General features: G+C 40.2%; 1 protein-coding gene across 2 annotated transcripts; it reads left to right on the top strand.

Moving 5' to 3' along the window:
* The first annotated feature begins 20398 nt into the window (after positions 1–20398).
* On the top strand, positions 20399–58063 carry MRPS9 (mitochondrial ribosomal protein S9). 2 transcript variants are annotated; one of them, XM_064143621.1, is made up of 11 exons: positions 20399–20558; positions 27467–27646; positions 35611–35673; positions 35767–35797; positions 37974–38053; positions 43967–44049; positions 48185–48260; positions 53470–53638; positions 55443–55551; positions 56320–56489; positions 57868–58063. In XM_064143621.1, the coding sequence occupies exons 1-11, from the start codon at positions 20478–20480 to the stop codon at positions 57957–57959; spliced, it is 1134 nt and encodes a 377-aa protein (XP_063999691.1). In that variant the 5' UTR covers positions 20399–20477; the 3' UTR covers positions 57960–58063. The 2 variants fall into 2 exon arrangements, with proteins under 2 accessions (XP_063999691.1, XP_063999693.1); XM_064143623.1 differs by lacking the exon at positions 20399–20558 and adding an exon at positions 20820–20889.
* The last annotated feature ends 14026 nt before the right edge of the window (positions 58064–72089 follow it).

A 72089-nucleotide genomic window follows, 5' to 3' on the forward strand; every position in this document is an offset into this window, starting at 1 on the left:
TTATGCTTTGCAGCTTGCTTCAGTAAAGAAATCCATAGGATGCCCATCCACAAGTCCTAGTATTACCTACAAACATAGTATGGACAAAACAAACTCAAGTGTTATTTCACAGTGTGGTTGCTTTCATGCAAACGGAGTTAATACAAGCAGAGTAATTCGAGCACAGATAATTCACGTTAACTCTTCACTGAAGACACATCCATCAGTGGTGCACAGGAAGTGGTTTTACCCTTGCTTTGTTTGCACTCAGGTCACTAATTAAGAGACGTTAATCTAAACAAGTTTGAACTGGAATCAAAGTGTCAGCATCAGGGATTTTTTTTCCTAGTTACATAGATGAAATAAAATTAATTGATGCAAAGTTTTGGAACTTTTCTACTGCAGAAGCCAATATCAGCACAGACTGCAAAGAGCGGATTCCAGAGATTACAGCACCTATTTTTATGATGCCTTGTGCTTTTCTATCATATAACCATCTGCGGCTAAGTGGAGCTGGCCATCCAGCAAAGGGACCAGTGAGGTCACTGAAATATGGAGTTGCCCTTTGTTTGTATTTGAATAATTCCCATAGATAAAACATTATTCAACATTATTCAGGGAAAACATCAAATATTTTGCTTCTGCATGAAAGAAAAATTGCAGTCTGGACTGAGTGGAGGCCTTCAGCATTCTTTTTTTCTTTCAAATTTGAAAGAAAATCTCTTATAATTCATTATTAAACAAAGACATTTAAAAATACTAAATCAAAGATGTACTTTAAACTCAGACAAGGATGAAGTACCAGTGGAAAGAGAAAGGACATTTCCCTACTTTTACTGTCATACCTACAGTTTTTGAAGGTGATTAACTGTTGTATGCTCTAATATTAAAAGGATTTTAAAAAGGTATTTTATTGGTAAGATTCCTGATTTAAAGAGGTGCTTCAGGAAGTAATCAGCTGTTTTACTATCCTGTTGAGACAGCTATCTCTCTGCCACTGTAAGTTCAAGTAATATTCATGTCAGCATAAGCAATGTTATGACATACAATCTCAGAATAAACTGTGTGGAAAGCGGCTTCTAATGCTGCATCATCTGCATGGTAAAAATGTATGCCATTAATAGAATGTACTTACAAAGACAACAAACAAATATCACAGATAGGCTGCCTAGGAGAAACAGGCTTTATTGCCATGCCATCATTGTCTTCCTCTAACCTAATATAGCGAAAATAACTTTGATGAGTCACTGAAGAAAATTATTTCAGAATAAAACCACTTGGATCCTCTTTTTCAGTGTCAGTCTATGAACATTAGATTCAACTGCCTCAGCCTTTAAACTGCTGCCTTGTGTCACGCTGCATCGAACAACATAAGCTGAGGACCTTGTGCTAGAACTCTCTTATTTAAAAAGGAGGAGTCTGGTGAGGAGTGAATTTCAGGAGAGTTTCCCTAGATTTAGAGAGTGTTCCCTGTACCAATAGGTTTATCCAGGATTTTTTTTTTGAGTTTGTCCTTACAGATTTCAGAAGCTAGCTGTTTGACCAAGCCTGACAAGACGACTCTGAAGAAGACCCCTTTTAACTCTAAACAACACCTAGTACATTCAGAACTTAAAAGCTCTAGCAATTGCCTCAGTCCAAAGGTCATGAGGAGACCAGTCTGACTTGTTGGCTAAGATGGCTCAGCACTGACCTACCATCAGTTCCTTAGGAGAAAGGAGTTCTACATCCTTAGTATTCTATTTAAATATACCAATTAAAGGATTGAACCCAAAGCCCAAGTGTCTAGTAGCTATATCCTGAGAAAATTACTCAGATTTGAACTCAACAGGATGAGTTCTGGAACTGTGTGCTGCGACTCAGCTCCCCACAGAACATGGCGAATGTCACCTCACCTAGCATTAACCACCACTGCACCTCAAGAGAGACAGTCACCCCCTTCTAAGCCCAGGCCACCCAGTTTGCAGTATGAAAAGACCATCTAGCAAAGGCAATACCAAGGACCTTGGTGTCATCGGGAAAGGGATTCTTAAAGTCAGTAGAGATTTTCTCAGAAATATGCATGAAGTCAGAGCATGAAAGATCACACTCCCTGGTCTATGTCTCTTTCAGCAGAGGGGAGAAGTAGGCAAAAGGCATGGAACATCTGGACTAGGATGAAGAATATGGAAGAGTACCTAAGGGAACTGGAGAAAGAAGCACTGCTCTTTGCCATGCAGACCATAGGACTGCACTCGTCAGGTTAGGTTCTATCAGTAATCATCCTCTAGCAGAGCAACAAGCGACTTAAAACTTAGTTGCATCCTGGGCCTAAAACAATGTCAGGTAATGCCACAGTACTCTGTTACACTGCATGCAGTCCTGACAGAAGAGTTCACTCAAGACCTACTATGCTGTTCCAGAAGCAGCTACTGGCTTCAGTCACGCAACTGATTCTTGGTACTCTGTTACTGAGGCAGTTTCTAGGGCTACATACAAACAAATTAAACAGAGCACAGGAAGTCCAGCAGCTATACTGTAAAATTACACAGTTAGGATAGCTTCAGGCAGAGCTTGGTCTCTGCCAAACAGGACTTTGCCAAACAGGACTTTGCCAATAATTAGTTTAGCCCTGGGACTATGTCCAGCCAGTGGTTTGCATGTGGCTGCCCTTTGCTGAAGGGTAAAAGCTTTATTAATATAGTTGCAAACCACTTTGTGACAGTTGGCATCAGTGCCAGGATAGGGCCCCAGGATGCTTCACTAACCACTGAATGTAGACTAAGTGACTGCCAACTGAAGACACACTGCCTCTGCAGAAATTCAGAACCAGATGTGAAACATTTTCCCCCAAAGGTCTGGAGACACTGTGAGGGTGGATGATGAGCCAGACCACTTCACTTGCCCTCAGAACCCTAAGGCACTCTGACATGCCTCTGGAGAGCAATACCTCATCCACATGTGCTGCTGAAGAGCACCTGTCAATGAAAGTAAGGGAAGTATTGCTTTACCTGAAATGGAAGCACTACAGAGCATGGGTCTGCTGCTGTTATGGGCAATATGAAAATGTAAAGGAGGTGAACCTGCTTTGGCAGAGGGGTTGGACTAGGTGATCTCCAGGTGTCACTTCCAACTGCTATAATTTTGTGATTCTTTGATTCCCACTTAGGTGTTCATTTCCACAGTGGTAATTTTCAGATGGGAGGGTATGTCTCGCTACTGTCTTAACTTCCTGTAAACATAGACATGGTTGTTAATAAATATATCCTGTGGCCCACAGAAAGTATAAATCATGTGCCTTACTACTATGCAATAGACCTCCTGAATTCTTTTTTATTTCATTAATCAGTGCATAGAGAGACTTTTATTTGAACATCAGGTCACTCCTTAACTATTAGTGCTCACTCCCTGGAGAGAAATATCCCCAATTATCATAATTATCATGTAGTTCTCCTTCTGAAATCTTTATACTACACTTTTAACTCTCGGCATCATAAAATGTGAAGTGTAAAGTACACATGATGTGCCCTCCCAGGCAACTTAACAGTAGCATTACCTGCTTCCTGGCTGTTAATGGTATAGTACAAGGGCTAAACTGCCTGCTCCCCAAACAGAAAAGTGAGGGGAAGAGTAACACACAAAACTCAGGGCTGAGATAAAGAGATAAGAGTTTAATGTAACATAAGATATCATAAGCACAATGCGTATTTACCTTAGCCAATAATTTAATTAATCTAATGATGCAATGTGTAATCTCCTTAGCTTAGCCTATTTGCAGAAGAAGTGCAGTAAAATACACAGGGGGAAAATATAGCATAAAACAGAAAGCCAAAACCAGTGCTACTTGACTCCCACTCTTTCTGCCACCTTGCCTGCAGAAAAGAGCTCACACCCAAGAACCTGGAATCCAGAAGCAGCAACCAGAACAGGAAGCCTCCATTGTTGCAATCTGAACTTCAAGCCCCACAATACTTTGCTCCAGTAAGCACTTTCATTTTTTTCAAACTGGCATGACTGTGGCATGGCATGAATAACAGCAGCAGGTTCCACTCAATCCATGACACTGGCTCTTCACACTTTTGTAATGCTGACATGGAATTGCACAACCACTAGCTATTATTTTCTGATGCCTAAGTAAGAGAAAGCAGTTTTGCTTCAAAAACACTTGCTATAAACTATTCTTCCATTATGGTAACCATTCAGAAAATGTGTACTCAAAATACAAACAATTCCTAATGACACTCCTGAAATCATCATAACAGGTTAGTTTGTGGACTATTCTTTCAGGATTCACAGGTATAAAAAAAATTCCTGGACAAAAGTCTTCTGTCTGTAGATGTAATCATTTAACTTGCTTGATTTTCTTCTCATGTATTTTTGAAAGGTATCACAGTATCACAGTATCACAGTATCACCAAGGTTGGAAGAGACCTCACAGATCATCAAGTCCAACCCTTTACCACAGAGCTCAAGGCTAGACCATGGCACCAAGTGCCACGTCCAATCCTGCCTTGAACAGCCCCAGGGACGGCGACTCCACCACCTCCCCGGGCAGCCCATTCCAGTGTCCAATGACTCTCTCAGTGAAGAACTTTCTCCTCACCTCCAGCCTAAATCTCCCCTGGCACAGCCTGAGGCTCTGTCCTCTCATTCTGGTGCTGGCCACCTGAGAGAAGAGAGCAACCTCCTCCTGGCCACAACCACCCCTCAGGTAGTTGTAGACAGCAATAAGGTCACCCCTGAGCCTCCTCTTCTCCAGGCTAAACAACCCCAGCTCCCTAAGCCTCTCCTCGTAGGGCTTGTGCTCGAGGCCTCTCACCAGCCTCGTCGCCCTTCTCTGGACACGCTCAAGCATCTCAATGTCCCTCCTAAACTGGGGGGCCCAGAACTGAACACAGTACTCAAGGTGTGGTCTAACCAGTGCAGAGTACAGGGGCAGAATGAGGAGCTAACTCTGTTACAATGACACAAACATACCAGGACTGGTCCCAGCAATAGTAATTTATTAGATGCTTTCCAAGGACAAATGGTTTCACTGCAGCTTCTAAGTGGTAGCAAATCAATTATTCAAGAAATTAACTTTCTGAATATACTTATTCACCTGGGTTTTCTCCAGAAGTCTTTCTAGATTTGTACTACAGATCAGAACAGATGATTGTTGGAAACTTTTAGAAAATATTGACACTTGAAACATTGAATTAGTTTTCTTCAATTAAATAGCTTTACTCTGTAATTTGTACTTTTGATATTAGATGTTTTGAAGCTCTGGCTGAGCAACCAAAGGATGTATTTAAGAAATAATTTCTGTGCATTTATAAATAAGAGCTTTTATTCTCCATCTTGTTTATTTGGGTGTTTTGGACACACACTATTGCTTCCTTTCTGTCCCACCACCGTGTCCTGTTTATTTTTACCTCTAAATGCATATTTGGAATTATCACAATTTGCAAAATCCATGTTGTCTGTTTCCTTCTCTGTTCTACTTCACTCAGTTCTATTTCTTTTACTTCCATATCCTGACTTTCATTTCTTTAAATACTGACTTAGTAATTCTTTAAATCATAACTAAGAAAAAAGACAGACACTTTTTTTGTGTGTGTTAGAATTACTCACAGTGTATTATATGCACCATTGCAATAAAATAAATTTAAAAAACAGATTTTTTTAATCTAAATTGAGAAAATCTACCACAAATAGGACTTCAACAGCTTGTTAGCAGAGTGAGAATGTTGCTGTGGCACAAAACTTTCTAGATTTTTCCAAAGACAAGTAAAACGATGAGACAGTGGTATTAAAACAAAGATCCTTCAGACTTGGAACATGGAGGAAGGTTCAAGAACATGATTTCACTTGGAGCTTCTAAAAATATTATCATATTATAATAGTAATGTTTTTGTGGATTGAAATAATAAGTATAATTTGCAGTCCAAGCAGAAGTTATTTAGAGAAGGTGAACCATCTTATAAAATCAGTTTTGATTCTTTGGAAACATTTGGTGTCCATCTGCTGCAAACGATAAAGCAGGCATGGAATGGGTACAAAAGAGAGAATATTCTTCACTCTTTTTATTCTTGTCTTTTATTTATGGAGATGATCTTGTGTTAGCATAAACAAACACTATAAATGTTGGTGTAAAATGCATATTTTTGAGCAGAAAGAACACACTTCCCTGCCTGCTGCCTTTTACAGCTCCTCTTTTGGGTCAGCCTATTCACACATCTTTAGTGGAGTTCAAAGAGGCTGCAAGCTGCATATACATAACTTCAAGGGGTAAATCAGCTATTTATTGGCCAGTACCTACAAAACATAGCTGGGACTTAACATTTAAATATTAGTGTGCTCACCACCCTGACAAGGTATGTGATGACTCTCTGCTGGCCAGAAAGGTATGATTTGTGGAGGGAGAAGCTGATCTCTTGGGCTCCTGAGGACAATCCTTCAGTGTAGTACAGTTGCCATCTTCTACAGAAAGCTGAAAGTCCCTGGCCTGAAGATATTTCATTAACTGGTCCTGGAGACGAAAGGACGTGGATTTGAAATTCCTTCTTGGGACGAATACATTGAATAGCATACCATTAACTGCAAGAGCTTTGTTCACTGGAGAAGATGCTCTTTAAAAAAATACAGTAGCAGAATCCTGGCCTCAACTCAGTTCTAAAGTGAGTTTCAAGAGAAAATATTCCTCCCATTAAAAAAAATAATATTTTCTGTCATTTACTCTCTGCCTTCACTGCTGGTATCGGTTTTTACTAGGGGAGGTATCTGTTCTTCAGTTTCTGTTCACAATTCAACTCCTCCAGGTTCAAAAAATGCAGTGCTATTTACTTTTGATTTTTTTATACTCTTCCACTCTACATTTCTGTTAATTTGCTTCACTGATCTTAAATTAACTTCTGAACAATCTAAATTTTACATTTTTCTGCAAAGCATATTCACTACCATTAAGAGCAGTGCCATCATTCAGTGATAGTGGCAAGCTGTTCCATGTATTCTAACAGCTAAAACACACTGTTACTATTATCTAGAACTATCACAGTATCACAGTATCACCAAGGTTGGAAGAGACCTCACAGATCATCAAGTCCAACCCTTTACCACACAGCTCAAGGCTAGACCATGGCACCAAGTGCCACGTCCAACCTTGCCTTGAACAGCTCCAGGGACAGTGACTCCACCACCTCCCCAGGCAGCCCATTCCAGTGTCCAATGACTCTCTCAGTGAAGAACTTTCTCCTCACCTCAAGCTTAATTTTTCCCTGGCATAGCCTGAGGCTGTGTCCTCTCGTTCTGGTGCTGGCCACCTGAGAGAAGAGAGCAACCTCCTCCTGGCCACAACCACCCCTCAGGTAGTTGTAGACAGCAATAAGGTCACCCCTGAGCCTCCTCTTCTCCAGGCTAAACAATCCCAGCTCCCTCAGCCTCTCCTCGTAGGGCTGTGCTCAAGGCCTCTCACCAGCCTCATCGCCCTTCTCTGGACATGCTCAAGCATCTCAATGTCCTTCCTAAACTGGGGGGCCCAGAACTGAACACAGTACTCAAGGTGTGGTCTGACCAGTGCAGAGTACAGGGGCAGAATGACCTCCCTGCTCCTGCTGACCACACCATTCCTGATGCAGGCCAGGATGCCACTGGCTCTCTTGGCCACTTGGGCACACTATGACCTAAACACATAACTAAACCTTAATGGAGAGGTTTACCTAATATTGCAAAGAAGGTTTGAGAATTTGTGAGGGTCCTCTAATATTTGAAAAGAGAAAACTCGCTCAGATATGTTGATTCATTTGTCAGACATTCTACTAGTGGAGTGAAGAAGGAACATATCTATAATCTAATTTTCAGCATGTACATGAGATGATTAAAATTTACTTTAAGAATGTAAAACAATTCCTATTTTATACATCCAATATTTGCACTAATCTGAGAAAAAATCTGAAGACCAATGTGTGCTTGTAAACATTCTCAAAATAATTAGAAGGTGCTGGACTATCACATGCTGGCAGAGTGTAAAAATCTTTTTCAGTGAACCTAAACAACCAATTTAAAGTAACAATTAAGCAGGATATAATTTGCAGAAAATTTAAACCAGGAACAGGCAAAACAAATGTCAGTTCCCCAAGCCTTGTCCTCATTGGGAGGCAAACTTTTTTCAGGCTCCAGTAAGATGTTTAAAAAGGGACCTCAGCACTATCCTGAATGTACTTTACCAAATAATTCCTCATGTAATTTAATGTTCTTCTGTGTATTGTTCACTGAATGAAATGGCACTGAGAGAGAAACACCTCACCAGAAAGGTTTCTTATAAATAAGTAAAGCACATATCTGTATCTCCTAAAACACTCTATCCGCTTGAGCAGGAGATATCATTATCGGGTCAGGATGAAGCAATATCCTTGACAAAATAGGAGGGAAAATGTCCATATCAAGATAGGAATAATAGCCCTATCAAGAAAAGTGGTGGGAAAAGGACAGATCCAGTCATGTAAGGAATATTTCTGTCAGTTATATCTCACAACCCTTTACCTACTCAGATGTCAAGAGAAAGTATTTCTAATGCAGGGACAATAATCAAACACCTAACCATGTGTTGTGGAAGGCCAAAATTGGCCTAAAGATGTCCTGGCTTGCCCAGACATGTTTCTGTGTTCCACACTCCTCCTGTTTTTGGGAAAAGCAACCACGGGAAAGGAAGACAAAGACCTGGTGCCACTGAGTCTCTTTCTCTCTTTCCAAGTTGTAAACAGGTGTGCTAGTTTGAAAGCTAGCTAGAATGTTTTGGTGAGAAGAACTAGATTACAGGCTGTGAAAAGAAAACAATGGTGATGTCTACTTTGCTCATAGGCTTGCTGAGATGTGTAAGAACAAGAAATAAAAACATAGATAACCACTCTCACTTGGGCTGCTGGCTGAGCTGCATCTTACTCTCTAACCTCACCCTCCATTTTGGACTAATCCACTTTGCTTCCTAAGCCCCTGGTCAAACCTCCATTCTTCCTTGGGACTGGCGTAAGGTTGAGAGGGGTAGGGGGAAGGTGAAGGGGTGGTTGAGACCCCCTTCTGGGGACTCAGGTTTCTGGTAGGGGAGTTGTGTTTCTGTATTGCCTTTTACCTTGTATATTTCTGTCTATAACTGTATATACTGTAAATATCTGCTTGTATATTCTGCTAAGCTGTAAATATAAGCTTCATTCATATTTCCAGAGCCAGATGAGTCCAGTCTGGGTGATTTCCAATATGTGGGGGGTGGGCGGGGAACACCCAAACCGTCACAACAGGGTACCCTCACATGTTTATGCACTTGTTTGTGTTCTGCCCTAAAAGAGTAAAAGCCCTGACATTACCTAATATGGTGAAGTTTGCCAAACTGCCATTCTGATTGGCTAATCTGTGGACAAAGAGCCATTAGTCTTGGACTGCACTGATAAAAAAGAGATGAACAGGCAAACACAATGTGCTCTCTCTCTGTTTCTGCCTCATTGCTCTCTGCTGTTGCATCCTGCCATGCTGTGCCATGATTTTGCTTTATTTGCTTTGCAGCATTATGTCTGCTAAGCTATAAGCCAGCTCTGCTACATAATAGCAAGCCCTAATACTTTGAGTTTGTCTACCTGGAAACTTGCTGTTCCTCACGTTTACCAGGGATTGCCATTTAGTGCCTCATGACATGGTGAGAAGTGCCACTGTGATGGTTTGAGTGTTCCCCGCCCACCCCCCACTTTGGAAATCACCCATACTATACTCAGCCATCTCTGGAAATTGAATGAAGCTTATTATTTACAGCTTAGCAGAATATACAAGCAGATATTTACAGTATATACAATTATGGACAGAAATATACAAGGTAAAAGGTAATACAGAAACACAACTCCCCTCCCAGAAACCTGAGTCCCCACAAGGGGCTCCCAGCCGCCCCTTCGCCTTCCCCCTACCCCTCTCAACCTTACCCCAGTCCCAAGGAAGAATGGAGGTTTGACCAGGGGGCTAGGAAGCAAAGTGGATTAATCAGAGAAACAGAGGGTGAGGTTAGAGATGCAGCTCGGAGCTCCCCAGCAGGAGTAGTGAGTTATCTATGTTTGGATTCTTCTTCTTGTATCTCTCAGCAAGCCTATGAGTGAAGTAGACATCATTCTGTTTCCCTTTTCCCAGCCTGTAATCTAGTTCTGCTCACCAAAACATTCTAGCTAGCTTCAAACTTGCACAGCCACTGCCATTATACCAGGCTGCATCTGCGAGACATCCTGCCTGCACCTCTGCAAATCTCCATGCCAAGTCTGGAGTCCAAGTGGAACCAAGACCAGGTCAGAGATCGTCTCATCTGCCTCTCTCCCAGCACCCTGTTAGATGCTGGGAAGATCTAGAAGCCTTAACAGATATTAAGACAGAACTCCCTGAAAGTGTTTGGGTACTGTCTGGAAACTGTGTTTAGCCCCAGGAATACGGAGATGATATTTTGTGAGTAAATACTGAAAAGCCTCATTGTAAGAAATTCTCTAATCTAGATGCCTTCTACCTTAAGCAGAAAGGAGCCTCCTGAGTTCCTTTAGTGGAAGTGGTACAATTGACCACAAGAAGACTTTCCAGTTCTAGTAGTTTAATGGTTGTTACATGATTACTAGTTATTTCTTAAGTGTTCTAGATTCCCTGTTTTTTTCCTCTGTGTAGGGGTTTTCATGACCATGCAAAGAATCTGAATAAAAATAAGTAATGCAGTGAGATTAAATACATTAATATGAAAATAGCAAACTATATTAATTTTGAAAAATCAAATCCTGCCCATAACATTACACTGTGAAAGAACTGCTTAAATACTATTCACAGCAGTAAATTCATTTGTTTGAGCATTTCCATAATTGGATCTCTTGTGACAAATGCATCTAAAAGCATTCCCTGAAGAGGGACAACATTTGCAGTTTCATAGAATCATAGAATCAACCAGGTTGGAAGAGACCTCCAAGATCATGCAGTTCAATCTAGCACCCAGCCCTAGCCAGTCAACTAGACCACGGCACTAAGTGCCTCATTCAGTCTTTTCACAGTATCACAGTATCACAGTATCATCAGGGTTGGAAGAGACCTCACAGATCATCAAGTCCAACCCTTTACCACAGAGCTCAAGGCTAGACCATGGCACCAAGTGCCACGTCCAACCTTGCCTTGAACGGCCCCAGGGACAGCGACTCCACCACCTCCCCGGGCAGCCCATTCCAGTGTCCAATGACTCTCTCAGTGAAGAACTTTCTCCTCACCTCCAGCCTAAATTTCCCCTGGCGCAGCCTGAGGCTGTGTCCTCTCGTTCTGATGCTGGCCACCTGAGAGAAGAGAGCAACCTCCCCCTGGCCACAACCACCCTTCAGGTAGTTGGGGATAGCAATAAGGTCACCCCTGAAGGGATGGTGCCTCCACCAGCTCCCTGGGCAGCCCATTCCAATGCCAATCACTCTCTCTGGGAAGAACTTCCTCCTAACACCCAGCCTATACTTTCCCCGGCACAACTTGAGACTGTGTCCCCTCATTCTGTTGCTGGTTGTCTGGGAGAAAAGACCAACCCCCACCTGGCTACAACCTCCCTTCAGGTAGTTGTAGACAGCCATGAGGTCCCCCCTGAGCCTCCTCTTCTCCAGGCTAAACAACCCCAGCTCCCTCAGCCTCTCCTCATAGGGTTTGTGTTCCAGGCCCTTCACCAGCCTTGTTGCCCTTCTCTGGACACATTTGTAAGGAAAGCACTTAAAAAAACCCCCACAAACCTTTCTTTATCTTTCTGCTGTTTTGTCCTGACACAGAGGTGTAGTGGGATTGAAAGTCCCACTCTTAACAGTTGCTGGTCTCAGAACTGGTAAACATATGGTCACTTTGTGTTCTCTAATTATAGCAGAATGAAAATCCAAGGAAAATGGGTGTATAAAAGCTATCTAGACATGATCTGATTCAGCACCCATAAGATCAGTGTCATATCTTCTGTGGACTCAAGCAAATCAAATCATTAAGTTCAAGCCTGTATAGGCAGGATCATTAAGGCATGGAGCAGTCTCTAAAGAACATGGAAAAGCAAAATACCAAATGGTGTCATCTCTCTAGACTTGCCTTCAAGTTCTGGTTCAGTGCTAGATTGATTGGAATGTAGCAGATGGAATGCCGATAGGAGTCACACAGAAACATAGATGAGGGCCAAAGAGAAAACCGTCTGTCCCATTGATCCCACAAGAGAGTAGCTGACTTCTCTCCATTTAGTATTTGAAACTACTTTCTATTTTTTTAATAGCACTACATTTTCCTTGACAACTTCATTCTCAAAAAAAGGATTTTTTTTAAAGGTTCCTCAAATTAAAAAAAAAAAACCTTTTTATTTAAGTCTACATTTACTCAGAAGCTCTGGATTCCAACAGAAACTCTTAATGAAACTCCAGTTTGATTATTTTATTTTTTTAATGTAACCAGAAAAGTGGAAAACAATCATATATCAGGGGGCAGTGAATTCTTTTCACAAGAGATCTTTAACAAGCTTTTTCATTTTGCTTCAAGTAAATTGAAATAATGTGATCTGTTTTAAACATATTGCATATCTAAACACAGATTGACCTTTGCTTGTAACTTTATAAATGATTGAGAAGGCTTGGCCAAAGAGACAAGATGTCTGACATTCTTCAAAATAACCTGGAGCCTACTTACCTCTGCAAGGTTCAGATCAATTTGCTGCTAGCCAACCATGTTGGCTGCTGTGTGGCAGCACATTATAAATTGCATGACCTGTGTCATCAAAAAGTAAGTAAATCAGTCAGTTTGTGACTATGCTCACAGAAGTTGGAGAGTCCTTGTCTTTTCCTTCCTAAAATCTGCCAACTTTTTCTCTCCTGTTTCTCCTCCCATTCTGAAAGCATAATCTGAGAAACACCATTGCTTGTTGCGTATGTTCTGATTTAGGCTGACATGTAGCATTAGATTCTCACACATAAAGAGGTGATGATTCAGGTAGCTTTTACTGATACTTGTAAGAATCTCAATTATGTGTGCTATTTCATAAGTTAGCTCCAGACTGCATCATTTGCCTTCTTTATCACTTTCTTTCATGGTGGAAGATGACAGAGCAAGAGATGTCAAAACAGAGACTGCCTTTCAACCTGCAGGTCAGATGGTTGAGAACAGAAAGCGTTCAGTAGTGCTTTCTAGTATCATAGTATCATAGTATAGTATCATAGTATAGTATCATAGTATCATCAGGGTTGGAAGAGACCTCACAGATCATCGAGTCCAACCCTTTACCACAGAGCTCAAGGCTAGACCATGGCACCAAGTGCCACGTCCAACCTTGCCTTAAAGTGCCCCAGGGACGGCGACTCCACCACCTCCCCGGGCAGCCCATTCCAGTGTCCAATGACTCTCTCAGTGAAGAACTTTCTCCTCACCTCGAGCCTAAATCTCCCCTGGCGCAGCCTAAGGCTGTGTCCTCTCGTTCTGGCGCTGGCCACCTGAGAGAAGAGAGCAACCTCCCCCTACTGCTCTCCTCAGGACTACTGCCTGCAGTTGGCCTAAAGTGGTCAACGGCTAGCATTCTCCAGGTTCTCCAGGCTAGCATAAAACACCCAAAGGAAAAACTATTTTCCAGGTGTCAGACTAGCTCTCAGAGAGCAGAGAACTAGTTCTGACATTCAGGTTAACTCCAGCTTTCTGTGCTTACCACCCTCTCCATCTGCACCCTCACAGGATTATTGTGGACTAAGCTCTTCTACTAGTACAGCAGAATGAGTGAAAGAGACCTTCTCAAGATGTCACTCTTGCTGGCTTTTCAAATACTGGTACCCATAGGACAGAGTGTAGGTAGTGCCTCATCACTGCCATAGGAAAGAAGTGAAGAAAAATCAGTTCTTTTCTCAGAACATCTGGGGAAGACATCCATGTTATGTTAAATACTTGATTTTGCTGGACACTTTATAACCTTTCCATAAATTCAATACAGGCAACTCAACTGCTTGTTTCTATAAAGTGTTCTATGGCAGAAAACTGCAGAATTTTTGTTGTTGTTGTTTTTGGTTTTTTTTTTTTTTCTCCATCAATCTGGATCAAATTTGTCATTCTTTTTCTCTGCTATTTCTGTGAAAGATGCATTGTATGTATTTCTTTAGACTTTCTGTGGAAGCCCTCATGACTCAGAAGCTTCTCCTGCTACGGCTGTTTAAAAACCCCAAATGTTTGAAGTCATACTTTTTGTCCTTCTTTACTCCAGAGACTGGTCCAAAGCCTGTTAAAATAAAGTTCAAGATTCCTTTTCAGCTCTGGATCAGCTGGTATTTTGTTCAGTATTTTCACTTTAAAGGGAGAAGACATTTAATACTGAATAACTACTTTGCCTCTGCACCTAAAAAAAGCCATGGAAAAGTGTTAGGTGCTAGTTCTGTCATTTCCTGATCTCCAAAGACACTGAGAGGACCACTTCTGTTCTGTAATTTTTCAGCTCACAACCAGCCTTCAGAAGGTGAATGTGGTCTCCTGCCAGCTTAGTTTGTGGCCAAGGTGACCACATTCTCAACAATCTGGTCTCCTTGACAGGAGTAACAGTGTCTGGGGCCATAGGACTCTACAGAATAATGCTTGGACACTGACTGTTTCATGCCCTACATGAATTTTAATCCAGCAAGAAAGACGTGAGGCCACAAGAAGGCTCATCTCACCCATAAATCCAAAATGGAGCTTGCAGTCTGACAAAGATACAGATGGAGTGCACAACATCCAGCAGCATCCATAAACTGTACATTGGCATCTCCCTCGTGTTGTCTCACAGGGCATGCTCTGAGATGTATTTTCTGGCTATCTGGTGAAGTAGACAGGACTTACAGAGTCTACTCCCTATCTATAAGTGAATCTCAGGAAGCATATACAATTTGAAAAACTACTGGTTTCTTCTGAATATATATGTCTCCAGTAGTTAGAAAAATCAATAATGAAAAGTTTATAAATCTGAACAGTTCAGTAATGGGAATAGAAATAAATTCCCTGCTCTGTGATAAAGAGATAAAACCACCACTGCTTTAAGTGTATGAATGGGGAAGATTATTTGTATTTCTTGTTCTATTTTGGGCACTTTCAAGCAGCTCTGCTGTATGAGGAAGGTGGCCCGGATCTGTGCTCACAGGACTCCGTCAAGGTCACTTTGTAGGCAGTCCTCAGGCCTCTTTTATTTAGCAGTATAAGCACAGCTTCTAGATATAATGCCATCTCTGACTCGAAGTTGCTGCTAGGCTCTGTAATAACACTAGTCTAATTATACAGAGACAAAAAAGTCTGATGAAACCCTAGTCTAAGGAACAGCTCCAAATGATTCTATTATTGAAATACTGAATCAGCAATAGCAATAGTGATAAACATATGGAGGCAAAGCGTATGTTAGACAAATGATAAAGACATTTTACATAGTCTAAAAGTACTTGCCAACTAAAAATAGGTCCAGACACTGCACTTGGATCTCTTTGGGCTGACTCTGGCATCCATGTGGAATAAAACTATCTTCAGATGCCTCCAAATTACATCCATATAAGTTCTCTTTCTTTCTGAGAACTGTTTGTAAATTCGATGGGGGCTACTCAAGTACATAAATTATGGCAGAGCTGGAACATAATACTGCAGAAAAGAATGCTCCCCAAAATGCTTTGCAGTGCTCAACGATATTCATAAGCTGTGGGAAAAAAAAACCAACACAAAAAAATAACAACAACTCAACCAACAACTCTTGGACTGCGAAGAAAAGACAAAACAGATGTGGGGCTGTGATCCAAAGTGCAGTGAAGATCTGGGGAACACCTTCTTTCATAGACAAGGAAATCTGTAGAAAGGAACAAAACAGGGAAAACTGCTTTACAAGCAAAGATCTCCATGTATTTTTAAGTCACCTTAATAATTCTGTGCTCTGTCCAAACCACTTTGACTAGAAAATTAAATGCACTACCTGTGTATTTGGTGTTGTCATAAAAAAAAAACTTTTATATTTGATAAATACTGTTGGAAGAATGATTTTTGAAATCTCTCTTACAACAGAGACTGACATACCCCTAAGTGCTGTGCCTTTTATAGCATAACATTACTGCTTGCTCGACTTTTGAAGAAAAGTAGGTGTAATCAAATAGTTGTTCTTATTATTAGCTTTTAAAAATTGCTTGCATTTAAGAAAGCATGACTTCTGGATATATCAGCTCAAGCTTTTCATTAGTGATAAAAAAAATCAATTCAAATCAATTTCTAAAAGAGTTAAAATACTGCTGAATTCTCTGCATTTTTAGTACACATTTTGGGTTTTTTTTTTCTTTCAAAGACATACTGATAGGCATCTGAAAGACAAAGCTTTTTGTAAAGTCACCCTTTTCCAGTGGCCTCCTGAGCTGAAACCTCATTTTTTTTGCTGAACGTTGAATCTGGGTGCTCCTGAACTTCCCTGGATCTAAAAAAGAAAGATTAGGCTCTGTGGAACGTTCCTGCCATACAGATTCTGACACCCAGCCACTCAGTTCCTGGATGAGTGTTAATGATTGCTGTACCTTTTGGCATAGGTGCCCCAGAACTCTTCATCCAAAATTCTTACAGCCTAGAGAAGAAAGCTACAGATGAAAAAGAACAGAAAATAGTTTGTAAGAATAACTTTACTTTATAATTTGAAAACAAATCTCCTCTTTTGTTTCTGTTTAGGGAAAAGCACTAAAAAAGTTAGGCATCTGTTCAGATGTGGATTTAGATTATGGCATCCCGAGTTTTAACTCTTCTGCAACCATTTGCTTTTTCTTCCAATTTATAGAGTCCCACTCTCTCTCTGCTCCAGATTAGCTTGTTCTGTTGTATGGCAACACATCCTACTACACACTCCATGAAGTTCTGTCTTCTTCTCCTGCATCCATGTTTTGTATGTCTAAGCCTAAGAGACTGCCTTCGATGCGCTGCAGGTCAGGAGACTTTATCAGGAATGTATCTCTGTATATTTGCCTTGTATTTCTACTCTTCCATAGGCATCTGTTACTGACCAGTGGCAGAATGAAGCCATCAGGCTCAGTGGACCTTTGGTCAGATCAGGTACTGCCATCCTTGCCATCTTTTCACCTGCATCTATGAGGCAGTGATCTGGAAATCTATACATCTCTGTCGCTTACACTGATATACTTGCTCCTCAGGCAACTTGTTTTCATGCTATTCATGAGTACCACCCCTGATTACAAAAGGACATTTCAAATCTCACTGCAGGACTGTCTGCATGCAAGTTGGTAATGTGAGCAACTAACAAATTTGGACTGAGGCTCAGTCTTAGGTTTGTGCTCAAGAGTTTGCATATACTACAGCTGTGCCTCTCAGGCTGTCCCCTGACCCGTGCACAACGCAGGTTCAGCCTGGCTTCCTTATTTTGCATTCAGTGTTTTTTCATTTCAGAAACCTCAAACCCCACGCAGAAGCACCCTTTTCTCAATGTTAGGCCACCCTTTAAAGATAGTACTCCAAAGCTTTTTATCATCCCAAATTATACGCTTACTCTCATTAAGTCTCAAAACAAAAGCAGGTTACACACTGCAGGCAGCAGTCTCCAGTTATGTGACCGCATACAGCATGATTGGCAAATTACCTGAGTATGTGGGTAATCAGGTGCACAATTCCATCACATTCTCAGAGTTGAATATTGCCCATTTTGGGCTCAGAAAGGACATTCCTGCTACGCAAGAGACTAAAGATCTGCAGAGCACTTAGTGAAGCATCAGGGTAGTTTGCATGGATTAGGTAAGCATCTACAGTCTGTCAACTAAATGCAGAGATAGAAAGAGAAACCCTTTGGAGTTAATCTTGGGATAAGTAGATTAAACATAGCTTTCTTGCATTTCCCTCCACCTCTGTCTTAATAAACTTTTGACAGAGGGATGGGGATGCAGGGAGTTGAACACGTGAATAACTTCCACTTACTTTTATCTTGACTTGGCTGGTGCTAAAAACTGATTCTGAACTGGTAAACCCAGAATTCTGCCATTTGAGGAGAAGTGGCAATCTTTCCACTAGAATGAACCATTCTGGTACACATTATCTATGCTCACCACAGAAGTCCTTTTCTTCAAAGTATTCTAATCAGTAACTACGTGCACTCACATTTAGATATAAGATTGGTCCAGAAACTGGTCATCCAGGCATCTCTGGAAGTGTTTTCCAGGGACAAGCAAATCCAGGTGACCTCTTTGGCAGCAGCAGGATGATTGGGAAACATAACTGAAACCTGTGCAAAAATCTTTCACCTTGAATGAGCACCCAGTAATTTCTAAGGAAGAAGATCCGCGCTGAAGATCCAAAAGAGACACTAAATGCTGAACTCCACCTATACCTAGGTCTCCATCCAACAATTTGTGAGAATAACTTTGTAATCTCAGACTGAAACCATCAACTGCATGAACTCTCATGTCATTGAAAACAAGCTTCAGACTGCAAAAGGATTTTTTTCACAATAAGTACAGGAGCAGATAAATTTAGAGACTCAAGGGAGTTGGTTTTACCTCAACCAGTTTCCAAGTATAAGTGGATGGCATTTTATAGGTGGTCCTGTTCCTCAAGTTCAAATGACAATTAATTATGTGGGGGGAATGAAAACTATTCACTCCAGAGGCACTTTGTTTCTGTAGAGCTGACAACGATGAGAGATAACAATTGCTCTGAGCGGTGAGGACTGAGGAGTTCCTCTGCCACTGAACAAAGCCAAGCTGTGGGGCAACAGATGGCAGATGAGATTCACCACGGGCCTTGAAGAGGGCATACCATCTCTGACTTTCTTTGCTCCTACAGCTCTGTTGGCTGCTCTAGGAGATGGGTCAATGGGACTGTGACCCTAACCCAATCCTCTTTTTCTCTTTTGGAGAAACAGCTGGTAACCAAATGACATCTCGATGCATTCTGTGAATGAAAGCGTGGCTGCAGTTCCCAGTGCTTGGCCAGATGTGCACAGGAGAGAGAAGCCCACCACTCTCATTTGGTGCAGCATTGCTTGCATTCACTTTCATGTATCCATGCCAGTAAAACTACTGACATTTTAATTTTCACAGTTGGTAACTGTGAGAATAAATGCACTTTTCTAGGCAACTTCTCCTTGAACTCCCCGCATAAGTGACTTCCCTTCCCATGGCCACTGTTCTTATACCTTATTTTACATCCTAGGGAGGAAATCATATTTACATCTACATGGGAGAGAAGCATGAGCCACTCCTGAAAAAGTGAAAAGAAAAAACAAAGCTGCAAAAGAAGAGATTTACTTTCTGAATTTCCTCTCAATGAAAAACTGCTCCTAAAGAGAATAAAGTCCCAATAAGTCTACAGTAGAACTTTTAAAAATCAATTTTTAAATTAATTTTCAGTTTTCCTGTGGTAAAAAAACAGTACTGTTGAAATCTGATCACCCCTAAGGGTATATATTATGCAACCTGGGGGAATGATGAAAAATCTCAAGTTGTCAAAGTTCAGCATCCGATTAATGCTACCTTGGGAGGTGACAGTACAGGTATCAACACCCCTTAGCAAGAGACAGCCTGAAAGGACGTTGTAGGTCTCTTTTTCCAGGTAATAAGTGGCAAAAGTAAATGACCTCAAGCTGCACCTAGGGAGGTTTAGGTGACATGTTACTATAAATTTGTTCGCTGAAAGCATTGCTAAGCATTGGAACAAGCTGCATGAAGTGTCCGAGTCACCATCCATGGAGACACTTAAAAGAGGTGTAGATGTAGCATTTTAGTGGAGGCCTTGGCAGTGCTAGGTTAACAGCTGGACTCAATGCTCTTTTTCAAGCTAAATGATTTAATGATTCTGTTTCTTAATAAAATATTTTTTTCCTCACTGAATAAAATCTCCAGTGCTAGCATGAAACATCACTTTGCTACAGCTCTCCAGGGTAATGGTGTTGCATCAGACATAGAATCACAAAACGGTTCGAGTTGAAAGAGACCTTCAAAGGTCACCTGGCTCCAATCCCCTCCAGATCAGAATATCCAGAGGGCCTTCCAGCCTGACCTTGAATATTCCATTATTTCCTTTATTTCCAATGCTACCTGTGTAAGCAGAAATAATGATTTTAGCATTTTCCTTCAGAGGTGTGTTTTAGCAGAGTGGAGTCCACCTCTGGTGTCAGGCACATCCTCCGGGGCCCGCTGCTGACCTGCTCCTTGGTCTGACCATACTGCAAGTACCAACACGTCTTTTTAAGGATTAGGGTGCATGTGAGCAACTCTGCTGTTTCACTTTTCAAACTCATTCCTACAACCCGCCCGCGACCCAGTCACTCTCCCACAACACTCCTCCCACGCACCAGCACCGACCCCAGCCGCCAGGCCGGGCAGACCTACGCCGCTCGCCGCACAGCGGAACCGAGCGCAGTGGGGCAGGGCGCAGCGCGGCACGGCGCAGAGCTCAGCGGGGCAGGGCTCAGCGCGCAGGCGCGCCTCCGGCCCCGCCTCTCTGCTTCCCCCCCTACCCCCCTATCTGCGGTGGCAGGGCCTGCGGCGGCAGGCTGCCTGCCCTGGCGGGGAGCTGCGGGCATGGCGGCGGCTGTGGGGCGTGTGCTGCGGCTGGGTGGCTGTTGGAGTGCGTTGGCACTGCCCGGCGGGCTGCGCGCCCAGGTGAGAGCCAGGCCAGGCCCTTTCCCTGTTATGGCCCCCTGTGCTCCGGGCCCGCGGGCTCTGCTCTGGGGCGGGGGACTGGTTCCGTGCGGTGGCAGGAAGCGGGCGCGGAGGCTGTGGGAGAAGCGGGCTGTCACGAGGCGGATCCGCGTCTCCGCGTCTCCGCCGCTGGTGCGGAGCAGGGATGTCTGTGCTGGATTGACCGCATGCTCGTTTCGGAGTCCCCCGTTGGGCCGGGCTGCGGGGCCGTTTCTGCTTCTGGGCGGCCCGGCCGACGGAGATGAGGCCTGCTGGGTGCCGGCGGTGTGTGCGCCGGACTGGCTCCGAGAAGGTGCATCGTAGGGGCGGGAAATGTGGGTGCCATCGCCGCGTTCAAATCAGCTCTTTTGTGAGCGGAGCTTAATGCCAAAAAATTGCATAGTTAAATCCTGATTTATTATCTATCACTAGAATGGAGTCTGCCCTGGCGAAACCCCGCGGGGAGTATTGTGGCCAACTCTGGAGCCCTCAGCACAATAAAGACGTGGACCTGTGGGAGCAGGTTCCAGTGGGGGGCTACAAAAATAGTCAGAGAGCTGAAATATCTGTGGAAAGGCTGAGAGTGAGGAGTGGCTCAGCTTGGAGGAGAGAAGGCTCCAGGGAGACTTTGTAGTGATGTTTATGCATAAAGAGGGCCCATAAGAATGATGCGGACAGTCTTTTTAGTAGGCCCTGTTGTGATAGAACAAGGGCTAATGGTTTTAAACTGAAAGAGGGTAGATTTAGACTAGGTATAAGGGAAGAAATGCTTTACAATGAAAGTGGTGCAACACATCGGTTTCTCAGAGGTAGCAGATGTCCCATCCCTAGAAACATTGGTGGTCAAGCCAGACTGGACTCTGAACAACCTGATCTAGTTGAAGATGTCTTCCCTTACTGTAGAGATTTGAACTAAATGACCCTTAAAGGTCTAATTCCAACCCAAACTATTCTGTGAATCTGCCTTAAGATGATAATTTTCTAAGTAGATTACTTGAAATTGTGTGTCATCAGCAAGTAGGTAGGTGGTGAAGTCTCCCAGTTCCTGCAGTGGGGAAAAAACATGCTCTACAAGTGCTGTAACTTCTGGTTAAGGAGAATTACCAGTTTGTTTTGAGAGATACTGGTGTTCAGCTGATTGCCATTTAATTAAAATGCTTAGCTATTCTCAGTATTGAGGACAGCCACTGTTTGTGGAGTGGTATTTGATACACCTGTATGTATATTTAATCAGTGAGCAGCAAGTGGATAAAAAGGCATGCTGGTAATGCTTTCAAGTTACAAAGTAATTTAGGATAAGGACTTGAAGAACTGTTCAGTGACTGGACTAAACCGAACCATGGGGTAATGGAAGATAGATGCAGCAAAGAAATGAAAGATGATACTGGAAGGAGCAATTTGAACTGTTTATATTGGGTACTTGTAAATTAACTTATCCCTTTAAGGGTTAAAAAAACAAAAAAAATAGTGCCCATGTGAGTCATTCTTTTTTGCAGCAGTCAGAAGTACATGAGCCTAAGCTGTGCAAGGAATGAGAAAGAGAGTGAGACTCTTAGCACTTGAATTTGTGTTCTCAGTTGGAATGGCTTCTGTTGCCTTGATTGTCCTATATGAAATGTATGGCTATGACAATGACTTATCTTTCTTAGCTAGGAACCTTCTTGAGTTTGAACTGAAAACTTTGTTTTGTACATCAGGAAATGATCTTGAAGGAGGCATCATTAGAGATAGTAATACCTGAGTCTGGCTATATATAAATCATTTAACCATCTGAACCAAAGGATATGAGGAGAGCTAATGTGAGGCGGTGCCCAGGAAGCTTTAGAGACTTCTGTTTGCATTAATTGTAGGTAACATGTGGGATGAGGATATTCAGGATACTAAGCATTTATGTGAATACAAAATGAAATTGAAAAAACTTGGAAGACAATTCCAGTGAGGACTGTTAAAAGCAAGATGTCAGCATGTCTTTGAACCACAGACTGCTGGGAACTGGGGAGGTGTCTCTTGGAAGTTATCACTATGTGTTTGTCCTCTTCATGTGTCTCTGAGACTGGCAGCTGTTGTGGACAGAGGAGTAAGTTGATATACCCGTGTTCTGATCTGGTATAACAGTTTCTTCATCAAGCACTTAACTGTCCTCACTGTAAGGGAACTTTAAAAATTATTCCTATCTTAAAAATCTCTTGTAAGGTTTAGTTCATTCCTTCTTGTCTTTGTGGGGTAAACAGTTTAATTTATTTTTTTTTAATGTATTTGAAAGTGTCTTACCCGGAGATTGCCAGTGGGAAGGAAGCTTTGTAGTTCAGTTCCGCTTAGCTTTGGTTGAGCAACAGGTTTATACTTTGTCTAAATCCTGGTGGATGATGTTTATACTGATACTAGAAGGAGATTATAGCATTTTGGTGACACTTTCAGAGCTAAATGCTTGGAATGGAGCAGCTTTTTCTGCAGTTGAAGAGTTTGTTAATACCCAATAATTCTTGTCTCAAAGCACCCAGATCTAATTTTTCTGTTCCCTGTTACACTTTTCTGGCACTTGCCATGTATCTGTACATTTGGAGCTATCTTTTATTTGCATAGTGTACAATCTAAATGAAACTTGATATGCAGGTGTGGTCCAGTATACACAGAAAGTAGAGTTTCTGAGTGAGGGAGATGCAGTTTTAGAGTTACCAGTCAAGGGACTTAGCTTTGAGAAAAAGTTTCTTCTGTTGAAATACTTTATGAAATCAGCTGTAAAAAGTATGTTATGTTTGCTTGCTGACACCTTTCTGAAGTGTTTTACAAAATGCTCCTTAGATCATAAACCTTATACTGGTTCACCTAATTAGTTGGTAGTCCAATTGAAACCTGAGATAACATAAATATTGGGTAAATCAATTAAAACACATTTTTGTAAACCAGCACACTAGAAAGCCAAAACTCACCTATTGAACAGAAAGTAATTCTGTAGAAACTCGAGACGGGTTCAAGCATTTACATTGTATATGATTGTGACACATGTTTTTCTCTTGTGTGACAAGTGACCGGAGGACAACTGTCTATCTTGTACATCTGTAAGGTTCAGTATCACTAGCTGTGCCAGTAATCTGAGCAGTGAACACAGGGCAGCGTTAGTCCTTCATGCTGATGTGGTTATACAGCTCCAGGTCCGCATGTTCTAGTGAAGTCCTGTTGTAAAGAAAGTTTTAACACAAATCTATTTGTGCACTGCATGAATTCAGAAAAAGAGATGGTCAAAGCTTACCATCTTAGAGCATGGAAGTAGCATGAAAATGCCACATCATTTGGTGTCATTTTCAATCTCTGTTACTATGTCATGTTGTAAAATGGACAATATTTTCTCTTGAATTTGTCTCCTGTTGTTGATCCTCTTTCCTCCCATTACAGAAGTATAGCAATTTTGATCCCTCTGTTAGTGATCTGTGTTGATTTTACATCCGTATAACTCCAGTGAAGCAAAATAAACAGGACGAGTAAACAGAAGTGTTCTGGTTTTTTTTTTTTTTTTTTTTTTTTTTTTTTTTTTTTGTTTTTGTTTTTGTTTGGTTGTGGTTTTCTTTTTTTATTTCCCACTGGAGGAAAATAGGCCAGAGAGGTTGAAGTTGTCTAAAAATGCCCTTCCTCATTTTTTTTAATGGGGGAAATTTTACATAAGCTGATTTTCTGTGAATTTAAGGTCCTCCTAGAAAATCAGGATTTGCCAGACAGTGTTTTAGTACTAGGTTGCCTGGAAGGGAGTTTGTAGGGAATGATTAATACCAAAGAATTATGTCCAGGCTTTCTGTTCTCCCTTGTCCAGGTGGAAGAATCTGTTATTTCAGGAGTACTGTTAACCATTATTCTGTAAAAAGTGGTAAGGCTCCTGTCTGCAGTAATGTTCTTGGAAACGTATACAGATGTGAATGTAAACTTTTGTGGTTTCCTCTAGGCAGGAGAGGAGCGTGCTTTCTTTTTTGAAATGCCAGAAGCATTTAGCTGTGCTTTGCAGTCTTTGCCTGTACTACCCATGAAATGGTATTCTTGTCCCAGAAGAGGTACCAATACAATAGACATTAATTTGCATAAGAGACTGTTTTCTAATTATGAACAGTTTGTGCGTCCAGGGACTTTTGATTAGTGATGAACTGAAGCTAGGGAAGAATATGAATAGCTTGAGGGAAGATGGACAAAAATGAAAAAAATGCATTAGAAATTGACAGGAATAGCATGGAAGTAAAAAAACTTTTAAGTATTCTGTTTAAAGCATAGCAGAGAGAAAGCAACTTTGGCCAAGTAATAAGGAATCATATGTTCATCAACAAGATTTACAAATAATTAGTTACTATTAAGACAAGTAAGACAGAAGGTAAATTTCATTCTTTCCTGAGGAGTAACTAGGAGAGAATATGCAGTTACCTCTGTTTTCCATACTGTTTTCTAAGGAAAGTGCCAGAGCATTGCCTGTGGAAAACGTGTACTTTTAACATTTTGATTATTTGTCTTTTAATTATGTATGTGTCAGTGTTACCTCACAGAAAATATTGATGTTTTATGAATAAATAAAGAAGAAAATAATTAGGACAGACCAGGACTGTGCATATGATGCATACAGGCTGTGGAGACTACAGAGCAACCAAGATACTCTTCAGCACCAAGTTCTACCTTGATGCTGGTTTTAAATCTTTCTTAGGAGAGGTGCTGGTAACTTTTCTGAGGTATGTACCCTGGGAGGCATATCTGTCACATTGTAAAAGCATAGTGGGTAAGTTATTTCCATCTCAAGTGAGCTTGTTATTCAGAGATTACCTTGCCTTCTGTATTGAACCTTATTGAATTCAAAGGACCTATACTTCAGCACAAGCATGTGCTGTACATAAACTTAAGGCACAGTACTGTAATCTTTATTCCAAATTGAAATTTTAAGTGAGGCTGTTAGATTTTGTACATTAAAACCTGAGATAGCCATAGACAGGTAAATTGATCATGAATAGTTTTACAAATGGTGAAGCAAATTGGATGTGTTGCACCAGTCCATACTGGGCTGCCAGATACCCAGAATACCAACTAGGTTCTGAAATTACAAGAAAAGCTGTGTTTCATTTCCTATTCATGTAGGACTTGACCATGTAATATAGACCATCCAAACCTAGTCAAAGGAATTTGTGTAAGCTAATTCCTATTACTGACAGAAGGTAGAACACTTTTGTGTTTGTCTTGCATCTTGTCATCTTGTTTTGATGAGACATCTGTTTCTGTCATTGTGGTTAAAACTGTTTTTTGAAGGTTACTGTTGTATTTTTATTAGTTACAGAAAGCTAGTATTTTATGCTGTTTATATTAGCTCAACTCTGAATGGTCAGCATGTCTACATGGTAGTTGAGAGAAGACAATTCTTGTCTCTTGTACATTTAGTAATTTCAAATGTTACCTTTATTCTGGTGCTCATAATAAGAACACTAACTAGTTCACTGTTATGCACATTTGAGTTTTAATGTTTGGATAAAGGTGGACCGAGGCTGCAGCTCCAGGAGCAGCAGAGGCAATTCAATAATTTATTCAAACAAATGAAGGTAGAAGAGAGGACTTTGCTTCTGCCTCCCTGCTCACAGTTGTGTGGTTCAGGTACTTTTTCATGTCACCTTTGGATCTTTCACAGCCTTCTTAAGTTACTTGAACTGACCGGTTCAGCTGTGAACTGCTTACTCATTGGAAGGATGCAGAAGTTGGTGTTCTGCCACATTTAGGAAGCTGGGCTAGCTTGAGTGCCAGAGCTGGCACCTGGCTAGTGAAGGAAGTGGAGGAAAGAGGGCTTGCAGGGGTGGACAGTGAGATGGGCTTGCTCTGCCTTGTGAAACTGCACTGTCTACTCACAAAGCCAAACTGTGGCATGTTGAAGAGACTGGGCAGAAGTCTTTTGAGAGTACTGTTGGATGAATAGAACTGGGTATTTTTCTGATTCGGTAATGATTCTTTTTCTGTCTTTACTTTTTTGTCTCTCACACCCTTTTTTTCTTGTGATTCCATCCCTTCTCCCACCCACAGCAAACCAGACAAGCAGTTGGTTCTTGTTCAGTTTCTGGAATAATTATGCTGCAGAAGACTGTAATACTGATGTTGTCGAGACAAAATAGTGCATGATGCTGGCACTAGGCCAGATCACTGACAGAGCCCAGTGTCCCAGAAGTGGCAGAGAATTTGATGGAAATTAGTCATCTTAACCACTGCTTGTCTTGATAGAAGTCAGACCTCTGTCCCGCAAAGCTCAAAAGATAACTGTTTGCGGAGTTAGGACTTCTGAGCTAGAACAATGCTCAGTAGTATTGACTGGTGAGAACTACTCTACTAAGTATCTAATAATTCTACCTGAGACAGTAAAATTGCTTAAGAACCATTCTGGCACTGTGAACAAGCCTTTCCAGACACGAGCCTTTAGCAGTATTTGTGCAGCTGCATGCTTCTGAAGCTTGCTAGAGAGCTGCACTGCAGACTGTTTTTATACTTTGTTATGGGATACCTCTAGGTGAAGGGAAAAACCTGATAGATTTATTTATTGTAAATAAATTTTTTAAAAGTTCTTTTAAGAATGCATCAGCTGGTCAGTGCTGTTCTGCTTCTGCTGGATGTGCCTGACATGATACTACATTGCCTTCCATCAGAAAAATCTTCTGAATTAATTGTAATATAAGAAGATGTTAGTCTTTTAGAATGTGTTTATCAGTTTATGGGTATTAAGAGATTGGAAGAAAATGGTTTCATGCATAATACTGCCTTTTCTAATTTATTACAGTAATGTGTTGAATCTTGTTATAGGTACAAATGGCTTGTTATACTATTCGTTTTATTTAGAGTTCACTGTGCCAAAAATACAAAATAAATCTCACTTTTCTCTTTTTTGTTTTTGTTAGATGTTAAGGCTAATCTATACCACTACAGCAGTGCAGAGGAAAAACATAGGAGCCTCAGGACCTGAAAAGTACACAGAGGAATTTATTAAAAAACAGATTGAAGAGTTCAACCTAGGAAAGAGACATTTAGCCAACATGATGGGAGAAGATCCAGAAACTTTTACTCAAGAGGATATTGATGTAAGTACAGTTGCTCTGTTGGAGAAGTAATTTACTGTAGAGTTTCAGATATTGAAAGCACTTTACTTCAGCATGAGCCTCTCAGCTCTCTGTGAATTTTAATCAATCTGTCAGAATAAGAAAGAGTGCAACTATACGTTGCAAACGTTCAACTGTGACTGTGAATAGAGATTCTATCCCTGCTACCATGTGAGGTCAAACATTACAGTATAGAACTGTATGCCATATCTTGCTAAAGCACAGTAGGTTGTTTTTAAAAGTGCTAATGGATAATCCCCTTGATCTGAGTTTGTGAGAGGCACTGTAAAGGTTTATGTAGCGCTTTGAAATGTCTACCCACAATTTGGCCTGCTGTGTATATTTAGGTCAGATATCCTTGTGTGATACTGTGATTGCTAGTAATGCAAATTTAGATTTTATGGGATGTTTTATAATTAACATTGTGGCTTAACTTAGGGATGTTAATATAGAAGTGAATTTAAGCTTGTATCAGTAGCTCCAAACATTTTATTGCCGTTCCCTCTGATAATTAACAGATGAGTGATCTTGTCTTTCTCTGTGTCATTTAGGCTCCTGTATAGATATGCTTCCTTTCACTCAAAAATGTTTTGTTGCATGTATATATTTTTTTATGTCCCACCTGGTCTTCAATTCTGTCATTTCTGTGTTACTCTATCATGTGTCAGAGATAGGGAAAATAAATGTCATTTGATAACATTCACTTAGGTGAAGCTGTGTGAAGTCTCATGGATGAAGCTTTCTCTGCAGCAACAGCACTCTTACTATAGACATGACAGCACAGTGTATCAGTAGGACCCTTAGGGTAGATGAAGTAATGTAGTATGTACCAAAAGAGTTGTGTGGTTTAGTTTTTTTTTAGAGCAAGGAGACTGTTACCCTTCTCAATAGCAAAATTTTGTCAGCATAGCTATGTCCGCATAAGAGGTCTTGACAGCATGCATATGCCAAGAGAACTGCATCTGTAGGTGGTGATACAGGCTGATTTCAAACACATTTGACAGGCTTCAAAATGAAGTTTTGAAAACTTCTCTGAAAACAGATAGCAGAGAAGAGAGACATAGTTAATGGCCTGCTGAGAAAAAGGATGAAATGAAACTTGAATTTTATGAGGTATCAGAAAATCCATAAGGGAAGCTTAAGTTCAAGTCACAAATCCACAGGAAATCAAGCTTTGAGTACAAAGCTATGCACTGATACTGTGGCTACTTTCATTCAAAATCTTAAATACCACATTGCTCTTCTACAGACAACTGCCAACACAGAGACTTTGCCAGTCTCAGTGTAGAAGGGATAAGGTCCTGACAGCAGTGCAAGTATTCATCAAGGCACCTGGGCCAGCGCTAATAGCAGCCTGTTTCTTTACAATAGCTTTCTTATTTCTGCACAGACTATAGGATTTCCCCTTTGGTGTATTTTTCAGATGTTTTTTTTTCCTTACACTTAGTGACCTTTATCTTTTTGAATTGCTTTCTTGTAAAGTATTGATGCACTGGCCTGCTGCTAGAATACCTCCCATATTAGTATAGTACAGTGATGATGTTAATTTCCAGTTTACCGAAAAGGTTAATGATGGGAGAATGCAGCAGTCTGTAGTCTAGCTCTAGGGTGAAAGCTCACAAGATAGTGAGACTGCAAGAAATGTAAAATGACCATACCTAAATAATGCTTTCTTTATGAATCTACAGCACTGTGATAGTTTGCACAGAATTAACTGAGCTGCATCATTAATAGAAGTAGATTAATTCTGAAAATTAGTTTTTACACATGCAGTGCAGGGAACTCTACCTTGCAGATTGTTTCCGAAAGGAGGGAGAAATAGAGCCAAAAGAGCAATGTTCTGTTTGGTGACACCAAGTATCTGTGGTACATATTTGATTTTATTTTTTATTCCCTATTCCATCAGGTGTTGGAAAGTACTTTAGAGTGTATAATAGTGTCTGCTATGCATAATTAAATTTCTGTTAAAAATATAAAAGCTTCTTAAGCACTGGCAGGAGAATTATCAAGCTTTACATTTCGAGCAGTAATAATTCTTTCTGAGTGCTTATATACCTCCATGTCTTCTACTGTTAATCAGTCTGTGCAGTGTGTTTCAAAAGTAGGCATCATGGGATTCTGTCCTTCACTAGAGTTTTAGGTATAGTTTAATAGAAGCTAAACGTTGTGAAATTTCAAACAGGAAAATAAGTTGACTTAACTTGCTAATCCTTCTGGATGTTGTGGAAGCAAAATTGCCTCTTACTGATGCTTTTATTTAGGAATGAAAAGTTAAGCTGTGTATTACAACTGTATTTCTAGAGGAGAAAAAAAAAATCCGGCAAATTGATATATAACTGCAGAAGTCTACCAATTGCTTTTTAATTGGTATTATAGACCTCACTCTGAAGCTAGAATGTTTTATTCTCCTATGTGTGCATATGTGCTATGAACTTTTTCTAATTGATTTGCTTTGCCCATTCCATTTGATGTATCATTTTTCACAATATTTCATAATTTGTGCTCATTTCTAATGAACAGAGTCGTTAGGACAGGCATGTCTAAGTACAACTGACAGCTAACATTAGGTGCCAGATGCAGTTTATAAAGCTATGTAGAACTGCAGAGAACAGTTTAAATAAATTAGCACCTGTACATTAGTCTCACTTGCTGGTAATTTATAAGCGAATCAGTAGAGATGACATTTAGGTAAGTCATTGATCAAGTTAACAGCTGCATACCCACTGCCCAGCTGGGATACCTAATTAATAGAGATTGCAGTCCTGACCTAGTGCTTTTTCCCGGTTGAGTCTGTAATCCTTTTATTTGGCGATTTAGCTTTAACTTACAGTTGTAGTAAACAGCCCACCTTCATTTTCCACTGTCAGTTCTGTGATATTCTGCTTTAAAGCCCAGAAATCTTAAGTAAGATTAATATAAGAAGAGCATCTTAATCTTCATGACCTATTTATATGCCAGTATTTTTATTATTCATTTTTATGCAGTCCCTAAATGCTTTCCCAGATATGAGCTCATCACAAAGCAATACTCATTTCCCATAAGTTAGTACCTAACTTAAAAGCTAGAGGCTTGTGTTGATTTTTCTCTTGTTGTCTGCCTTATGACCTAATAGGTTGTTGTCAAGCAGATGGAATAATTTGAATTCAAAATACACATTTGTCTTCACTAGCATATATAGTTCTAACAGTACTAGTGAGGTTCTTGGATATGAGAAGTTTACACATAGGGTATAGTTTTCTTTCAGTGAATTAAGACTACTTTAATAGGATGTATTCACTTGCTTTTGTAAGTGTCTCAGCCTATTCGATTCTAAATAGCATTCAAGCTTTAGCAACACCAAGAAATGAGTGAATATTGGCATGTGTAAAATGTCAGAAATGTTGTTCAGAACAAAATGAACTTCTGAACTTGTCTGCAAGAAAAGTGTGATGTCCAGTATTGTTCTTACAAGAAATGCTCAAATTTAAATTGTCTTTTTAAATAACTGAAGCTGGGTTTCTTTTGTTTAAACTTCTTGTTTCATCTAATGGACTAATCTTTGTATCAGCATTTTTTTAATGTCCATCTGAACTAGTAACTGTTGATGTGTTTCTGTGGGATTTGAGGGTTATTTTTTGTTGTTGTTTTTGTTTGGGGGATGTTTTAACACTTTGTAATACTCTGTAATATTTTGAGAAGTTGAAATTAGGATAGAAATAATGACTCAACTTTTTGTCTTTCCTTTTTGCTCTGCAAGTGCTGGACAAGACAAATTCTGTAATGTTTTTTTCTTTGAAAGTAATATTAAAAAGACGAGCTTTTTCATATAATGTCAATGGGTGGCTTGGGTTTTTTTTGTTCAAGTGGTGAGTCTAAAATTCTCTGTCACTGCACTTGATATTTCTTTTTGTCTAAACTAGAATTCAGCTTTAGGTAATCATCAACAAATGGTGGGGGTGATTTCAATAAACTGTAGTATTTAGTTGTTAGAGGAGGATTTTGTTTTACAAGGTATACTTAGGTGTCTTGCTGACTTTTTTTGGTTAACTTTCTTGATTTAAAATATTTCAGAGTTAACATTTCACATCCCACTTTTGTTTCCTTCATTATTGGTTCTACCTCAGACATTGAAAGTTTAGTGTGTATTTAAAAAATAATTAATTGGATTCTTGAACCCTTTGACAAAAAGGATGCTTCTGCAAGAGAACCTCAAGATGAAGGTGGTTTTTAATTGTACTTCTCTCAATCTTTTTTTTCCACAAAGTGCCTTTTCTCAGTGCTTATTACTTTGATAACTATCTTTGCATGTGATTCAAGCAAGGAAAATTAGTGAATGTTTTGTGTCTATGGATTCAGAAGTGTGGAAATACGCATGGGGAAGGTGTATTTGGCCTGCCAAACCTCTCGCTCTTAGGGCAGGGTAAGGACTGAATTACCTCAGTCTTCTTCCCCTATCTCGGTATGACTCTAATCAGCTCTATTTGAGTTTGAAGTATTGAAATTCTTAATTTCTCAATACATTAAAAGACAAAAAAAATCCTTATGGAGTCAGATGATTGCTTGATTCAGTGGTAGTCTTTGATGTTTGTGAAAGTGAACAAAACATCTTGGCTCTTAGATAGGTAGGAAGGGAAGTAGGGTCAAAAGTCAACATGTGCAACATATGCAATGAAGAGGGAAAATGAGCGTGTGGGAAGTATGCTGAATTTGTACAACATGCCACATGGATTGCTGGAGAGGTTATTTTTAATGAATGGTTTGCGTGTTTGAAGAACTGCCACGGATGAGGGTTTCTTTTAATAAGGATGGAAGCTTGCTCTCTATTCCAGCTGGCCTGAATGCAAACTTACAGGTGCAAAAGAAAGACACTGTGGTCCTATGAGAAGTATATTGAATCATCTGATCCCTCAACAAGTGATGTTATAACAGAATTCCTTTTAGTTTGTTACAGGAATGTTAAGCTTGCCAATGCAGTTCAAGAAATGACTGATGTAAATGATCTTGTTGCTAACATGTTCATGATGGTCTGCTGTTTTTTAAGGTGTGACAACTGAGTGGGATTTGTTTTTCCCCTACCTGGATAAACAGTAGAGTTTAAAAACATACACTTTCAAATCCTGGAATGAAATGCATATTGTTTTTGTTTGGTGTTTTTTTTTAGGAACTCATAGTAGAAGCAGGTTGTATCCATTTAATCTTTTTTGGATAGATTAGGTAATTACTTTTTAAAATAACATTGCGTTATTAGGTACCAGGATTTGTAGTTGTTTCTGCTGAAAATAATTACAGATTTTTCTTTTTTAGAAAGCTTGCATTTTATTTCCAAAGACAATGACACCAGCATGATTTAGCAAATATGACTGTGAAATAGCCTCCACAGGTTCTGAACTGCTAGATTGGGGTGTCTGAATCCTGTATAGCCAAGATGGTGGCCTGAAGAAGACAGTTCGTGGTCATACTCAGTAAAACATTTCCTTTCTCATCTAGAGTTCAAGTCAAGTTACGCATGGGAAGAAGGATATGGACCATGATTCTTAAGCTTAAAACCACATCTGGAATGGAAAACTTATTAAGTCTTGGGAGTTCTTGAAATTGTACTGCTACCGTTTAAACCTTGGTTATAAAGTTTTAAGAAAGATATCCTACCTGTTCAGGAGAATGTGCAGTTAATTCCCTACAGAATTTTGACTTGAGGATGTGGAGATTCATGAAGTGAAGCCTGTGTTCCAAATCTGAAGGTGCTGTAAAAAAGTTTCAGGAAAATATTTTGTGGTTATTTATTTGCTCTAGATGCAGTATGGAGAGCCTAATTCTGATTTAATTCCTGAGGCTGATCTACTATCTTATTTTATGGCCAGTACAGAGCAGTGATGAGAATTACAGTTTTTCTGAAGGACTCTTTTTCCACAGAACTGAAATACTTACTTAGACAAAATCGGCTTCTATGAAATTCTGAGAGGCAGACTGACTTGTTGTGCTAAACGGACAGAGCTATTTAAAATTAAGAAGAGACTTCTGAATGAAGTTGGAGTCAGTTGCATCCCAGGATAGTTTGGTATCAATGTAAAGAAAAGTACCCTGTCCTTGATTACAGTTTTTACCAAAAAAAGGAGAAGGAATGAAAACTATGTATTTCCATTTTGGAACAAGAGAAACACCAGACTTGTGAAGTGACCAATTTTTTTTCTATTTGTTGTGTAGAGAGCTAGAAAGAGATACTTGGATTTCTTAATGCAGGGTTTATGCTTTAGTGTGAAAGACATGAGTATACACTCAATACAAAATAAACTTTTAGAAGTAGGTCTCAGCAGCCGCTCCACTATAAATGTTATTGTATTTGGCACTAAGGTGTCATAGTTACAGTAACTGTTTGAGATTCTGGAAATGCTTATATAAAGACTGTCTTAAGTACACATGCACACTATCTTGTAATAAATTATTTTAATGTATTATATAATGTGTTTGTTTAACATCATTTGGCTCACAGCAGATTTCTACTGTCATCATAATTAATCCCCCTTTGTTCATAAATAGGTGTTCACCTACTGTGTGTATGCATAAAATGCCCATTGACTAACAAATGGGAATACAGTAGTCACTAAGAGAAACAGAATTACCATTCCATAAAATCAAGTTAAGCCTTTTGTTTGCTTCGGAATTCTGAAAATTTCTGTTCAGAATGCCAGTAGAGGATTAATGAAAGTAATAGGTTAGGTCTTTTTACACTCCATGCATATTAAATCGGTTGAAGCACTGACAAACCACTCCATGTCCATGGGAAAAATATCAGCAAGTAATAGCCCTAAGGTAGCCTAAGCAACAAAGAGCAATTTCTCTAAAGAGAGGATTTTAAGCCCTGATTTTATTGTAATTCTACTGTCCCATATTGTCTAATGGAAATATAAATGAGATCACTACCAAAGGGGTTTATTCAGTTAGTCCATGTTACTGTGATTTCTGTCTTAAACTCTCCTGCCTGCAGTCTGAAGCTGACCAAGCTTGCCAGGCCCCTTACATTTGGGAGATTTTGATGGCTGATTTTTTTTTGTTTGTTTTTAAAAACAAATGAAAATAAACAACTCTCATAAATGTATACTTCTGCTTTATTAAATTACGGGTTATTCACTGAAGAGGGGAGAGTAAGATGCTGAACAGAAATGTGTGTTGTTGGGTTTAACCTTGTAAGGTGCTTTGCCTTACATTTTGCCAAAATAAACTGGAATATTGGTATACCTTCTTTATTTGTTGGAGACAAATGGCATGAGTAGTGGTAGGTGGTTCACTTTTACTGAGCTTCTGTGTACCTTGTACTCAGTAAAACGAGTGATAAACAATGAGTGTGTAATGAATGTCACCTCATTTTAAATTGTTTTAGGTATCAAAGTAGAAGATGGCATTTGAGATACTTTCCTTCCTGAGAAGTTACTTCAGGTTCAGCAAAAATTGTAGTGATTCACAGCTGTTTCCAAATGCAGTGTCAATGAAATGTTTAGGCTGTGTAGAATATCTTCTGCTGCCGCAACAAACATTGCTTTAGTCTGTAAAACTGGGATTCTAGATGTTTAAAATTTTACTTTGTCCATTTGCTTTAAAATTTCCGTGCTTCATCTGTCAGTAGTCACTGCTAACAAGCACTGGCACTTTCAGGAAGATAAATGTTGTAATTTCTTCTGGAAGTCACAGCATTTGAAACTTTAGGGGAAAAATCACTGTGTCTAAAGATGTTTTTTGTGCTCAGGTAGTTTTGGTAGGTTGTGTTAAATGCATGCCATAAAGACCAAACTTTCTTCTGTAAAGTTCACTCATTATGGTATAGTGCAGTAGAGCCTTCAAAATGAGGTTTTGCTTTTCCTGATTCCTGTGGAAATGATCTGCTTTTCTTTTCAACACAGCACATGTAGCACTCTTACTGATTTGATTGCATACTGTACAGGTGTTATGTTGATTTTCCCTGTTTTTGTTTTCAGAGAGCTGTTGCCTATCTCTTTCCTTCTGGCTTATTTGATAAACGAGCTAGGCCCATGATGAAGGTAGGATTTTTTTTTTGTTATGTTTCTGAACAGCTGTAGCTTGATATTTAAAATATTTTTTCCTTTTGCTGATATGTATTTGTTTATTTACAGCATCCTACTGAAATTTTTCCAGAGCAGAGGAGTAAGTATTTATGGATAATTTTTTTTGTTATTTCTTCTGAGTTTTAGGATTTTTTACCTATATAAAATTCCTTATTTTCACAGCTTTTGTCCCTGTGTTCCTAATAAGTGCTAAGACACAAGCAGTAAAAGCCTATTCTGATATTCAGAAATTTTAGATAAAAATTACTGATGGATTCTGAAATACCAAGGATGTCTTTTCATGCATATTCTTAACTAACTGTAGATAAATGTTTTTCATTGTTTAAAAATAAACAATAGGTAGGATGACGCACAGAATCTGTTGAAGTCACGGGAAAACCTTTTGTTGAGTTCAATAGCTTTTTGTCAGAGCTGTCACAGCCATAAAATATTCATTAATACTATTTTAAACTAAAAGTTTTCATTGTAACTTAATTGCTCTAAAAGCTTGGAAAATACATCTTTGAAATTGCCAGCTGAGGGAATAGGGACAGTAGAAAGTCCCCTAATCATGATTCAATTTTGATCTGAAAGTCCTAATTCTGCACTTACATCCATACTGTCTTTGGTGTTGCTCCTAAGACACCATGTGAAGTCCTAGTTCATACACCGAAGCATTGGTCAGTGAGAACTAAACTTGCTAAATTAATTTCACATAGGATATTTAAAAGATCTGTCAAAACCTCTTGTCCACTTCTACTCATGTTTAGTATGAATTTTTTATTCACGGGGTGATCGAGTCCCAGTTCTGGTTATGAGTGAAATCTTACAATTTGCCATCCTTTGTCCTTCATTTTTCTGTTCATGGAATTAATTGGTACCTGATGTTTAGGGGACTGTGCCTTTTACAAAGCTGCCTGAATAAATCTGAAATTTTGGAATATCAGCTTTCAAATGATATCATGCATTATTTTTAAGTTCACAATATTGTGAAATAAAAAGGAGAAAGCGAAGAGGTAGGACAGAATTAATCAGTGTGATTTTTAAAATCCAAGGACTGTTTTATAGCACAATTAATCTGTATACTTTGAAAAGCTAGCTGTTACCTGAGGAGTCTAAGAACTAATTAGTATATATGTGTGCGTCTTTGCATTTACATCTAAAAATAACACTTTCAACAAAATCATCTTTTAAGGCATCTTTATTTTTCCTGTGCATTACATCTTTGATAACTTTGAAGTACAAACCCATAAATTTATACTTCAGAGTGCTCCCTGAACAGTAATTTCAACAAAATACACTTTCACAGCTGCATACATGGAAATTCACACATTCCACTACCAGTATGTGTGGGTAAAAGCCCTGTTGTATATTGCTTTTGTTCTAGTAAGTTTTGCATCTTTATGTTCAGCTACTGCTGCATTATGTCTTAATATTCCAAAGCACATTTTGTGCTTAGCAGACAGGTTCTTGGAGTTTAATTTTTGTCTAAAATTTTATAGATAGCCTCATTTGAACTTCACTGGATAAAATAGCTGGTAATTCCCAGCAGTTCAGTTTGTACAATGCTCTCAAGTTTTTATTTTTGTCCCTTTATTTGGAAAATATATTTTTCATGTTATATTTAAGTCTGGGTTTTTTTACCCCTGAAACAGAAATATGTTTGCCCTTAAATAACAATGTATTTTTAAGTTAAAACAGTTTAAACTGGATGTACTAAAATTACATGTTTTCTTGTAAACTGTAGTATAAGTCTTTGTATTTAATGTCACAAATGTATCAGTAAGGACAAGTCATAACATCACCCAAGTTCTGAATACAGAAAATTGTACAAATTGTTTAATGTAGACATACTAATGAAACATTTGCTCAGCGTTTAAAACACAATTTTCCAGAGCTTTTAATCTTTTACAATCATTATGCAGATTTCTGTTGTCTCTTAATTGGTATTTTTTCCTATTCTAAAATGGATACTTCTACCTCTAATACCAACTATACAGTCTTGGAAAGTTTATTTAAGAGGTATATAAATCATTGCCTCGTAAACGGTATTTAGACATACTAAATACTGGGTTATAATTGCAGATGGAGTTTTTTAACAAGGTAGTCTCATTCATTAGCTTTGCAGATAGGCTGAACACCCATAAAATGTCTTTGTCAACTGATATTTAAAAAGGTAATCAGTATTATGAAAAGTTTATAACTGCAATTAAATACAAGGGAATTTTTTTCAATGACTGTGTATTGCTTTCTTGTCTAATCTTGGTTTTCATCAGAAATCCAGTGGGGAGAAGATGGCCGACCATTTCACTTTCTTTTCTATACTGGCAAGCAGTCATATTATTCATTAATGCATGTAAGTATGTTATAATCTGTAATAAACGATGTTCCTTCCCAACCATGTTATTCTAGAGCATATCAGGAGCTCCCGGGTTTATGCATGTCTTACCAGTAGGCCATAATATCACCATTGAAGCTAAATGCAGTGTGTATTTTTATGTCACCAAATCTATTACTAGGGGCATTTTGATGTCATACTTAGAGAACAGACCACATAGTAGTTTTTGCTTGAATTGTTGTTTTATTTTACAGTTTCAGCTATGGGCAGAGTTTGAATAGACTGAATGCTTTTTTGTAGGCTGAATCTGGTTAGTAGCATAAGGTTAGTAGTGGAGAATGCATTTATAACAAGGACTAGTTCTAAAAAAATCCATTGTAGAATAAAACACAGGATTTTTTTTCCCTTGAAGGGCAAAGCTATAGGAAATGTTATTTGTGCTGACATTTAATGTGAAGAAAATTTGCATTTAAACTACTTAATTGATTTTTCTAAGGCTGTTCCATTCATGCAAAGTTAAGGCTTTTTCTGATTATAATGGTCTCAGGAATAAAAGGTCTCTATCTGTTTACCTGTATGAAAAAACCTGTATCTGATAGAACATCACTGTCATTAGGCCCTGAGTCCTAACATGGGTTATGAACAGATGTTTCATACTTATGACCATTACTGGTACAAACATTATCTTCTTCTTTGGAAGTTTATAGATGGGTCTGTTTTTTATGTGTTATTAGAGTAGAGAAGACAAAAATGAACAAATACTTAAGTGTATACTCATGTCAGACTTTTCCTCAGTAGTTCATCTTAAAAAGTTAGTTCCATGATTAGTCTGTCAAAAAATAAAGTAATACTAAGTATGTAGTATTTCTATTACAATTATCCAATATTTATTTGTATTCTGCATATCCAAAGGACAAAATCCCCACTTGTAAGGTACTTTTATTTCTTTGGGAGAATGAAAAACACACACCCCTTTTTTTTTTGTTGTTGTTGTTGTTGACCTTGGGCAAATGAGCTCCTTGCCCTGGCAGAAATGAAATGAATGATAAATGTAGAGTGTGTCTTTGCTGAGTAATGGAGCTGCAGCATAGGCTTTCCACAGAGGTTTTCTCCTGCACAGCCTGAGGCAGCCCGAGGACCCCTGCTGTTCATTTAAATAGGTATGTCAAATCTGCCTCGAAACGCCGCTGGTTTGATCTGTGGTAATATTTGTGAAGGTTCCATATGGACTTGAGCCCCCTGCAGTGCTAAGAAATAATGTACAACGCTTCATGGTGCAGACGCAAATTTTCTCTGAAAAGGGATGCAATGCTGCGTTTTAGCTGTCGGAGAGGATGATGGAGCTGACGCGCTAGGCCTGTCAACTTGTTACACGGATGGGTTGCACGCAGCGAGGCTGTGGAAAATCTGTGCCTTTTAACTTTTCTACTTAATCACGGTTGTAGCATTGCCTTTAGACTGTATGCTACATTAATTCTCTTCCTGCCTTCTGCCTTTCATCCGAAGTTTCACGGAAAAAAGTAAAGCATGCAGGTCTTGTAGAGGAGCCTTATCAAACAGCTGTCATCTGACAAGCCATTTGCATTTGTTTTGGCTGAAACAGAGCAACCCAAGGGCAAGATGTTTTGTTGCATTCCATCATAATGAAGAAATTACAAATTTTACAAGTTTATTTTTAGCTCTTCCTTGCAGTTGGAGTATGCAAGCTTGCCTTGGAAATCTCTGAAAGAATAGGGTGCACCTTTTTTCTAACAGGGTGGCAGCCGCCTTCGAACAAATTGGTTTGACAAATGCATTTTTCATTAGTATAGGATACTTCAGTGTTCCTCAACTGTTTCTGAATATTTTCATTAAATAGGCTTCTTTGTGAGGCTTAACAGAGCTTTTTTTTTAGTCTGCCAAAATCTGCATGAAATTCCCAACATTTGTTTTAACCTCTTATTAAACTAATGTGTATTTAAGAGCTTTAAGGCTTAAAACACACATTTAATTTGACTCGGGGAAAAAAGAAGACTTGTGAGTTAATATAGTCGAGTGTAAGTAATAGTCCCATTTGAAGATGTCTATTAAATTGCTACTTTAATGAATCAAGTAAACATAATAATTAGCTTAAACTTATGTCATTAATTACTACATATTCACGTGGAACTTGAATTTTATTAATTGCTAGTAATATAACTGGTCACAGCATTATTTGTTAATGGTAATAAATAATATTGTCCACTTAAACTGTGCTCATGTATATTATAACAGCCTATTTATATGTTGTTATGATAACTTGAATATTGAATGAACTTCTGAAAGAGTATTTGCTTTTTGTACTCCATTGTTGTCTTTGTTCTGCTTGTTGAACGAGGTGTAGCTATAGGGAAAAGCAAAATTTATTTTCCTGATACAGGAAAAAATGTTTATTGCATGAAACACCATTTCTTAGATACTGATATTATATTAGATCATAATTTAACTTAGAAGTTTTTTCAGAATGATATTTTTGTAATGTGCAGAACAAGACAAAATGGTCTCTATACCATTTTACTTGTGCTTCTTACACTTTTTTAGACATATCAGAGTTTGTAGATCAGCATTAGTACATACAAAAAAAAAGTAAAGAATTTTAACTCCTAAAAAAACCCTAGAAATCTTGAAGACCTCCAAAGATCACACTGAAGTCAGAAAAGCTAGATAAGAAGCAAAGAAAAATGCAAACTCTGATGCTCTGCAGCATATTTTAACCAATTTTTTTCCCTCCATAAAAGCCTTTGCTTATTTTTTTTATGCAGGGTAAAATAGATATTAAAAAAAAATTAGGGCATCCTTGCAGAGATCTGAAATTTGATCTCTCTATTAGAAATGGAAGCATTTCAGTGCATAGCCAATCTAGTAAAATCAGCTGTTTTGGTTGTGTAATAGCTGAGTTTACAAGACACACAGATGTGTACATTCATGAATTGGACTATTGAATCATGAAGTGATTAGTAAAATCTTCACCTGTCAGCTTTGAAAAAGCAAGTGTGCCTTAGAAGCTTTCTTCAGCCATTGGGGAGTGAGGATTTGCCAGATAAATTGGCGTTACATATGATCCCTGATTTTTGCAAAGGCTCATCCATAGGCTGTACTTCACATATGAGTGGTCCTTTTAGTCTGTTGACTTCATTGCTATACAGAGATTAAATACATGCATTAATTTTTCTTTTAATGTTTCAGACTAAAATTTGTTTGTAAAAGATGAAAGTCCACTTTCATTGCCAGAAATATGGAAGAATTTCTATTTAGTGTGTGTCTTACACTTGGAAGTATTTTTAAATATGACTTTTTAATGTAATTTGACATCATCTCTGTGAAGGGTTCTTTGTATAAATGGACATGATTACTGTAATTTAACCAGAACAGTTTAAAGAGGTCATTTTAATTCTTAGAAGTGCACATTGTTAGAACTTAGGCTCTAGAGTGTGAGTGTTGTTTGAGAGTACCTCAAGTGTTCAGTAAAATCTTACTATTTCAACTATTGTAAAGCTTTTTTTTTGTCATTGTAACAATGAGTTTCCAAGGTTAAAACTAGTGATTGGCAGTACATATCTCATGTTATTTGCAAGTGTTTATCAGTATTTTCTGAATATGATGGTGAAAGTCCTTAAGTCATGTTAACTGAAAATAACTTTGATTGCTGCTTAGCAGCAATTCTGACAGTAGCCAGTCTGTCCTAAGGTAACAGCCGTAATTCTCTTCTCCTGCCCTTCTTTTAAGAATTGTGATATAGTTGTGTTTTTTATGAGCTCCTGGTTCATGTGCGTTTTGCTGACTATTCTAGTACATAAATATATATGTCAGTGTGTCATGAAAGTGATGAGTATTCCTGAGGCAGACTGGAGGCTGCTTTTGCCAGGTAGAAAGGTGACACTCTAGGCAAGAGGTAAGCTAGGAGGCTAGCAGTAAAACTAAATACCTCCTTATGTGTCTCTAAGACCTAGTATTGCAGTTTGTCTCATCATCTAACAACAGAATATCTTCTTCGTTCTTGGTTTGGCTTTTTCCAAATGCAGGAACTTGTGGCTCATAGAAATGTCTAAGCTTGTTGAGCTTGTTGCAGCTGAGCTCTCCCCAGATCACTGTGGGGCATTTGCAGCGCTCCTTCCGCTTGCTCTGCAATCTTGAGAAGCCTCTTTGCTAATTGTTTTTCATGTCTAAATACAGATGCCTAAAAATAACTTGTGCCCTCTAACCCAAACCATAAGAATTTTTGCAGGCCAATAGTCAGCACTGTATGGAGCTGTTAAGATTATTAGTGACGTGAATCATGTCCACAGTAGTGCTTCCATGTCTTATCTTGGAGATCTGCAGATGCATTTGTGAGGTGTGAAAATACTTCAAACTATGATCTATTGTGCTCTTATATGTGATGTTTCTTATGTTTGAAGATAAGTAGACATTTGTAAGTTGAGAAACATTTCCTTGTTCCTCACAGATACAATTATCTGTATCAAGCAAAAAAGGATTTCTGAAAGGCATGCTACTATAATACGAGGGTTTTATGCTGTCTAAAAGAACAGTGGACAAGTTTGAACTGCAGGATTTTGTACTGTTATTACAAAAAATACTTTTGTTCCACTATGATGTTAAAAATGTCACCAATGACCTGCATCAAAGACTTCAGTGAATTTCCCCTATTTAAATGCTTTGAGTGCAGCTCAGTTATCAATCTGTTCATAGTTTGTAGACTTGTGCATTTTTGTATTAGTGGCTAAGTCAGCTTGAACAGTAGGTGTTTATAGCTAAGGTTTTCTGTTGGTTTGGATGTTTTTAAATGTAAATTGCAGAAATTGTATTTTATCCTGTTGCAGATCCCAGTATTGTGTTGACAATTGGTATTTCTTTGGTTAATGTATGACAATCATGGGTTTTTTCCTAAGTATTAAAAATTGTTACTCCTTGTCTCCACAAATTCTTACACTGCAGTTTCTCCCTAATATTTGCTAAAACTTAATAATGGTATATGAAAGCGGTTCTAAGCTTTCTATTTTCACCTATCAATGTAAGTAAATTATTTGGCATGCAAGTACTTTCTTGCAGTGTTTTGTTTCAATGTAATTATTTCTACAAATATTCCTATTTAACCTGTGAATTCAATCACTGTTGTACTTAAGAGAATTTGGTGTTGTATTTTAGATCCAAATAGTGTCAAAAAGATCCTGATCTGAAAGAAAAACCCCTGAAAATACCAAACTAAAAGTGTTTCTTCTGACATATTTTCAATGTGACTTTTTGGAATATCTTTTCTTTGGTTTTTCTGAAATGGTAAATCTCTGTCAAGCGTTGTTTAAAAATATAATAGCATAGCTAAGAATTCTGAGAAAACAGCTTTAAAAATACTGGCAATTCAGAGTGAATGTCTGTAATGTCTGTTAGAGAATGAATTCTCTGATTGTGGTCAGTGTACAACTGTGTGTGTCTCTGTAGACATGCTTAGGTAAGAGGAAGTTCTGATACAGACCATCTATATATCTGACACTCTAAACATCTTAAACCTTGTCAGGAGTTTGAGGAAGTCAAACAGAAATGTGGATGCCCCAATGAAATTACTGTGCAGCTTGTTTTGGAGTTACATCTGTTATACACAAGTAGTTGCTTTTCTGCGTACAGTTGAGAGTTTTTTATCCAAGCATATGTCAGAAGACATCAACCACTGTTGAATTAAAATAGCAGAATTCAAAATTAATTACTTTAAGCTACAGATGAACATATGCTGTCTAAATGTCTAGTTAGATTTAATGGTTTTTGTATTTGTTTTTTTTAATTGTCATTACTGTACTTGTGTTCTGATCTCTGCATTTTAAGTGTTTAGAGAGTAAACCCATGTAAATATGTTTTTAAATAACAAAATGTAAATAATAAAATGAAAAATGCATTTATGCACTTTTTCTATATATGTTTTAGGAAACATATGAAAAATTGCTGAATCTTCAGAAATATCAAGACCAGCTCTTAGCTCAAGACCTTCCTTCTCAGAAGGAAAAGAGGTTAGCTTCCATTTAGAATGAATTTTAATCTGCTTTTATTAAAATGCTTCAGTATGTTGCTTTGGATTTTTTTGTGGTTCCCCATCCTATCTGCCTTGTATTTCGCAAACATTTTCAGACATTTTCCTTATCGCTTTTCTAACATTTGTGTAGTAATTTCAGGGTGAGTAGTCTTACCTGTATTAAAGGTGCCTGAGGACTGGAGAAGAGCCAGTGTCACTCCAGCCTTCAAAAAGGGCAAGAAAGAGGTTCCAGGGAACTATGGAACAGTCAGCCTCATCTCCGTCCCTGAAAAAATGATGAAGCAGCTACTTCTGGAGGGCATCTTAAGGCACTTGGAAGAGAAAGGTTATCAGGAGTAGTCAGCATGGATTTACCAAGGGGAAGTCATGCTTGACTAACCTGATAACATTCTATGATGACATAACTGAATGAGTAGATTCAGGGAAACCAGCGGATGTAGTCTACCTTGACCTTAGCAAGGCCTTTGATGCTGTCTCCCATGATATTGTAGTGAGCAAGCTGAGGAAGTGTGGGGTGGAAGAGCAGACAGTGAGGTGGATTAGGAACTGGTTACAAGATAGAATTCTAAGAGTGGTGATCAATGGTGCTAGATCAAGCTGGAGAGCTGTAACCAGTGGAGTCCCCCAGGGATCAGTGCTGGCTCCAGTTCTGTTCAACATCTTCATCAATGAGAGGACAGGCAGACAGAGAGAGTCTGCTCAGCAAGTTTGCTGATGCCCCCAAAATGGGAGGCTTGGCTGATACAGCTGCAGGCTGTGCAGCCATCCAGCGAGACTTGGACAGACTGGATTGCTGGGCAAAGAGGAACCAAAAACTGAAGTTCAACAAGGACAAGTGCAGAGTCCTGCACCTGGGAAGCAATAATAAACTGCACCAGTACAGGAGAGCAGCCCTGTGGAGAAGGACATGAGAGTCTTGGTGGATAACTTGTTATCCATGGGACAGCAATGTGCCCTTGTGGCCAAGAAGGCCAATGGGATCCAGCAGATCAAGGGAGGTTCTCCTTCACCTCTACTCTGCCCTGGTGAGACCTCATCTTGAATACTGTGTTCAGTTTTGGGCTTCCTAGTTTAAGAGGGACAGGGATCTGCTAGAGAGAGTCCAGCAGAGGGCTATGAGGATGATAGGGGACTGGAGGGCATGTCTTATGAGGAGAGGCTGAGGGACCTGGGGCTTTTTAGTCTGGAGAAGACTGAAATTTAATATATTTATTTAATAAATGTTTGTAAATATCTGAGGACTGTTCAGGAGCAGGGGGATAGGCTCTTCCAGCTTGCTCCCTTTAAGACAAGGAGCAATAGGTGTAAGTTGCAGCACAAGAGGTTCCACCTCAACACAAGGGGGAACTTCTTTAAAGGTACCAGAGCACTGGAACAGGCTCTCCAGAGAGGTTGTGGAGTCTCCTTCTCTGGCGACTTTCAAGGCCCATCTGGATGTGTTCCTCTGTGATCTGTGCTAGATTGTGTGGTCCTGCTCTGGCAGGGAGTTGGACTCTGATCAACTTGGGTCCCTTCCAACCTCTAACGTCCTGTAACCCTGTAAATACCTGTGGAGTGCTCACTTTCCATAACTAAACCAGAAAAAAACCATCTGTTCCTCTTGCTCCTTAATCTTTCTCTGTTCCTTTCAATATTGACTCCTACATAAAAGTTCTGAAGTCCAATTTGAATATAAGTAGAGAATATCCAGTATTCTGTCTGAGTATGAAGTTTTCTAATTATTAGTAAAGATTTTTGAAAAAGAGGCTGAACTTTTTATGAGAAAACAAGGTCTTTTAAAATACCAAAGAAGTTGATTATCTGTTAGAAAAATCCTAAGGCTGAACTCTTTAATAGTCCTTCATTAGTTACAGCTTCTAAATTTTTTTACTTATCAGTATTTTAACCTGAAGAGTATCAAAATACTTAATTTCACTGTTTTCCAATTGTAATAATTTTAGAAAAGACTATTTGGTTGGCTTTTTAAAAAAATATCATTGTTAACAGTAATTGATTTTTTTTTTTTCTCATTTTTCCTCTAACTTCTCTGACATGCACAGCAAACTCTGCAGCCAGTTAGCCACTGGACAGAAGTGATGCACGTCAAGCAGAAGAAGCTATGGGAGATACTACAGTTGTTAGTTCTATAGGGCATATGCAGTCAGGATTACCTTTGAAGTGGGTATATGCTTTAAGAACTGTTTACTTCCTCTTGGGCTGCATTTTTTATTTCCCATTATTAGATTTTTAGCAGAGATTTTATGATACATTAGATTATTAAATGAAACAAGTCTATGAAATAAATTGATACAACTGGGAAGTTTTGATTTTGGCATTTAATACTTTTCCATACAGTTACATTTTACTGTCCAAGTTGTTTTTATCTTTGTTTTTACTCTGTATTTTCTAGCCAGATTTATGTGCTGTTGCAGTTGCACATCATGTTGGTTTGTCATTTTGTAATTTCAGCCATTTATTTTTTTATCTTAGGAAGAGAAAGGATTAATTTGCTGAGATTATTTTAACTTCTTAAATAACAAGTTTGTTTCTTCGTGATACAAATAGTGTCCTATGATCCACAGAACACTTTATCATAGATTCATGTTAGCTTTTGAGCAGACGAGAAAAAACAAATTTAGTTTCTTGGCATATGCTGCTGAAAAATAAACCCATGCCTTACAGAGTGCAGCAAGTGGATTTACTGATGTGAAAAATGACCTAAAGCTAGGCAGAGTTAAAAGGTTTTTCGCCTGTTAGGTTTGTAAAAGCTCAGAGAATTTAAAGGATTTTTGAAACTTAGTGTTTTCCGTGCTGGGTATGGTACTTCCTCTGAGATTAGCCTGGATAATTTATCTCCAAAATGTAGGTAGAGGGTGGGTGGGAAGGACTGTAGTTTGGAGATTTTTGATGTTTTGTTGTTTTGTGGTTTGTTTAGGTTGGTTTATTTAGGTTGCTTGTTTGGGTTTTTTTTGTGTGTGCATGTGTGCTTGTTTGCTTTGGTGGGTTACTTTTTGGTGTGTGTTGCTTGGTGGCTTTTTGGGTTTTGTTTTTCCCTAGAAAATAATCTATTGTGTGTGGGTGCATATTAACTGTAGGGCTTTAACCTGATCTTGAACTACTTGAAGTTCATAGTTGATAAGTTCATTGACTTAACTTGAAGTAGCACTAGGTAAATATAAACTTAATTCTGTCAGGCTTGGAAGCTTTTTAAAATTACTGTTAAAAGCAGTATTGTTTCTAAATGAGTGCTTCTCGTGCCCTGACTCAGAAAGGCATTAAAATACATACTTCAGAAGAAGTACTACTTTAAAATCACTTTCAGGAGTGATTTTCTGAATCACAGCTTCCTTAATGCGCTGAAAACATTCATTAAAATTATTTCTAAAAAACGTGAAGAGGTAAGAAACTACTTAGAGCTTTGCCTTGAATTTGCCTGATTATGTTGACGTGTATCTATGGTAGCATTTTGTTTGGTTGGCTGCTTTGTATAATACATAGTGCTTGAAAAAAAGCTTTGTGAGTTGTTTTTGGTGCTGGCATCTTTGTGAAACTGCTTTCTTAGAAATGTCTGCTTTTGCTGTCATTAGTGCACTTCCTGTGGGGAGTGGGTCAGGATTACACAGCAGATAGAATACAGTGTATCATTGCTGCATTAGAACTGTGACTGTGCTTACTCTAGTAGAATTCTTTGTATCAGTAGGAAAGACCAGAGCAGAATTGTATTATTGTATATTTTTGATTTTAACGTTCTGATGTTGATACTATGCTGCTTGTAAACAATTTTTTGTCTTTGCAGTGGACTTTTATAATTAAGTCCTGAGTTGTGGGGAAGATTGCTTACCATTACAGTATTACTCTAGATCAATCCCAGAGTTCAATAATATGAATTATGCATAACTGATACTCATAATTTTCATGTGGTTAATTCAATACATGAAGCTACCATCCCTTTCAAAAGTGCAATCTTTTAAATCAACGTAGACCTTCCGTGTTTACTATAGGAATGTGATCTGTATTCATTTGTAATGGAAAATGTATTTCTGAATGAAGACTGTCTCTATGTGTGGTCCTTTGTGATGTAACTCTAATTGCATAGTTAATTAAAGGCAGAATATATGTGATATTTTAAACAGAAACCTGTCTGGCAGCAGATGGCTGACTAAGATTGAATTGGAAGAAATGTTGTTAGAGAAACTGTCAGATGATGATGTAAGTAATTAATCTTTCTAATTTTAAGGAGACTTGTGTCTTTAAAATATAGACTCGGGGTGCATTTTTGAATACTGAAAAGGTGCTATGTAGAAGCAGGTGCTCTTCAAAGGAATTTTCATCCTTCTCATGAAGTCTAAATACACTCACAGTACTGTGACATTTATGTCTTGAAGTGACCTGTGCTGCCTTTTTTCATCTAGTACAGTATAGAACTGCTAAGGATTTTCCATTCTAACTGACATGGCTTAGTTTTCCTCCTGGTAACATTGTAAGACTTAGAGGATTTGTTCTTTGTGATCTGATGATGCAGTCAGGAATGGAGTACACTTGATAATACAAATAATCATTTATTCTCATTACATCAGGAAACCAGACGGGGCTAGAACCTCTGTTGCTGGTTGTAGAGAAGGGGTAGATGAGGAACATGATGTGTTTGTGTAATGGTAAACCGCAGAATTTGAGTGTTTCATCTTAAGGACATGATAAAGATCGAAAAGCCACAGAGAAGACCAATCAGAGATATGGAGTCCTTTTTCTTAGTGATTAGCTATAGAATCAAATATCAGAAGCAAGACACAAAGCTACATAGATCTGTGGTCTGATGCAGGTATCTCTTGTTCTTGATATGAACGTGGTGGGAAAGGAGGGTTTTGCGTTTTGCCCAGTATCTGCAAACTGTGTCACTGCCTAATCCTCCTTTACTTGTATCTCTGGGAGTGATGCTATTCATCCTGATAGTTACACACTTTTTTCTCACTCAGAGCTCTTTCCTACAGCCCCCTAAATTTGTAACAGCAGATTCATTCCAGCTTCAGATTTCTTTTGGCACTTTAAGCTTGCATATGATAGTATCAGAGAATATAAGACTATTCATCTAAATATCCCAGGTATTTTCTTGCCTGGAAACAGTGCTCTTCAGTACCTTTGTACTGTGGACAGCATCATTGGAAAAATACCATGGCATCAGCAGCAGCAGGCATGCCCTTTGCTCACGTGCTATCCAGAACAGTATCACAGTATCATTAGGATTGGAAGAGACCTCACAGATCATCAAGTCCAACCCTTTTCCACAGAGCTCAAGGCTAGACCATGGCACCAAGTGCCACGTCCAATCCTGCCTTGAACAGCCCCAGGGACGGCGACTCCACCACCTCCCCAGGCAGCCCATTCCAGTGTCCAATGACTCTCTCAGTGAAGAACTTTCTCCTCACCTCGAGTCTAAATTTCCTCTGGCACAGCCTGAGGCTGTGTCCTCTTGTTCTGGTGCTGGCCACCTGAGAGAAGAGAGCAACCTCCTCCTGGCCACAACTACCCTTCAGGTAGTTGTAGACAGCAATAAGGTCACCCCTGAGCCTCCTCTTCTCCAGGCTAAACAATCCCAGCTCCCTCAGCCTCTCCTCGTAGGGCTGTGCTCAAGGTCTCTCACCAGCCTCGTCGCCCTTCTCTGGACACAGTCAAGCATTTCATAGTAACATGATGGCTTCCTTGTCTATGGGCAATATGAAAAGGTCTGGAGCAGGTTGTGGTCTGTAAACATAAGTTAGAAATGCCTGTTGTAAATTCTCCGCCCTGGCACAGGCAAAGGAAACTTCCTCTATCTTGCTTGCAGTAGCAGCTATTGTGACTTCAGTGTTTTCAGTAGCTCCTGCCCTTGGAATGGCTTTTTTCGGTTTGGAGTGGCAGGAACTGGTCCAATTGTACAACCAAACAGTTTGGTGTTCTTCACTGCTACAACCAAACGATTAGCTGTTCAGTACTTTTGTACACTCTTAACATCTGTAAAAAAACCCTGCAGTTAAGTAAAACCAACCAAACAACCCAAAACCAACCAATCAGCAAACAAACCTAACAATAACAACAGAAAACCAACCCAAAACTGCTAACAAAACCAACCCAAATTCCAGATCATTTTGTGTATGTGAAACCACAAAGCTTCAGCCTAGGAACAAGCACTGTTTCAATGTATTTGAAATGTCTTGGTATTATATTGTGTGGTATTATATTGTTAGAAGTAGCTTTCTAGTGTTGCTGGAGGCCAGGATCTATTGTTAGCTTATGAGGGAAGTATTCATTTTGTGCAGAAGACTCTGGTAACAAAGAAACAAGAACACTACTAATAACAGCTTGTAAGTAAAGGTTATGACTAAAAGTAAGGTTGTAATATCTATATATAAAATCCATTTCAGATGATAGCACACCTTTTATACCTCGTGACCAGGTAATCCAGTAACATTTCCTAACAGGATATCGCCGCTTATAGCACAAATGGGTTAACATGGTAGTGTTTACTCTTTAATCACATGTTAAAGAACTTTGGAGGAGGGGTACAAGGGGGAAGGAGAACCACACAGTAGCAAAGGATAATTTATTTCAAGAGGTTGCCCTTTAAGTCAAGTATCACTTGAATTTTTAAATAGCTTGATTGTTCGGTTTTAAAGGAAATCATAAACATTAAAGTAACTCAGCTTGAACAGGCAAAGATAGATAGGTATTTCCTGGATATATTGTGAAATATAATCATTTAAGAGGTTCAGTTTAGTGAAACAAAATTATTTCTAAGTCAGTGAACATGCTGACTTACTGAAAAGGAGGTGAAAATTGTTTCCTTTAGCCATTTTAATAAAACAAAAGAATCACAAACATCCAGGTTGGAAAAGGCCCTCAGGATCACCAAGTCCAACCTATAATCCTACTCTACAGGATTCACTTTAAACCATATCCCTAAGCACCACATTCAAATGACCCTTAAACATATCCAGGGCAGTGATTCCACGTCCCTGGGCAGTTCATTCCAGTGCCTGACCACTGGCCATGAAAAACTTTTTCCTACTGTCCAATGTAAACCTACCCAGTTTAATCTTGAGGTTGTTCCCCCTTGTTCTGTCTCCAGTTACCTGTGAGAAGACACCAGCACCAGCCTCTCCACAATGTCCCTTCAGGTACTTTTAGACAGTGATGACATCTCCTCTCAGCCTTCTCTTCCCCAAACTAAACAGCCCCAGGTCCCTTGGTTGCTCCTCATAAGACTTATTCTGTATGCCCTTCACCAGCTTTGTTGCCCTCCTCTGGACCCATTCCAGCACCTCCACACCTCTCTTGTATTGCTGTGCTCAGTTTTGGGCACAACAGTTGACATGTGGCCTCACCAAAGCTGAGTACAAGGGGACAGTCACCTTTCTACTCCTCCTTGCCACAGCATTTTTAATGCCATTGGCCTTCTTGGCCACTTGGGCACACTGCTGGCTCATATCCAACTGCCTGTCTATTACAGCTCCCAGATCCCTTTTTTCCAGACAGCTCTCCAGCCACACTGCCCCAAGCCTGTAGCATTGCATGGGGTTGTTGTGACCCATTTTGCCTTGTTGAAACTCATCCCATTAATGTTGGGCCATTGATCTAGCCTATCCAGGTTCCTCTGAAGAGCCTCTCTACTGTCATTCATATCAACACTGCCACCTAACTTGGCATCACCTGCAAACTTACTGATGACACTCTATGCCTGAATCAAGGTTCATCAAAAAAGATGTTAAAAAGAAGTGGTTCAAACATAGATCCCTGAGGAGCACTACTAGTAACCAGCCACCACCTGTGTTTAACTCCACTGGCCACCCTTCTGGACCAACCTCTGGACCCTTCTATCCAACCAATGCTTTATCCAGGGAATGGTGTGCTTATCCAAGCCATGAGTAGCCAATTTCTCTACCATAATTTTGTGCAGAACAATATCAAAGGCTCTCCAAAAATCCAGGAATACAATCTTGACAGATTTTCCCTCATCCAGTAGTTGGATGATCTTGTCACAGAAGGAGATCAGGTTGGTCAGGCCTGACCTGCCCCTCATAAACCCATGCTGACTTGGCCTGATTCCTCTAAATGGTAGAGGAACCAACAAGAAAAGGTGCTATGCTGGATCTTGTTCTCACCAAGAAGGAAAGGTTACTGGCTAATGTGAGGCTCAGAGACAGTCTTGGCTGAAGTGACTACAAAGCAGTAGAATTTAAGATTGTTAGTGCAACCAGAAGAATATATTCTAAGCTTACAAACTTGGGCTTTAGGCATGCAGACTTTGATCGCTTCAGGGATCTGCTGGTCAAAGACTGAGGGAGTTGGGGCTGTTCAGTCTGGAGAGAAGAAGGCTCTGAAGTCACCTTATTGTGGCCTTCCAGTATCTTAAAGGGGCCTACAAAAAAACTGGGAGGGGCTTTTTAGGATGTCAGGTAGTGATAGGGTTGGGGCAATGGAACAAAGCTAGAAATGGGTAGATTCAGGCTGGATATTGCGAAGAAGTTCTTCACCATGATGGCGGTGAGATCCTGGAATAGGTTGCCTAGGGAGGTTGTGGAAGGGGGCAGGGGGGTTGGAACTAGATGGTCCTTGTGGTCCCTTCTTACCCTGATTGATTCTATGATTCCCTGGTTGTTGTCTGTATGATGGTATTTGAGATGATCTGCTCCATAACTTTTCCTGGTACCAAGGTCAGACTGACAGGTCTATAGTTTCCCAGATCTTCCTTTTTGCCCTTGTAGATAGGTGCTACATTTGCTACCTTCCAGTCCATTGGCACCTCCCCATTTAGCCAGGACTTCGGGTAAATAATGTAAAGTGGCTTGGCAAACACATCTGCCAGCTCCCTCAGCACTCTTGGGTGCAGCTCATCTGGCCCCACAGACTTGCGTACATCTAAGTGGTGCAGCAGGTCAGCGACCACTTCCACATGTATTGTGATGTCCTTGTTCCAATTCCCCTCCTTGACTCCTATTTCACAAGGGTGAGTGCCCAGGGTACTGCTGGGTCCAGTGCTAAAGACTGAGGCAAAATAGATGTTGAGCACCTCAGCCTTCTCCTTGTCCTTAGTCACTAGATTTTCCTCTGCATGCAGTAGGGGGTGGAATGAAGACTCCTCTCCATGTTTTCTCATTAAAAGCAGAATGAACTTCATTCCAATACAATAACCCCTTATTACAAAGGAGTTAGCTATGCTTGGAGTTAAAATGTCTTTTTCTTGAAGATTGAACCCAGTATCTTCAGTCACACAAAAAAGGGTGCATCTTCATGCTGTTCTTAAATCAGCATGTAGGTGCAAAAGTGTCATCTTGTCAGAAATCATCAATAAAAGTGAAGTAGGAAAGATCAATTATATAAAAATAGAACATTTCAGCAAATACAGTTACATCTGCATCCTTTAATGAAGTCTTGTTATCTACAGTATTCAAGGTTTATTCAGCTCTTAGAAAATATGATGACGTTGCCGTGTGGTGATGCAGAGGAGAAGTATATACAGAAGTTTTCCAAAGAAGTTGCTGTGCAGCTAAAAAAGGTAGATATTGAGCCCTTGAAGTACGATGAGCGAGGAGTGGCTTTCAGCACTGGTGAAGGTAATAATTTCAGTTTGGTTGCTCATGAGGCTGAGATTTTTTTGTCTTCATACTACTTTCTTCATAGTAGATGCAACACTGTTGAGCATGTCACTACTTCATCTTATATATTCATGTATATGTTTATATATATCTCATGTATAGTTGTTAATTATGACATACTAAGTTATGAGATTAATAGTAAAGTGGAAGGTTTTGGCACAAAGTCTATCAGTTTTTATCTGTGTTTTTGTAGAGTTGTATCACAGTATCACACAGTATCACAGTATCATCAGGGTTGGAAGAGACCTCACAGATCATCAAGTCCAACCCTTTTCCACAGAGCTCAAGGCTAGACCATGGCACCAAGTGCCACGTCCAACCTTGCCTTGAACTGCCCCAGGGATGGCGACTCCACCACCTCCCCGGGCAGCCCATTCCAGTGTCCAATGACTCTCTCAGTGAAGAACTTTCTCCTCACCTCAAGCCTAAATCTCAGCAGAGGTCCTTCACGTGCTAAATGTGGGATGCAAAAGGACTTTGGTTGCTGGCAGAAGTTGAGTGTTCAATGTAAAGAGCAGAGAACTGGCAAGACAAATGCACATGGAGAATTCTGTGAATGTCACTCAATATAAAAGTGGCATGCTTAGACCTTTATCATGACTTGCAGACAGACTAGCAAAGGAGAGTTTTGAAGATGCAAATTAAAAACCAACAGGGCATTTTGGTGTTTACAAACAGCTTAGGAAATGGAAAGAGAGTTCCAAATGTATTTTTTTTTAAAAAGCAGACAAATGACAGCGTTATGGGACAGAGACAGGAGTCAGTCATTGGTACTGAGACAGAATGAATGTTTGAAGAAAGCTGTGAGGGTCCCTGTATCTTCTAAACACATGCTGCTTACGTTTTAAGTGGAGGGACACTTAGTGCAAGAGTGATATAGCATATACGAGTGGTTGCTTAGAGGAAATAGCATAGCAGCAACATGGAGAGGAAAGTCTGATGTTGTGGACATGCACACACTTGGTGCTGTATATTTAAAAGGAATCTCAGTCAGAAATTAGTTGTGTTCTTAAGCAGCAGTAGTAGATGATGGTAAGAGCAAAAGTCACAGAGAACTTGCGGGGCAAAATGGCTGGAGACCTCTGTTCTACCTTGGCTCGACTCCGACGATGTGAGAACAAGGAGATGCCAGAGTGCCAAACGGATTTAATCCACACTGTTTTGTTTTTTGAATAGTGTCTTCAGAATAGTAGTTATTAAAGTTTAATAAACATGCAACCCATGCTATTTAAGATTTTTTTTAAGTTCAAGAAGCGTCTTGATTTAATTTGAAACTAATACACTTACAGAGTAGTAGTAATTTCTTGGGAAACTATGTTGAATGATTCATAGGCATTGCTTATACCAATATAATTGAAGTGTTAACCTTTTCCATGTGAATTTTCTTAAACTTCTGTACTCTTCATGAAATATTTTACTATTGCTAGAAGTTGTACCTGGAGTAAATGTAGGTGTTTGCTGGTAACAGGCTGCTTATTTTCATAGAATGTGACAACACTAGGTCAAGAAAGGTCCTAATCTACTAACGTTATAAGGTGTAGACTGCTGCATCTATGTTCACCCAACAGTCCACTCACCCCTAACGTTGATTAAGATGTATTGAAACCTACTAGTTAATTGTATTTATTTCTTCTTAATTTGTGACTTATTCTCCCAAAAAGAAGCAGCTTGTACTGTATGAAGTGTTGAGATCTGCCAAACTTCTTGGGCAGTTCTGTAGACTGTCAAAAGCTCATAGCAGATTGATTTTAATTTCTTTAAGGTGCCAGGAAAACTGCAAGAGCTACTGCAGTAGTTTATGACAAAGGGACTGGAAAAATTACAGTTAATGGAATAGATGTTTTACATTACTTCCCAGTGCTGCAGGACAGGTGAGAGCACTCTAAAATGTTGTATTGTTACTATACTTAAATTATCCACCAAAAGTCATGCCATGAGTCCAGTGAGTTGATGCTGTGTTCTTATTTCTGTGTAACTGTTTAATGAAATCGGTCTTGCTTTTCTTCCAAGTTTTCAGGAGTCATTAGTTTAAGAACAGATAGGAAAGCCTTGCTCTGTGATATTTGTCTCTCCCTTTCTGAATGGTTACACAATCCAAGTGCACAGACTATTGGGATAGTTCAAATTTTGGTCCCCTTTGAAAGAGCTTTCAGCTTATTAAAAAAAAAGGGGTATCTGTAATTGTTTGTGGAAAGGTCTGCACATTGCATGTGTGCGTAATTACTCTGGCATACAGTAACACAGTGCAAACAAACCAAATGAGACACTTCATATAAAGCTTCAGATTTTGGAGATATAATTTTTGCAGTTGTGATTTTTATTTTATACTGCAATTTCTGAGCTCAAGAGTAGTGAGAGATTGCTTAGTTTACCTAGAACTAACAGATCTTGCCATTGATAGATAATGAATGAAACAAGAGCAAATGAAAAACTGAGCTTGAACACTTACCATTGGCAGCTACTTCCCCATTTACATAGCTGATATCAGTAGGAAAACAGAGATATGAATGCCTTTTTGGATCTCCAGCTGACAGTTAACCTTGGTTTTGTATATATTGTAGTAAGAAATATACACATATATGCATAAAATGACATGCTGCCTATTTCTTACTATTGTGATTTTTACTTTTTATTTTCAGGGAACAATTGTTGTTCCCTTTCCAGTTTCTTGACAGGGTTGGAAAACATGATATGGTTTGCACAGTCTCTGGTGGAGGAAGATCTGCACAGGCTGGAGCAATACGTTTAGCCTCTGCAAAAGCCTTGAAGAGTTTTGTGACGGAAAAGGAAGTGGAGTTCCTGAGGCAAGGTAGGAATTGACATTATTTCAGTGTTTAATGCATTTCTGGTAGTTAATGGAATTAATGCAAGTATTACTAAAATACAAGTATTACTAAGGATCAGGGAGTGCGTATTTGAGTAAATAATTAAACCTTGTATGTTATGTGAAAGGGGTCTGCATTTATTTATCTTGCTGGTTTCTTAGCATCCTTTCCGTACATCCTTGGTGTGACTTGAGCATTTTTCCTGACCTCTCTTGGGTCTCTTTACCAGCTTATGTTGCCTTGGTATTCAATCACAAAACGTGAATGTGTATGTTCTTGAACAACTATTTCAAACATTAGTGAACTGTAAGGTACTCAGAGTACTCAGATTGCATTTTGTTTTACTTGGTTAGTCACAGCTTGTTCGTACTAAAAAAAGTTTTAGTCTTGAACTTAACCACTGGAAGGTTGATTTTGGAGGGATAGTAGTGAGTACAAATGTAGCACTTGCAACTAGCAAGACTGAAGGAGTTTGTTTCATCTCTTGCTTCATATAACATTTGCAAGTTGCCTAAGGTAAAGCAGAATTAATCTGAACAACTGCAGCACTTAGTACTACACAGTGATTAGATGCCATCCATATTGTTCAGCAAACACCAAACTGCAGTGAGCTGTTAATGTTCTGAACTAGCAGGGAGAATACCTGGATGTACTGGCACAAATGTGATTTCATTTTTTTTTCTCTCTGTTGCCATCTGTGGAAATAAAGCCATCTTCATGCTCGTATCTTTGCAACAAGTTTATTTGATACTGTTTTCAGTACTAATAAGTAGGACTTGCCAGGAATACCCCTGTAAACTGACACTGAAATGTGTTGTGTATCTGTAATGAGATTTCCGTAACTCTGAACATAATCTGGAAATTGCCAAATATGCTTTGAAAACACTAAGTGTACTTCAAAGCAAGGGTCTCAAAAGTGGGATGTGTGCCTCCTGGTATTGTGCAAGATGATATGTTGGAGTGCAAGAAGACAATATTAAAATGTCAGTAATGAATATAATTATAAATTAACAAATACATATATATTGGGGTTGTGTGCTCAGAAATATTGTACACAAATATTGTGTGGGAGCGCACAACCAGAAAATGTTTTGGTACTGCTGCTCTAGAGATTAAAGAAACACATAAAATGAAGTAGAACATTTTTTAGTGGTTAGTTAAGTTAAATGTGAAGAAAGTTCCATTAGTAAAGTACTAGAGTGGAATCTGAAATTCTTTTTGATGTTTTATGCTGAATCTTTATTCTTCTAGATATTACAATTCATATGCAAAGTTAATTGGCTACCTTGAATCCACCTCATGTAATATTTCTGCACTATTTAACATCCATTAAACAAACAGATGTTCTTCTGTATTTTGTAGCTGGACTACTAACATATGACCCACGTGTGAGGGAACGAAAAAAGCCTGGTCAAGAGGGAGCCAGACGGAAATTCACATGGAAAAAGCGCTGAGTATTTAAAGAATGACAGAATGATCTGAGACTTTCAAAACAAAGAATTGTGATTTAAAACTATTGTATAAATATATTTAGTAATAAAGACTTTTTCAATTACAACCACTATGTTTTCTCTGTTTACAAAGTAGTCACTTCCTTTAAATTTATTTAAAACTGGGGGACATTGGGGTGTCATTTGGCAAAATGCTAAAGCTACAGTTAGTCACTTGTGTGCCAGCTTTTGCATCTTGGATCCACTGAGTCAATGGCAATTGATAAAACTGTCCAGGGATTATAACTTTTAAAAATCAGTCTGTCTATTTAGTGGCTTCATTGTCTAAATTCTGGAATTGGGCAGCTCCTGAATAGGTATTTGGATAACTTTGGTGTGTTTCTCTTTTTGCCTCACAGATATTAGAGGATAAGTGACAACTTCTCATCTAAGCTGCAGTGCAGCTGAGAAATGAGTGAGAATGGTACTGGCAATTGCAAGGATGTTGAGAGAGGAACAGTCACAGAGAATAACCTTTGCCTGTGGAATCAGTTGTCTTCAGGATGCCTCCCTGTGTTAAACAGAGTGATTCAGAGCAAATAACTTAAATTTAGGTGCTCTGAATCACCCTCTGGAGGAGTTTTTCTCTTCTTCCCCCAAATGAAGAAAGAGCTGGAGGGATTAAACTGAAGTTAATCTTTATAGAATATTTGTCTCCACCCCCTAAATCTCCAGGGGCCCGATGAAGGAGGCGCATTCCGAATATGGCTAATGCACAAAGATAGCACTGGACTCTCTGCCAAATACAGTCATAACTTTTCTCTTGTAAAATCAGAAGCAGGAGGTGATGACAGTGCTGCCCACCTCCTGTCTATAATTATAGCCTTCCAAAATAGATGAGTGGTTACGGCACTCACCCAAAAGCACAAGGTTTTGGTTTACTGCTAACTTCCTGGGACGGAGGTCAAATACTTACAGCTTCTTAGGAAGAGCATATCCACCATCTTTCTTGTAGAAACTGGGTTAGAGCAAAAAAGACCCTAAGGTTCATCTTGCCAGGATAAAATGTTTAAGAAAATATTCAACTCGGTAGTTCTAACAAAAGGACATATTCCAGCTTTCCCTTTAGCTTAAAACACTTCAATACTTGACTTGGATTTTTTCTCCTCAGTTTTTCTAAGTGCTAGCATACCTGCTCTGCTGCTTATTTGCTGTAGATTATACCAAAACCATTACAGCTCAGAGGTAACAGTAGAAGCTAGCAGGTCATTACAGGTGGTAATTGTGAATGATCTGTATAGGTCATCATTTCCCCACATGCTGTTCAAGAGAAGGCAGCAAATAAATTAACCTCTGGAGCAGAGTAAAACAAAAATCGTCTGAAACTGATTATTTTTTACTCCCCAAAACCATGCTGTGCTGCTACTTCACTTGCTTCACGAACACAGTGAACTTGGGCATGATTTCCCCTGGTTAAGGTAACTTCTCACAATCAAAATATGTGACTCTACAACTACTTGAGGTTGTAGCATGGTGGGGATCGGTCTCTCATCCCAAATAAATGATAGGACAAGAGGAAATGGCCTCAAGTTGTGCCAGAGGAGTTTTAGGTTGGACATTAGGAAAAAATTCTTCACAGCTTGCCTACAGAAGTGGTAGAATCACCATCCCTGAAAGGTGCACAGGGACATGGTTTAGTGGTGGACTTGACAGTGCTGAGTTAGATATTGGACTTGGTGATCTTTGAAAAACAAATGGGGTTACATAAGACAAGTTTTACACTAAGGGAAATGCGAAATGGGTTACTTAGCATTTCTTGTAATTTAACTCTGTATCTTGTTTCAGTAACAGCTGTGACTTGTAATAAGAACATTTGGTAAATGTCAATGCTGGGACAGGTACCTAAGAATTCTTGTGATGTGCTTACATAACAAAATGTATGTAAGCTGCTGGCTGAGGAAGATATGAGGAGATTCATACAGCAGAATTTTTATCTTGAACAAGAATTGATCAGTTTGATCATATTCATTTTCCTACCTCATTGTTAGAGAATAAAGTTATAGGAGTGCAAGAGTGCATTAGTACTTGCAAGACACAAAGACTTCTATCATACTTTAGAAGGATTTCTTAACCTATTATGTTCCAAGAAAGTGTGGGCACTGGCCTTTCAGTATTTCAACCCAGCAAAAAATCTAGATGGAGTAGTTTTAGAATTTATCACAACATTTAGGGAAGTCTCTGGAAATAGTAGCTAGTTCTGTGCAACCAGGTTACTTGCTTCATCAGCTACATGCTCAATCTTCCAAGTAGTTCCAAAACTGAGCCCAAAAGAAGAAGCATTTTCAAAAACCCAAATGGAACTGTATGTATGGTTTTTTCCAGTTTTCACTTGTATGATGTCCTCAGTCATCTGCTATACATGTCTACATTTAGGAGTTTGGAGATCAAATCTGTTAGGATGGACTGGTTTTGTACAGTTAAAGCTGATCAAAAGGTGATACTACCTTTTTTTTTTTTTTTTTTCCCCCCAGTCATTTTTACAGATTCGTCAGAACCTAAGTATCTTACAGGAGAAGCAAAAAGATACTTGAGGATGTTAGTTTTGGTTTGTGACACCAGTGCAATAGCAGAATTGGTTTATCGTTTCGAGTAACCTGTTTTAACTTCCCATTCCACACATGTTGCCTTACGTTCCCAGAGTTATTGAAAGATGCAGTCCTGAACACCTGTGGTAACTGTGAGCTGGGCTTCTCAGGTCTTAATTTTGAACCACCTGCAGTGTCAAACAACTTTACCTTGTTGACAGTATTTCAGAAAAGTGACAGCTGCTTACACTTCAAGTATTAAAATGTGAGCAGAGAGAAATAATTCTTCTAATCTTTCTGCTCACTGCATAGAATCACAGAGTCAGCTGGGTTGGAAGAGACGTCCAAGATCATCCAGTCCAACCTAGCACCCAGCCCCAGCCAGTCATCTAGACCATGGCACTAAATACCTCATCCTGTCTTTTCCTGAACACCTCCAGGGACGGCAACTCCACCACCTCCCTGGGCAGCCCGTTTCAATGCCAATCACTCTCTCTGGCAGGAACTTCCTCCTAACATCCAGCCTATACCTCCCCCAGCACAACTTGAGACTGTGTCCCTTTGTTCTCTTGCAGTGTTTTATTTACAAGTTCACACGATTCAGAGATAAACAACTATAGTGCAGAGATTATGTGCTGTTAAATCTGTCCAGACCCTTCTTTCTTTTTTTTTGTGCACTATACTGATGTTCTGCTATGAGTTATAAGAGGCTATTTTGGTATAAGACAAGTGGAGTACATCTATGCCGTTGATTTCTGGCAGTTGTCAGATTTCTTCGGTGGAAACCAGTCGGAAGGTGAAGATGCAGTGATGTTCCTGGTTTGTATTAATGCTGCTGTATTGCCACAAGATGGAGCAGTTTGCAATCTAATGAGCGAGCTATCTTCAGAAGTGGTATGTAGATACTCGAGGGTCAAAAGTATCATGACTCTTCTGTATAAGTAGTGATTTTATTACTGTTTTTTTTTTGTACCAGTAAATGAATGGGAAAAGAAATTTATTTGGTTTCAAAAGGGCAGATAGTTTCCCTCATGAGAAATGTTATTTTGAGGGAAAAATGTCAATTAATGCTTGTTTTTAGCAATCTAATTTTAATGTATAAGTGACACTTTCAAACTACTTTTACAATGTTATGCTAAGAAATGCCAGCTGATGTGTGAAGCTTGGAAATGGTACAGTCATCACAAAGTTAGAATCACAGAACGGTTTGGTTTAGAAGGGACCTTCAAAGAGTGTTTAGTTCAAACCTCCCTGCCATGACCAGGAGCACTTTTCACTTGACCATGTTGCTCAGTGTCCAATCCAACCTGTCCTTGAGTGCTTCCAGGGATGGACCATCCACAGCATCTTTGGGTGACCTGTTCCAGTGTTTCACCACCCTCACTGTAAAGAATTTCTGCCACATATCCAATGTAAACTTAGCAACCTCATACTAATTGTATACATAACAAATGTTTAGCTAAGATGTCAGAAATTGATTTTTGGCTAAGAGGAGGGGGTTTGTTACTGAAATCACATTTTCTTCTGGACAGTTTCATAAATCTGTGCATATAGAAGGTAATTTTCACAGTATTCTGTGATATCTTTTATAGATAAGAATTCATGGGCTGAAATTTGAGGTACACTTTTTGTGCTCTGCTAGCACCCAGTGTGTGTCACTTGTAGTAGCTTACTGAGTTTCCTGTAAAACATTTGATCACAAATCACTGCCTGTGTGCTTGCCCACATAAAGCAGTGTGGGAGAAGAAAAAAAAGTGCAAACAGATGCTTAGCACCTCCCCTCAAAGCCTGCTATCAAGTGTGTTCACTGTAAGATTTCACTTACTGAGATCTTTCTAGTGGGCAATTCCATTCCTGCCTTCCATCTCTCTTCAAGTTACTAGTCCTGTCCAGAGTAACAGGTACTCCTCTTGCTGGCTTCTTTGGAAGGAGAGTCGTGGGTGTTCTACAGAGGAGCTCTGTATTTCATTAAGCTGCATCACAGAACATTAGGTGTTGGAAGGGACCACCAAAGGTCATCTAGTCCAACCCGCCTTCCATGGCAGGCTTACCTAGAGTAGGTCACACAGGAATACATTCAGGTAGGTTTTGAATGTCTCCAGAGAAGGAAACCACAACCTTTCTGGGCAGCCTGTTCCAGTGTTTTGTCATCCTCACAGTGGAAAAGGTTTTTTGGTAGGTTCACATGGAACCTTCCGTGCTCCTCCAGCTTGCACCTGTTGCCCCTTGTCCTATCATTGGGCATCTCTGAGAAGAGCCTGGCTTTGTCCTCCTGCCAGTCACCCTTCATGTATTTATAAACATCAAGGACTTCTCAGTCTCTCCTCTCCAGACTAAAGAGACCCAGCTCCCTCAGCTTTTCCTCATAAGGGATATGTTCTACTCCCTTAATCATCGTTATGGCTCTGCAAGCAGGCTCTTTCAAGCGGTTCCCTGAGGTCTTTCTTGAAAAGAGGGGCCCAGAATCTTTAAGGCATTCAAAATGCATGCTGACTTTCTCTTCATATTTTCAGTAAATGTCATTTTCAAGTGCTAACAATACTGGTGTCACAGATCATGTAAGCAGTGTGGGGTGCTCTTGCCACACAGGTTCTGAGCAGGACAGTACATCAGGAAGGCAACTTCAGACTAATGGATGATTAGAGCGACACTAACACTTCCTTCTGAAAGTGTGACTTGCATCCAAGACCGACAAAATCAGATTCTCCTCTGTTCCAGAACTGGTCTCTGATACTTCTTGCTTGCCTGATTATACTTTCCCTTAGTAACTGCTGTTTCTCGTAAGACATAACGATGTCAAGATAAGGATGGCTGCACCAGTGGTGCAGAGTTCCAGCATGCCTTGGTACAATGGTTTCAAGTCTCAGAGCAGCCTAGCAGAATTTGGCGTTGGTGGTGCCAAAATTTTAACTTTACATACCTGATTGAGTGTTGGATCACATGCAGGCATTGGCAGTGTGGTGCTTTGGGCCATGGTCCCTTAGAAGGCCACAAAGTCCTCCAGAAAGAGATAGTCCCAAGGGATGGACTTGGTCGTCCCAGTGTATCGTAACAGCGTTATTCTATTCCACTTTCTGGTATCATAGCTTATAAAGCAGTGCCTAGCTTGTAGCGCTGGCTTCTCCCTTCACTCGTCTTCTGGGCAAGAGCATGCATCCCTACTTACCTCATGGTTTGTGTGTGGGAGCTGGCTTCTAGCTGGCAGAGAATGTTGAGGTGTGTTGTGAGGGCTGCTGAGGCCTTGTAGCCCTGAGGTGGGGAGAGCAGGCCTGCTGGGGTTGGATGGGGGGGGGAGGATTCTAGGTTGCAGTCCCGGACTAGTTTGTGAATGTGTTCATTCTATTGGAATGCCTTCTGTACACATCTACTTGTAAGTCGAATCTCTCTTTAAACTTCCAATCAGTATGCAGCATTTTTGTTTTTGCTTTCCAGAAGGAGTAAATATGAATTCTGCCATCCTGTCCTGGGCAGCTCGTGGCTCTAAACCGGGACAGGCAGCTGTGACGCTTTCTAGCTGCTGGAGTTATCAGCAGGAACTGTTTTGCTTAAATCTGTGTTCATACAACAGGACTGATTTTAGATGAAGGTACTGTGCAAAGCAAGAGAAGTGTCAATTATTCATTGTGGACGGTAAGGACATCATTATAGAGGATAAAGAATATCGTTATACATAGCTTAACAGGGGGAGAAGAGGTCTTTGCTTTGTAAAGGACTTTGTGATTTCTATATTCTGCTTTTCACACTGTGGCCAAGCATCACCTACCCATCTCTGCATGTGTGGGTAGCCAGCAAAATACCCACTGAAGGCTCTTCAGCGAGAACACTACTGTCTGAGGAGGTTATGATATGTACTGAAAATGCCAGGTGAGACAAAGTAATCTGCTTCATTCTGCTTCATTCCACTTCATTACTAAAAGGAGAACATGAGCACAGGGTTAGACAGTGTCTTTCCTGCTCTGCTCATGCAGAAAATCATACAGCAGTTGCGCTGTGAGGATCTTTCAACTTTCTGTTGCATACCACCTTTCACACTGGAACTGGACATTGGCATCTCATTAAGCAACTTTGCAGATAGGAAAACTGCACTAGCAGCTCTTGTGGTGGTGTGTTGCATTGCCAGGCTCAGTGCTGGCATATGTGCTGTTGGTTTACTGCAAGAGGGAAGAGAAACCAAAAGATCTCTCTGAGGCTGTCAAGTTCTGATGAGTATAGACCTCAGCATTACTAAAGCAAGGGCTGCACTTCCTCAAATAGATACAACAGCTAGGATCCATTACTTAGTGTAAGTTCACCCATGGATGATATCACCTGCAAGGTAGAGAGGAATTTGATTTTCTCCTCTTCAGTTGCTGCTAAATTTCTAGGAACTGAAAACTTGTTCTTTAGTGAGACCTTGACATAAACTCTGACATCTCTTGAATGTTTATGAGCTAAGGCCACAGGTGTTGCTCCTGTGACTTTCACCTCAGACTGCTCTTTGGTGGCCTTTGCTTCTGACAGAACTAATGAGACATATGGGTTTAACAGTTAGTTTCCCTTGTAAGAGTTTTTTTGCCTGTGAAAAAGTCACTCTTTATTCTAAATCCTACTCCTTACCTCTAAACTCTGTTTAATTTCAGAAGTTAAGCAAACAGGCAGATTGCTTTCTCCTCTAAATGCATGCTTCCAAGGCTGAAGGACTCATTTTCACTCAGGTTGTGAAGAACACTTAATGACTTTATTTATTTGACTAAAGGAAAATGAGAGAGGAAAATGATATTTAGAAAATTGTATTAGAAAAAAAGATTTGGTGCTTTGTTTCTGTAACAGCAAGATTACTGGGCAATTTCTGCCTTAACTCACCAGGGATAGCTGATTGCATCAGGTATGTTGATAGAGCTGATATTGATGGGCTGAGTGTGCAGGGCATACATATCTTCTGGAGGACTCGAAAGATGCCTCAGACCAGGAATGTATAAAAGGAAGCCCCACAAGGATATCCCAAGGTAGAAAACAAAAACCAGGCAAGAGGCAGAACAGCTCAGAGTGGCAGCAGATACTAAAGGGCAACAGTACTATCAAGCCAACCCTGTTGGGTGCTTGAAGGCTGAGGAGGTCCTGGGAGAGGGGTCAGCTCAGGCAGTTGATTGCTGTTCATTGTGGAAGCTGTGGTGTTGACTGATGCAGTGATGCTTTCTAGCACTTCAGGCATTTGGGGTGTCACTTTTCATTCATGAGTGGTGGGGTCCTGAATCTTCCCCACTGACACACTTGACAACAGGTAAGTAGAAGGCAGGCAGCTGGACTGCCTTCAGATGGGCAGGGCAGAGGTGGCAAAGGGCTTCACTAGTGGATGGAGGAACAGCTCTCAATGCTTTCCACGAGCTGTGGATGTGCCTCTTCCCTACTTCAGTGCAGCTGATTTGAATCCTGTCATTTGCCAGTAAAAAGGGGGCACTGGCTGTGTCTCACAATGCACTTGTTTTTGCCTTAAAGAGCTTATAATTTACAAATATGGTGCTTTATGCTACAATTTATCAGATCTTTAACATCAAAAGTCAAGACTTCCTCTGCTGCCTGAATTTGGCATAAATCGGATTGGTTTCTTTTGTAGAAAGCCAATTTAGGAATCAATTTTATGTTGTAATGGGTGTGAAAACAGCTTCTCTTTGGTCATTGAGTAGATTACAGTTTGTAGTCTGACATGACTTAACTGCATAGCAAATTGTCTGCCAATGAAAACTCGTACACTTCAGAATTTTCTTTTTCAGAACGACTGCTAAACAACCCTTAAAGCATCCTTACAGAAACGTCACTACCCTCCTTACATCTGTACCTTTGGTTAGTTTCTTTTCCTTCTTTCCAATTTTCTCCCAGCATCTTGCAGCTTGCCTATTATTTAGATGTATAATTAGAAATCTATTATTATGCTTTATGGAGATGTAAAGAGTAGGAAGAAAGCTGCGTAACTACTTTTTGCATGCAGCATGCAAATTATCCACCTTGTGTATGTTGGCTCTGAATGTTCTGCAGATGTAGTTTCATTTCCCTCAGATCTCTGTTTACCCATTTTTATTGCTAGTCATCAAGTATAGCAGCAGAAAAATCAAAATAGGAAGGGGGGGGGAGGGACATTCCCATAGAAGCTGCTTAGCATGCCCCCACTGCAGAGTGATGTCAACATTAATGTGCTTCACCTACGCAGTTCTCTGTGTGTGGCCATTATTCATAATAGATGGTTGTGGAAATGGTCAGGGGTAATCAGCATCACATGAGAAAATGGTCAAAGCTGAATAGCTGAGGAAGTGCTCTAAAAGATTTAAATGTTCTACCCAGATAGTATGTATACTGAGAAAGTATGTAGGATGAGGCTTTGACTGTACCTCACAGCTCAGAGTAAGCAAGTATCTCTTTTCTTCAGCCCTAATACTTCCAACTGGCATTTGCTCTGATCTTGACTAAGGGTAGTATGTGACACACTTAGGACCTAATCTGAAGTCAGTGAAGATCTCACAGACTTATTGGACTTTCACATCAGGTCCTTATTTTGTAAAAAGAATTGAAGATCTGACCTTTATTCTCTGTGGAATCTTATTAGTGTATATGACACAGTGTGATTTATAGTTTGCACTCCTGCCATGGCTCCTTCAGATTGTCCAATCTACCAGAGAGTGAACAAGGCAGAGGTTTTTGATGTTTCACTCTCCCTCCCACCAGACAGAAATGTCCAGAGCCAAAAGATTCCTTCCATTCTCTGCAGTTTGTGACCAGAAAGGTCTGGTGAGGCTCCTAAAGCTGGCAAAACCTCCGGAGTTGTGACTATCCTTTTCAGCAGAGCATTAAACACTGTATGCCTTCAGAGCTGCAAGCTTTGTTATGCCTTCTGGTGGTCCTTTGTTGGATCCCCTATCGTGTTTCCTCACATTTTAAGTGAGAACGTTTCTAAGTGGGGAGAGACCTCAGTGCCATGGCCTTAAAGCAAAAATTACTTTAAACTGCTATTGGATGTTGGGTGTGCAGAGGTGGTTCTCAGAGAGAGGATAAAAGCACATCTTTCTTTTTTGGGGTGTAGAAAGAGAAATCGAGTGTCTGAGGCTTCACAGAAAAGAAGGAGCCTCCTTTATAAGGGTCTGGGAGAGCTGTGATACAGGAATTGTGATTGCACATAGCACATGGTGGTGTTCCATAGCTTAGTAGCTCAGTGTGACTTTCTGAATATTAAATTTTAAAAATAAGGAAGGGAAGTTGGAGGCTGTCTCAAGATCATCAGATCTTGTCCTTGTGAGTGACTTTAACCTGCTGGGAACTTAATTCAGCAGAGAGGAGGCAGTCCAGGAGATTTCTAGAGTGCATGGAGGACAGCTTCGTGACCCAGCTGTTAAGTGAGCCTACTAGGGGTCAAGCTCAGCTTGACCTACTGCTCTCCAACAGAGAAGGGCTGGTGGGAGATGTGACAGTGGGTGGGGTGTAGTGATCACGAGTTAGTGGAGTTTTCAATATGCAGGGAGATAACAAAACCCACACCTTGGACTTTCGGAGGGCAAACTTTAATTTGCTTAAGAAACTTATTTCCAAAGTCCCCTGGGCAGCAGTCCTTGAGAACAAAGGGGTCCAGGATGGTTGGACCTACTTTAAACAGGAGCTCTTGAAGGCACAGGAGCTGGCAGTTCCCATGTGCCGAAAGATGAGCCGGCGGGGAAGGCGACCAGCCTGGATGAGCAAACAGCTCCTGAAGGAATTGGGGGAAAAAAAAAGGGTGTATCACCTCTGGAAGGAGGGGAAGGCTTCTCCTGACATGTTTAAGGAGGTAGCCAGATTATGCAGGAGAAAAATTAGAGAGGCTAAGGCCCAGCTAGAACTTAGGCTGCCACTTCTGTGAAAGATAACAAAAAGCACTTTTATAAATTTATCAATGCTAAAAGGAAGGGCAAGAAGAGCCTCCACTCCTTACTGGACCAGGAGGGGAACACTATAACTGATGATGAGGAAAAGGCTGAGGTCCTGAATGCCTTCTTCGCCTCAGTTTCCAACAGTAAGGAGGGAGGAGTTCAGGGCAAGTGGCCTCTTGTACTGGGGGATGGGGTCGGGAAGCGGTGTGTTCCCCTGGAAATTCATGAAGAATTAGTTCAGGACCTGCTGAGTCATCTGGACACCCACAAGTCCATGGGACCAGATGGGATCCATCCCAGGGTGCTGAGAGAGCTGGCAGCTGAGCTGGCCAAGCCACTCTCCATCATTTTCCAGCAGTCCTGGCTCACCGGAGAGGTCCCAGGAGACTGGAAAATGGCCAACGTGGTCCCCATCCACAAGAAGGGTCGGATGGAGGAACCTGGGAACTACAAACCTGTCAGCCTGACCTCAGTGCCAGGGAAACTGATGGAGCAGGTTCTCTTGGGGCCAATAACTGCGCACCTGAGGGATGGCAAAGGGCTCAGGTCCAGCCAGCATGGGTTTAGGAAGGGCAGATCCTGCCTCTCCAACCTGATCTCCTTCTATGATCAGGTGACCCGCTTGGTGGATGTGGGGAGGCCTGTGGATGTGGTCTGTCTGGACTTCAGCAAGGCCTTTGACACTGTCCCCCACAGCAAACTGCTGGCTAAGCTGTCAGCCCATGGCTTGGATGGCAACACTCTGTGCTGGGTTAGGAACTGGCTGGAGGACCGGACCCAGAGAGTGGTGGTGAATGGTGCCACATCCAGCTGGCGGCTGTCACTAGTGGTGTCCCTCAGGGATCTGTGCTGGGCCCCATCCTCTTTAACATCTTCATAGATGATCTGGATGAGGGCATGGAGTCAGTCATCAGCAAGTTTGCAGATGACACTAAGCTGGGGGCAGATGTGGCTGGGTTGGAGGGCAGAAGGGCTCTGCAGCAGGACCTTAACCGCCTGGACAGATGGGCAGAGTCCAATGGGATGGCATTCAATAGCTCCAAGTGCAGGGTGCTGCACTTTGGCCACAACAACCCCATGCAGAGATACAAGCTGGGGTTGGAGTGGCTGGAGAGCAGCCAAACAGAGAGGGATCTGGGGGTACTGATTGATACCCACCTGAACATGAGCCAGCAGTGTGCCCAGGTGGCCAAGAGATCCAGTGGCATCCTGGCCTGCATCAGGAGTGGTGTGGTCAGCAGGAGCAGGGAGCTCATTCTGCCCCTGTACTCTGCACTGGTTAGACCACACCTTGAGTACTGTGTCCAGTTCTGGGCCCCCCAGTTTAGGAGGAACATTGAGATGCTTGAGGGTGTCCAGAGAAGGGCGAGGAGGCTGGTGAGAGGCCTCGAGCAGAAGCCCTACGAGGAGAGGCTGAGGGAGCTGGGATTGTTTAGCCTGGAGAAGAGGAGGCTCAGGGGTGACCTTATCGCTGTCTACAACTACCTGAGGGGTGGTTGTGGCCAGGAGGAGGTTGCTCTCTTCTCTCAGGTGGCCAGCGCCAGAACAAGAGGACACAGCCTCAGGCTGTGCCAGGGGAAATTTAGGCTGGAGGTGAGGAGAAAGTTCTTCACTGAGAGAGTCATTGGACACTGGAATGGGCTGCCCGGGGAGGTGGTGGAGTCGCCGTCCCTGGGGCAGTTCAAGGCGAGGTTGGACGTGGCACTTGGTGCCATGGTCTAGCCTTGAGCTCTGTGGTAAAGGGTTGGACTTGATGATCTGTGAGGTCTCTTCCAACCCTGATAATACTGTGATACTGTAAAGTGCCTGTAACAAGTATGCACTTGGGGAAAAAAAGAAAGAGTAACATTTTCCTGCATAGTGTTTAGCCTAATTTCTATAGTCACAGACTGGACAAAGCCAGATCTGATGTCTCTGCAATATGCATTTGTTACAAGTGTAGGGCTAATGACTCAGTTTCTTGATTGTAAATAAATTTGTCCAGAGCCTGGATGAATTTTCAAAGGGGCTGACCAGAGTATTAGAGATAAATTTATTCTATTTCATTGATTCTGAAAATTTCTATATAGTTTGGGAACACTGCATGTTCTCTCTTCTGTTTCTCCTTCTTTTGTTACTTTTCTGGCCTCTGCCTTTGTTTTTTTTCTCCTGCACTGACCCATTGCTTAGACCATTGCAGTGGTGCAGTGCGGGAAAGTAAGGCAGTGTGACCTTCAGAATGTGGGTTTTGTACTGGGAGGGTGGAGCTATTGAAGAGGGGCATAGTTCAATCATAGAATCAAGCAGGATGGAAGAGACCTCCAAGATCATCCAGTCCAACCTATCACCCAGCCCTAGCCAGCCAGCTAGACCATGGCACTAAGTGCCTCAGACAGGCTTTTCTTGAGCACCTCCAGGGATGGTGCCTCCACCACCTCCCTGGGCAGCCCATTCCTATGCCAATCACTCTCTCTGGGAAGAACTTCCTCCTAACATCCAGCCTATACTTCCCCCAGCACAACTTGAGACTGTGTCCCCTTGTTCTCTTGCTGGTTGCCTGGGAGAAGAGGCCACCCCCTACCTGGCTACAATGTCCCTTCAGGTAGTTGTAGACAGCAGTGAGGTCACCCCTGAGCCTCCTCTTCTGTAGGCTAAACACCCCCAGCTCCTTCAGCCTCTCCTCATAGGGTTTGTGTTCCAGGCCTCTCACCAGCTTTGTCACCCTTCTCTGGACACCTTCCAGCACCTCAACATCTCTCTTGAATTGAGGAGCCCAGAACTGGACACTGTACTCATGGTGTGGCCTAACCAGTGCTGAGTACAGGGGAAGAATAACCTCCCTTGTCCTACTGGCCACACTGTTCCTGATGCAGGCCAGGATGCCATTGGCTCTCTTGGCCACCTGGGCACACTGCTGCCTCATCTTCAGTTACTATCTACCAGTACCCCCAGGTCCCTTTCTTCCTGGCTGCTCTCCAGCCACTCAGTCCCCAGCCTATAGCGCTGCTTGGGGTTATTGTGGCTGAAGTGCAGAACCCTGCGCTTGGCCTTGTTAAATCTCATCCCATTGGCCTCTGCCCACCCATCCAGGCTGTCCAGGTCCCTCTGCAGGGCTCTCCTACTCTCCAACAGATCAACACCTGCTCCTAGCTTGGTGTCATCTGCAAACGTACTGACGCTGGACTCACTCCCCTGGTCCAGATCATCAATAAAGATATTGAACAGGACTGGGCCCAGCACTGATCCTTGGGGAACACCACTACTGACTGGCTGCCAACTGTATGTGGCACCATTCACCACCACTCTCTGGGCTCTGCCATCCAGCCAGTTCTTGACCCAGCACAGAGTGAATCTGGCCAAGCCACGAGCTGCCAGCTTGGCTAGGAGTTTGTTGTGGCAGACAGTGTCAAAAGCTTTGCTGAAGTCCAGGTAGACTACATCCAATTGTATATGTACATATGTATTTTGTATATATTTTACTACCTCTCATATTTAGTGTACTTCTGTATTTAACCTATATTTTTGTAAACATTTTCATTTAGCTTCCAAATTCTGAGTACATGTGGTTATTTACTCAATTCAGGGTGAATCTCCAAGCTTTGTGGTGTAAACCCACCACAACGTTCTTCCCCATTTTGACTTGCTACTGCTTTTACTCAGCTTTTAATTTCATACAATTGGAAAAAAATAACACATTGCCCTATAGTATCAGTCTCTTTTAC

This window comes from Pogoniulus pusillus, chromosome 5 (assembly GCF_015220805.1).
Source record: "Pogoniulus pusillus isolate bPogPus1 chromosome 5, bPogPus1.pri, whole genome shotgun sequence".
Lineage (NCBI taxonomy): Eukaryota > Metazoa > Chordata > Aves > Piciformes > Lybiidae > Pogoniulus > Pogoniulus pusillus.

Coding starts and splice junctions, on each gene's coding strand:
- MRPS9 (XM_064143621.1), top strand. CDS start 20,478: ATGGCGGCGGCTGTGGGGCGTGTGCTGCGGCTGGGTGGCTGTTGGAGT. Junction 27,647..35,610: donor TTACTCAAGAGGATATTGAT/GTAAGTACAGTT, acceptor TTTTGTTTTCAG/AGAGCTGTTGCCTATCTCTT. Junction 35,798..37,973: donor AATTTTTCCAGAGCAGAGGA/GTAAGTATTTAT, acceptor GGTTTTCATCAG/AAATCCAGTGGGGAGAAGAT.